Source organism: Lepus europaeus, chromosome 7, assembly GCF_033115175.1.
Source record: "Lepus europaeus isolate LE1 chromosome 7, mLepTim1.pri, whole genome shotgun sequence".
In the NCBI taxonomy this organism is placed as follows: Eukaryota; Metazoa; Chordata; class Mammalia; order Lagomorpha; family Leporidae; genus Lepus; species Lepus europaeus.
In genome coordinates, this window is record NC_084833.1 from 5,160,584 (window position 1) to 5,222,499 (window position 61,916).

At 52.5% G+C, this 61,916-nt stretch overlaps 3 protein-coding genes across 9 annotated transcripts; 1 reads left to right on the forward strand and 2 right to left on the reverse strand.

Moving 5' to 3' along the window:
* Window positions 1-1,316: 1,316 nt before the first annotated feature.
* On the reverse strand, window positions 1,317-27,399 carry RBM14 (RNA binding motif protein 14). 7 transcript variants are annotated; one of them, XM_062195787.1, is made up of 5 exons: window positions 9,609-9,888; window positions 8,439-8,859; window positions 5,408-5,486; window positions 4,793-5,077; window positions 2,661-2,749 (listed from the first exon to the last, which is right to left on the reverse strand). In XM_062195787.1, the coding sequence occupies exons 2-4, from the start codon at window positions 8,848-8,850 to the stop codon at window positions 4,801-4,803; spliced, it is 768 nt and encodes a 255-aa protein (XP_062051771.1). In that variant the 5' UTR covers window positions 8,851-8,859; window positions 9,609-9,888; the 3' UTR covers window positions 2,661-2,749; window positions 4,793-4,800. The 7 variants fall into 7 exon arrangements, with proteins under 7 accessions (XP_062051772.1, XP_062051774.1, XP_062051771.1 ...); XM_062195788.1 differs by lacking the exon at window positions 4,793-5,077 and having other exon boundaries at window positions 1,317-2,749; window positions 9,609-9,857; XM_062195786.1 differs by having other exon boundaries at window positions 4,793-5,486; window positions 9,609-9,887.
* A 16,742-nt stretch (window positions 27,400-44,141) lies between these two features.
* On the reverse strand, window positions 44,142-53,793 carry CCS (copper chaperone for superoxide dismutase). The gene is made up of 8 exons (XM_062195776.1): window positions 53,671-53,793; window positions 53,273-53,345; window positions 49,792-49,929; window positions 49,391-49,568; window positions 48,888-48,948; window positions 44,715-44,792; window positions 44,531-44,634; window positions 44,142-44,428 (listed from the first exon to the last, which is right to left on the reverse strand). The coding sequence occupies exons 1-8, from the start codon at window positions 53,707-53,709 to the stop codon at window positions 44,275-44,277; spliced, it is 825 nt and encodes a 274-aa protein (XP_062051760.1). The 5' UTR covers window positions 53,710-53,793; the 3' UTR covers window positions 44,142-44,274.
* A 153-nt stretch (window positions 53,794-53,946) lies between these two features.
* Window positions 53,947-56,789, forward strand: CCDC87 (coiled-coil domain containing 87). The gene has a single exon (XM_062197742.1). The coding sequence runs from the start codon at window positions 53,952-53,954 to the stop codon at window positions 56,514-56,516; it is 2,565 nt and encodes an 854-aa protein (XP_062053726.1). The 5' UTR covers window positions 53,947-53,951; the 3' UTR covers window positions 56,517-56,789.
* Window positions 56,790-61,916: the final 5,127 nt, after the last annotated feature.

The following is a 61,916-nucleotide window of genomic DNA, read 5'->3' on the forward strand; positions in this document are numbered from 1 at the left end:
AATGAAGCATTTTTTCTCTTCAGAGAGTTAACCATCTAGTAAATGTAGCATTAAGCTGGTCCAGATCCTCAGTGGTGAAGACTGCTCTTAGGTTATCTGTTACAAGATCAGGCTCTCAAAGCAAAAATGACTTTGACAGATCCAAGCTAAAATTTTAACCAGCTTTTTGTAATGTATTTTATTATGTTCACATTTAATCTATATCACTTCAGAAAAATCCTTCAGTGACCATCCCAATTTAAACAGAATTCTCTACTTAACATTTATGTTTTTCATCTCTCCCCTAAATATAAAAATCCAGAACTTATACAAGGGTGCCCCGAAGTTCTTGGGAAAAATGAAATTAAATGCCAGTTCCCATCTTAGAGTGCTGGTTTGAGTCCCAGATGCTCCACTTCCAATCCAGCTTCATGCTAACAGACCTGGGAAGGCACTAGAAGTTAGCCCAAGTACATGAGCCCTTGCCACTCACGTCGGAGAGTAGGATAGAGTTCCTGGTTCCTAGCTTCAGCTTGGTTGAGATCTGGCTGTTGTAGCCATCTGAGGAGTGAATCAGTGAATGGAAGACCTTTCTCTGTCACCCTGCCTTTCAAATAAATTAATAAATCTTCACAAAAATTAAGGTATCAGGGCTGGTGTTGTGGTGCAACAGGTTAGACTGCTGCTTGTGAACAGGCATCCCACATCAGAGCACTGGTTCATGTCCAGGTTGCTCTGCTTATGATCCAGTTCCTTGCTATGCACCTGGGAAAGCAGTAAAGGATGTCCCAAGTGCTTGGGCCCCTGCCACTCACATGGGAGACCCAGATGGAGCTCTGAGCTCCTGGCTTTGGCCCAGTACCAGCTATTCTGGTCCTGTCACTCTGCCTTCCAGATAAATAAATCTTAAAAAAAAAAAAAAAAAAAAAAAAATTATGTAAATTTTTTCCACATGGAAAATCTAAGAAAAAACTATGCATGAATTTCACAATTGTTTTTGTGCCAAAACAAGCCATACCTTTAATTCCATTTTCCGTAACTTTTTGAACTACTTTCACATGTGTTCCCAGCACCTAGACACCACCTTCCAAAATTATCACCCAGTAAAATATGTTAACACAAATTCTATTAACTTCTAGGTTTTGAAACTTTCCAACTCAACCCATCAGACCTAGGGGTATAATTGATGTAAGTGCAGACCAGTGATGGGTCTGTCCTCTAAAGAAAAAGGATCAAAGTAGTACAACTGAACAAGAGAAATAACATTGGTGAAGAGAACTAACCAAGCCTAGGTTGGCTAAGAATTAAATAACACAAAAAACATCTAACACAGGGCCTCACATACAGAAAATATTTAATAAATTATATATCAATACAAAGGTGTTCCAATCTGAGCCAAATATGAATTAGAATGAATCAACCACGCAGAAGCAGTTAGTACAGAAATCTCTAGAAGGGCCCAAGACCTCCTTCACCTGCCACCAACCCTCTCCTGGACGCACAGTGGTTGCCATAATAGGTACTGACTGCTTCTGAGAAACACCCTAACTAGACACAGCCCTATACATGTTGAATCTGGAGCAAGAAACAAGACACACAGAAGACAAACAGTATTTGATAGAAACATGTAACTTAGGAGGCAGTGGCTCTTCCTTGCAATCAATCCCTATCCTCAACTGTTCAACAAACTAATCTAAAGCTCACTGCTGGGTCCTTTCTCTACCCACATCACCTAAAGGCTACTAAGTACAAGTAAAGAGGCGTTAGTGGGCCCAACCAGGTAGTAGTCCTTGGATGCTGTCAGCTACACAAGGATGGTGAAAGGTATTGCAAGGTATTATTGGCCTATGAAGTAGCATAATGATTTTGGAGCACAGATTACTCTCCCATGACATGAAATCTCCTTTTCTTCCCAAACCTTTCCTCCTCTTAGACCTCTTCCCCTGGAAATTAATCAAACTCACTAATGTCAACTGGGTGTTTGGAATGGTAGTTGTAGGAGCAAGTAATGAATGTTTCTTTAGCAAGGAAAAGACTCAACACCACTAGTAAGTAGAGTCTGTAATAAACACAGGCCAGTGGGAGTAGTATTCATTTGGAATAAGGCTGCTTGCCTGGTCTGGGTTCTTCTATATAATCTCTTTTTTCTTTTGGCATCCACAGTGCTATGTATAACACACACACAAAAAAACTTGCAGTAATGGTTACCCAAAGCTGAGTATCTTAACTTTGGTATCCTAAATTTTATACCCTCCCCTTCTTCTCTCTTCAGTGCACAAATAAAGAACCCAGAAACAGGCCCAAGCAAGAACTCTCTCAGAGCACACAAACCCTAAGTTGAAAAACCATTTATTTCACCAGGAAGAAAAAAGTGATCCAACTCTATAGGTCTAGCCTTTAGGCCAAAAAGAGACCCAGGAGCAGTGACACTCTCACCAAGGTCATTCCCAAATCCAACAGCCACCGGAAGCAGGAGGCAAGGGAGGAGCCAGCACAGCCCCCACCAGTTTCTGCACACAATGAGGCCTGCTGGGAGAACAGAACATGAATGGGAAGCTACAGAGTAGTGGAAGGGCAGAAGAACAGGAAAATGGGCAACAGAGAGGAAAGGAAAGGAAGAGAAGGTCTGAACTTAGCAAGGTTAACTAAGGTCCACGGTTCCTGAGGGACTGAACGCACGGAGCCGAGAACGTCCCGGAGACGGGGCACCACGAGGGGTGTATTCTCATGCACAACGGCAGCTCGGGATTTCAGCCCACACACATCCCACCTGAAAGAGAGCACAACACAGGGGCTTTACAGCAAAGCTCGAAAGGGCTTCCCCACTCAAAACTTCAAAGAACATCTTAACAACATCTGGTAACTTGACACTCCTTTTAAATTTAGTTGTACCCTTCCCCAGTACAATAATAGTCTTCAAAAGTTAAAAGAGCTTGAAGGCCAGAGGATAACTGGGAAGTTTAACAACCCCAGACTGAGGTCCTTCTCTGAAATAATGGATCTTCTTTCATGATCTTGATGTTGACATTAGCATTCCTCTGAAGGCAATTACACATTGCAAATGTCACTGGAGGACAAGAAAAAGGGTAGGGGGTTCCAAATAGCTGCTTGGGGTGAAAAAGTCAACACTATGTGTCAACCTGGGAGTTACTGCCAAGGTCTAAGTTAAAAACCTTCTGAGGTCTAGAAACAAATGCAGCATCAAATGCATCCAACTCTGCCTAGGGAAGAAACTAACTTTTCAAACAAGCGTTTCCAGCCCAATCAGTAATCTCCTATCCAATGACCCTAGGCATTACCTCTGCCCTAACTGGAAAGATGACAGAGTATCACTTTAAGGATCAATAGTAAGGTCTTAATACAAGGGGAGCTACTTAAAACTAAGGGCATTAAGAATTACCCTTAAGTGAAATAATAATTTAAAAACCTAGAGTCCAAACCTGGCAAGCATCAGAAGAGAATATATTCAGGAAGAGCCAAACGAATTATAAGGCTCAAAATGTTTGGGAGAGGAAAAAGCCAGAGGACCCATGGCAGAGCTGGTGGCTTAATAGTAGTAAATGCCCATAACAACTCGGGGGAAGGGAAAGGGAGGATTTTGCTTAAGGCAAAGCTCCCAAACTTGGATTAACATTACTGAAGAGTAAAATCCTGAGGAAATGGAGAATATCAAATTGAGCAACGTGGAAATGGCTTTTTAAAAAAACTAAACCAAGTGACGGCTATTACGGGACAGATTCAAAAAATACGGCAGTGGAGTGGGCACTCTATTTAGTCAACGAATCTCAGCTGATGGGAGAAACTGGATTTTGGCATCTATGCCAGACTTCTTTGTTGAACTTTATAAAGGTATGTTTCCTACTCTTCAACTTACCATCAAGTAATTGTGACAAAACTCATTGACAGGCATGGGGTCAGTGTTGTGGCACAGGTTAAGCCACTGCCTGTGATACCAACACCCTGCAAGTGCAGTTTGAGTTCCAGCTGCTCCACTTCTGATCCAGCTCCCTGCTAATGTGCCTGGGAAGGTAGTTAAAGAGGGACCAAGTACCTGGCCCCTGTCACACACACATGGGAGACTCAGTGAAGGTCCAGACTCTGGATTTTGGCCTGGCCCAGCCACAGCTAGTGCAGCCATTTGGGGAGCGAAATCAGCTGACAGGGAAGATTTCTGTCTCTCCCTAACTCTGTCTTTCAAATAAATAAATAAATCTTAAAATAATGAAAAAGCCTCGTGGGTACACTGTTGAGGAATGTCAGAAATGTGCTCCAAGACTAAGATGATGCCATTTTGGTAGCTTTCACAGTCACTGGGACCCTGGGGCCTAAGCAGTGATGACCAGTTAACTAACATTGCAGACTTTGTCATCAGAGGTCGTATCAGACCTTTCATTACATGGCACAAAGCAGAACAGGAACCTTGAAGAACTCAGTTATGTCACATGGTTAGAAAACTCAACAAAGGCTCTGAGAAACAGCACACCTGAGTCTGAATGTCTGAGTCCCAGGTTCGGTTCAATTATAGCACATAGGTGTGACCCAAGATTGACCAGCACACCAGTCTTTTATTTTTCTAGGCACAAACAATCAGATTGACTCCTACTATCAGGAGCCTTGGAAAAATAGCCAAGAGGGCCAAGGACATTTACATGTTTCAAAGTTAAGCAGCTAGGGCTTCTCCCTAGCCTCTGAACCATGCTAGTAACCTGACCCTAACCCTGCAAAAGCAAGCAAGCAGGGCAGCCTAATTGGAGCCCTTTAGGCTGCAGGAGGGATGGCAAAACCAGAACAGGAGACACCCCACCGCTCTCACCTCAAGCTTTAAAAGGCTGAGTACCGCGCCCGATCCGCATACTGCTCCCGCTCATACCGGGCCATGTCGTACAGGGAATTCCGCGCGGCTGCTGAAGCTTGGGACAACTCACTCTCATGCCCGTAACCGTAGCCCTCTCCAACAGTGGGGACTGGGGCTGTAGCGCGACGCAGGGGGCTCCGATCCCGCCCGTAATATGAAGTGGAAGCTGCAGTAACAGCAGCAGCGGCTGCTGCAGCAGCAGCAGCTGTGGCAGCAGCAGCTCCCGAGGTCGGCAACAGGTGTCTATCGTAGGGATCGAGAGAGGTGGAGGTGAGGTGACTGGCCATGGCTGTGTTCTGGACTTGTGGCAGCTGGGACAGGGTCTGCTCTGCGTAATTATACGCGGAGGCAGCTGCAGCCGCCACTGCCTCATAGGACCGGGCTGCACGGCAGCGCTTGTAGTAGGCATCGAGCGCTCCGTACGCGTTGTTGTAATACAACGAATCCCCATAGCTCATGGTGTAAGGTGTACGCACTGCTCCATATTGCTCATTATATTGCTCGGTCAAGTCTGCCACGCGGCCCGAACGATCTATCGGACACTCTTTGGACCAGTGCCCCTCTTTCCCGCACCGATAGCAGCCGCTCTGGTCTCCCATCCCGGGCGCAGTCCTAAGCCGGCTGGTGGACAACTGCACGTGCATTCGTTTGCCTTGAAGAAACAGACGCAAGAAGGGTTGCTATCACTCTTAGTCATAGCCCCAGCCCCTACCCCAGACACTGGTCATAGCAATGGCTTTAACGAGACAACTCTTATAACAGGACTCACCACCGCCAAAAAGATTTAAAACTTAAAAGGCCTAGTAGGAGTATGGATCCAGTATAATGATCTGATGTCAGGCAAAGATCAAGCATATGAAGAAATGCTTCAGCTGTAACACTGGCTTAATGCTTAGTAAAGGAACTACTATTGCTCAAAAGCAAACACCTCATCCACTGCCAGGTCAGGATGGGCAAAAATCTCAACAGTGGTCTAATGTCAAACAAACCAAGTTTCTGATACCTCCAAATCTTCCCTAAGACGACTGACTCCATTAGGCAGCATGTAAAGGCCAGTTTCCCACTCTGCTAAAACTCAAAGAGAATGAAATAAAGGACTAAAGTTACCACCATTTAAGTGTGATCTGGAGTGAATCCATGGCTAAACATGGCAGGCAAGTTTCAAGGTAGGTCTTAGGAAAAAATATTCATGAACTGGGGAGGTGGAGATACAACTCAAGTTAAAGGACGTCCTTTCCTCTTAACTGGGTCCTTTACAATTCCTTGTTCTGGCAATCATTTTAGTAAACATCCTTTACAATTTTAATAACCTTCTAGTATGGTCAAAGGACAACAGGCTGTTCGTCTTCAGAAAGACTATAAATCATGGAAGAAAGAGTTGAGAAAGTGGAGAATAGTCAGCAATTAGTGGACCAAGCTACTCAGTTTAGTGAAACTAAAATACCTTTGCTTTGGGACATCCTAAGAATATGCACCTAATACAATTTTTCTTTGAAAACCATAATTTGTATTCTGGAAATGAAAAACATTTTTTCTTCTGAAAACCCAACAAAAGCAAAGTGGATACTTTGTGGGAGGGGAAAAAAAAAGCTTTAAATTTCTTCAAAGAACCCCTTCCCCCCAGCATGATATACCTACCCGTTTACTGCTAAGCAACATTAGAAGGCATCTGTGTCAGCAAAAACTATGGCAATTAACTCTGATGCACCTAAGCATACAGATGTCAGAGTGAGCAGTTAAAACCAAGGGGAATCAACAAATGGGACTTCCAACATGAGAGGAATGGGGTGAATACAGAACTATACCTGCAAAATTAAATTCAGGTCTGGGAGGCTAGAAAATATAAGAAAAGGGGAGTGGAAGGACAACATATCCAAAAATTCTTGGCTTAAAATTTACATGAGGTAGGTTCAGGATGCAAGACATTAAAAGGGAGCCTTAAAGTACTACCCTGTATCTCTGGCATTTGCTTAATGGGGCATTTTGGCACCTAACAAAAACAGAGAAAACAAATGCAACCAAGAAACTATGCACACTCATGACAAAGACTTAAAAAAGAAAAAAAAAAGCCTTAATGTAATTAAAAAATGTTAACATTATAATGGCTTAATATTTTTCTATAAGGAATATAGGACAAAATGACTAATCACAGGTTAGCATCAAACTAAGCCAGAATTCTGATGGCTGGAGTTAAGAATAATAATTTTCCCTAATCAGACCACCGTGTCCTCACCTTACCCATATAATCACTAGAAGCAGACATTATCTATTCCATCACTAGGTTAAAGTGTGGAAGAATGTCCAACAGTTAGATATCACACCTCAACCCTCCACAAGAACAGTGTCTGCTCCCAATTAAGTTGTTGACAAAATAATCCTCAACTTGCCAATTAAAAAAGGAAGGCAAACTAGACCTGAGAGACCTGTGGCACTTAATTCCTTCATAAGGCAGAGTAATGCCTGTGGCACAGGGCACTCATTACGTGGAGGAATGATCGTCAGTCCTCCAGCTCTAAGACGGACCCAATTTAAGGGAAAGGAATACCAAAGATGCAGTAAGGTCTCTCAACAATAGGACTACTCAGGAAAAGACCCAGCCACTACTATGTTCATGTTAACAGGGTCAAAACATAGGCTTGAATTACAGCCATTAGATATGGGAATACACTATAACTTGGAAGCTAATCATAACCAAAGGGAAAAGGCTATTTTCCACAATGGAGACCAAAAAGGGATAGGAGAACAGTTGATAGGCTCCACTGGCAACTCAACATGGCTAGCACCCAGTAACTGCTACTCTTGCCACAGATTTTAAACCAAGAAAAAAAATACTTTATCTTCCACATCATTACCCATGTTGCCCTCCAGACACAAAAACAACTCATCTAATGAAGGCTCCAAGGTACACCCACCTAAGTGCTCTACTCAGGGATGTCAAAGTCAGCCCATTGTCCAAACCAATGAAAAGACATGCCACTACTGCCCAATACAATCCCAATGCCTCCTCCCCAGAAACTCCTGAAGCCAGCCTTTGAATTCCACAGTGGCTTATCCTCAAAAAGCAATCCCTTGGTTCAAGTATACTAGAAAAGCAACTAGAGCAGTTAACTCCTAAAGACTAGTTAACCGTTTTGAGAAGGGTGGGAGACTCAGTTTTCTGCTCCTAAAGTGGTGTTCTAACTGCTCTTTGCAGGTTCTTCCTGTGTCAAACACATCAAATGCTTGAGACTGTGCAGAGGGGCTGAAATTGGAGTGAAGCCCTTTGCAGTGTGCTCCACGGGAGTGGGGGGAGATGGAGGGGACAGGGGGACGACAGGGACATATTATTGGGAAAGTCTTCAGAGAAAAGGATTTCTGCACTGGCAGGCTCAGATGCCCTATGGGCTTCAAATTTAAGTCAAATGATTTTTTACCAAGAGACTTAATCTGCTAAGGTAAAGCCTCTAAATCTCACACCTACATTTTAAGAAGTCCACCACCCGCACTTAATTCTTCATCAGCCAACAGCTGGGCCTGCATCTCTACACCAAGTTCTCCCTTTACTTATCCAACTAGTTCCTGCACACAACCTATGTTCAGCTCTCTCCCCAAAAAGGGTGTTCACCTTGGAACTCTGTGTTATCGAGGCCCCTGATGGCCTCCACCGCGTCCTCCGCCCGCTCCATGTGCACGAAGGCATAATCTTTGACGATGTCGCACTCGATGACAGGCCCGTACTCCTCAAACTTGGCCCGCAGCTCCTTGTTAGTGCAAGTGGGGCTGATGTTGCCCACGTGCAACTTTGTAGAGGTTTTGCTCTTATTCTTGCTGGCTTCCACGTTGATGTTCACGCCGTGGAGCTTGTAGTGGTGCAGGTTGCGGATGGCATCCTCGGCCGCCGTCTTGTCCTCTATGTGCACAAAGCCATAGTTCTTAATTATGTCACATTCCAGTACCTTTCCATACTGCTCAAAGAGTGAGCGGATCTCCTGCTCGGTGGCCTCCCGGGGCAGGTTTCCGATGAACAGCTTCACCATCTCAACAGCCTGGAAGACAAACAACAAGATTTCTAACAAGGCCTTCAACTCACATTATTTAAAGTAAATAAATACCGCACTCTCCTTTCACGGCACATTTCCCTCTCACACATGCGCAAAATCATACCTCCACACCACAATCACAGGAACTGAAGTGAAGATTGCCTACTCAACACCCACCACAGAACTTCTAAGGTCAGGAAGAGGTAACTGGGGAGGTCCGTAATAACAAAGGATTCAGTAAGCGCTGGATTCCCTCAACTAGGAATGAAAGTGAAAGGAAACAGAAACAGCTGGGAAAATGGGGCTTTTCTATCCACTCTCAGAACAATCAGAAAAGGTGAAGTCTAACTACGAGGACTGCTGACTCGGTAAAATTACAAATTGGCTCTTCCTCTCGTAGTAACCGAAACCACCGTTTCCGGTAGAGTCGACCTTCTAAGAGCTACGCTAAGAGTTTCTTACAGAGCAAGTCGGACCAAATGGCGAGGCGCTGGAGCGGTAACGCCTCTCTCCGCCTTCCGCAGGACACAGAAACTAGGGCCAGAGGAGGGGGTTCAGGGGCCTCCCGACAATAACGCTCAGAGCCTGAAAATTCCCCAGACCGGAGTTCCAACTGCCCAGTCTGAGGGAAGCGCGGTCGCCCCGGTGGGAATCTCGAGGAGCCAGGCCGAGCCGAGCGGGTTAGGGGAGGGCGGAAGGGGAGAGCGAGGTATTCTCCCGGGGCGGGCGGTGGGGGAAGGGCGCTTCAGGCTTACCGCGAACGCCGAGGACAGAGGTCGGCTCTCGGCGACGGGTGCGGAGGCCGCGACCTCACCAGGACACCACCGATGCCCAAGGGAGCGAGATAACAGTTAAACAGAGCGAAAGATAGAGAGCGGAAGGGCTCGGAGTCTCTCACCGCACGGAAATCAGCAAGGCCTCCTCCTCGCGGCGCGGACGCTTCTGACAAAACGCTAAAATGGCGGCGGCCGCAGCAGTGACTCTGGGTAGAGGGGGAGGTGAGCCTACCACCGGATTGGCCGTTCTATAAAGTAAAAGGCAGGCGTTCCCGAAGATCCTCTTCCTGATTGGCTACCAGGGACGCCAATTACCTGAGAGGCCGGGAAGAGGTGGGAGCGTCAGGAACCTCGGAGCTCTTATGCGAAAGCCAATGAGCACCAACCTCACGAAGCCGAAGTCACTGATTGGGTAAGATGTCGCCGAGAGGGCGGAACTACAAACGTGGGCTTCGCCGGCGAGGTGCGGCCCGCCATTAGGCGGAGCGAGCCACGGCCCGGGTGCGGCAGTGTGTAGCTTCATGGCGCCAACTTTGTTAAACTTCCACGCCCCACTTTGCCTTAAAATTTCCCCCTTTACGCCCCCGCAGCCAGAATACTGAACAATTTACGCAGGCACAGACGCCAGGTAGGACGAGCGGAGACACCCCCCCCCAACCTGAGAAAACCAACCTTTTATTTCGGCTGGTAATCCGAACTGTGACCCCCGGGACCCCCTCCCAAATTAAAACGACTTTCACGAAAAGATGGAGAAAGAACCTAAAACAGTGGACCCAATTTCAGTTCAGGTGTAGGGGGCCCAGGAGCAGGCCTGGCCAGGGCTGCTCCACTCTGCCAGACCCCAGGCGTGGGAAGACACACATCCCCCTCCCGCCCTCAGGAAAAGAACTGCAGCCGCAAAGGTTTTGTTTGTTTGTTTTATTGGGCGCCATCAGCCAGGGCTGTCGGTTTAACCCCCCCAGAATCGACCTTAGAGGGAAAGAGCCTGGGCACAATTTGCTGTAAACAGAGTACAATCAAAATGGCATTCTTCAGAGTCCACTCCCTTGTCACCGCCTCTTCTCTCCCTCTGGCCACTTCACATAATCCCATACTCCACCGACTTGAGCCAAGACTGCAGCTGTGGGAGAGGGAGTTAGAGGAGGAGCAGGTGGGGAGCGCTGCATGCGAACACAAACAGGAACAGAACAGGCTAAAAGCAGTGACCCGCCTGAGACCGAGACCCCAGAAGCAGAGACGACACTAACAACATACCACCACCCGCAGCAGCCAACAGAGGAAGAGGGGAGAGGCAGTTCAGGAAGAAGTGGGAATTCTGGTAAAGACGAGGGGCAGTTGTTTACTGCAGGCCCCATCAGAGGCCTGGGTTCAATTCCCAGCTCCAGCTTAGGTGACGGCGACAGCACAAGCAGCTGGATCCCTGCCATCCGTGCAGGAGACCTGGGCCAGGTTCTCCGTTCCTGGCTTCAGAGTAGGCCCAGCCTCAGCCCCAGCCATTATGGGTATTTGGAGAATGAACCAGTGGATAAAAGTTCTATCCGCTGCTCAAAATAAATACAAAGTATTCAAACCCAAAATGTTTCAGGAGTCCAATGTGAGAAAACTGGCCTGGAACTTATTCTAGAGTAGAAAAAGTTCCTTAAAAATACAAAAATGTAACATTTACAGATGTGCTGGTCACTAATCGTGGTCCATGTCATTGTAGATTCTAATTCACCTCTGAGACTGATTAAAAGCCACAAGACAGGAAGAGACCAAGTCCATGTTAGATTCCGCGGCACGTGTCATCTGCAGGGGGCGAAATTAGCAAGTAGTCACAACTTAACAGGCACAAGGAAACATGGAAGGTATAGAAATCCTCTCATCTCCCTTCAGTTTGATCTTCCAAATGTTTTGTGTCCCAAGAGCCCTGTGATTAAAAAACACCTCCAAACACCAAGGCATATTAAGTCCATTCACTACATGAAACTAAAACTCCCTCCTGGCCCCAAGGGAAGAGACTGGGAAGATAAATTTCAAGATCAAAATTCATGCTTGGGTACAGACATCAAGATTACTGAATTCCTCATGCCCCCCAAATCAAATTACTTGATTTACATTCTGAAGACCCACTAGATCTCTCATCGGCAAGCTCATTAAACCGAACCACATTAAATCCTGTCCCTGCATTTTAAAAACCTATTAAAATTAGGGGAGGTGGAGAATTTAAGTTCCTCTCCCTGGACCGAAAGACCCTACCTGATCTGGTCCTTGGCTGGAGTCTCCCAATCTATTCAGCACCACTCCTGCCCTCCAACTATGCTACAGACCAACTGGCCTCCTTGTCCCAAGTTCGTGACTGGAATATTCTTTCTTCAGTGGCTAGTGGCCACACCAAGCAAAGGCATCCTTCACTCCAACACTACCTGAGAACTCTCCCAATACCCTGTTATTTTTCCCAACACTCACCACCAACTGAAATCCTATTAATTCAGCCATTTTGTGTCCTTCTAATGCCCTAGCAAACAACTGTCCTACAATGGCAGGAAGCTTTTCTTACTCCATACTACATCCTGTATTAGAACTGCTCCTGGCACATGGTAGACACTCAAATATTTGTTACCGAAGTTAACAAACCAATGAATGTACAAGTCAACTTCTTGGTAATCAAAAGAAGGGAAATGACTTGACGTTCAGTCAGTATCAGGTTAAGAACGTGAATGCTTATCAGTACTGAAAATATATTCCTTTACTCGTATCACCTAGTATTTTCCAGTCTCTCAAACGAAGTCAGTGCCTAAAAGCCAGAGGTAACCTATGTTCACATCTTTTGGTCACCACTCTGACAAATGCAGAATGAAGCTTTGAAGTGAAGAGGTTCGTAGCGGGGCCGGCGCTGTGGTGTAGCAGGTAAAGCTGCCGCCTGCAGTGCCAGCATTCCAAATGGGTACCAGTTCGAGTCCCGGCTGCTCCACTTCCGATCCGGCTCTCTGCTATGGCCTGGGAAAGCAGTGGAAGATGGCCCAAAGCTTGGTCCCCTGCACCCGCGTGGGAGACCCGGAAGAGGTTCCTGGCTCGGCAGTTCTGGCCATTGCAGCCAGTTGGGGAGTGAACCATCGGATGGAAGACCTCTCTCTCTGCCTCTCCTCTGTGTAACTCTGATTCTCAAGTAAAAAATAAATAAATCTTAAAAAAAAAAAAAAAAAAAAGAGCTTAAAGTTTGCCTAGGGGATGGCAGCTATGGCATTGTGGGTAAAGCTGCTGCCTTGCAAGTGCCAGCATCCCATATGGGTACTGGTTCAAGTCCCAACTGCTCCACTTCCGATCCAACTCTCTGCTATGGCCTGGAAAAGCAGAAGAAGATGGCCCAAGTCCTTGGGCCCCTGCACCCACGTGGGAGATCCAAATAAGCTCCTGGCTTCAGATGGACCCAGTTCCAACTGTTGCAGCCATTTGGAAAGTGAACCAGCAGATGGAAGACTTCTTTCTCTCTTTGCCTCTGCCTCTCTGTAATTTTCAAATAAGTAAAATAAAAATCTTTAAAGGAAAAAAAATTGTTTTTATGGGATGATGCTGTGGCATAGATTAGGCCTCCCACCTACAGTGATGGCATCCCTTATGGGTACCAGTTCAAGTCCTGGCTGCTCTACTTCCTATCCAGCTCCCTGATAGTGGCCTGGGAAAGCAGCAGAAAATGCCCCAAGTGCTTGAGCACCTGCACCCATGTGGGAGACCCAAATAAGTTCCTGGCTTCTGATTGGCCCAGCTCTGCCTTTGAGGCCATTTGGGGAGTAAACCAGCAGATGGTTCACCAGCAGACCTTTCTCTGCAACTCTGCCTCTGAAATAAATAAATCTAAATAAAAAATTTTTAATTAAAGGCCAACTGGGGTAGGTGTTTGGTATAGCAGCTAAGCAACCACTTGAGATGCCAACACCCTACATTAAAGTGGCCAGGGTTCAAGTCCCAGCCCTGCTTCCAATTCTAAGTTCCTGCTACTGCCTGCCCTGGGAGGCAGCAGGTGATGGCTCTAGTACTTGGGCCCCTGCCACCTATGTGGGAAACACAGATTGAGGTCCGTGCTCCTAGCTTCAGCCTGGCCAAACTGTAGCTGTTACAGGTATATGGGAAGTGAATCAGTAGATGAAAAATTCTCTCTCTGCTGTACACATTTGGGGAGTGCACCAGCAGGTGGAAAATTTCTTTCAAATAAAATAATTAGTTTTAAAATTTAAAGCCAATTAAAGACATTTGGCCAAATGCTCCACCTTAGCATCCCTATTGAGAAAGATAATGAACAGAAGAATATTTAACTCTCACCTTGCCTGGATGATCACCTTATCTAGATGCCATTTTGGTGGCTCTTAATTTTTCCACCAGGCTACCCAGTCCCTAAGAAGTGACTTGGTTCAAAGTCAGCAAGACAGGGGCCAGCACTGTGGCATAAAGGCCACCACCTGCAGTGCTGGCATCCCACTTGAGTCCTGGCTGCTCCACTTCCAATCCAGCTCCCTGCTAATGCACCCAGGTAAGCAGCGGAAGATGGCCCAAGTCCCTGGGGCTCAGCACCATGTGGGAGACCTGGATGGAGCTCCTGGCTCCTGGCTTCGGCCCGGCCCAGCCCTGGCCACTGCAGCCGTTTGGGGAGTGAATCTGCAGATGGAAGACCTCTTCCTTTCTCTCTGCCTCTGCCTCTCAAATAAATCAATCAATCTTAAAAAAAAAAAAATAAAAGTTAAGACAGCTGACATTTTATCAGAGCCAAAAATACATATTCTGGCTGCAAACCTCCAACAAAATATAAGTCATATAATTGACAGATGACAGCCTCGACTCTTTAAAGGGGATTGAGGGACAGATCTAAATTTAGGGGTAAACAATGTCAGTGAAAACTACTTAAAACATAAACATTAGTTTCATGCCCTTAGGGGTGAAAATATTAGGATACTTCAAAAAGTTCATGGAAAAATTGCATTAAATATAACGTATTCCCCATGAACTTTTTGAAAATTCCTTATATGCAATTTATACACCGAGTGACAAATGAGTTACGGGTCTGACAGGACTCAAACTGAAAGCCACTAGTCTATGAAGATGTTCATGAGAACCAGCAGGCCAAATGAAGTGGGCTTCCCAGGCTTCTAATCCCTCTGCCAGCTATAACTTTCTTAGCCTTCCTTAATGTCTTTGCATTTCCCCTGCACGTGGACAATCAATGAACTTTCTTCTCCATAACTCTAAGAAGCTGATCTCAGGACAGTGTTGCAAGACAAGGTGACCAAACTGATGTGGTCCAACAGCCTGGAAGTCCTTCCTGTGTACCACGCATCACAGCAACTCACCGCCTTCCCTGTGACTCAGGCGCTGCACTCACACCACTGTGTGCTCCACGAGGCCATCCCAACCTTCCCAGAATGTTCTAACCTTTCTATGAGGTGGCTAGCATGGAATAAGCAGTATGAGGCCCTACTTGTGTCACATGTGACCCTCCTGACAGTAGCATGGAATGATGACAAGCGAAGTTCTAGACAGTTCAAATGGCTGGTTCAGTTCCTTGGTCCACCACTTTCAGCTATGTGACCTTAAGATATTTAACCTACAGCTCCAATTTCCCTATTTACAAAAGAGGCTTGGAAATAAACACCTAATTCATGTGGACTGCCACGGTGATTAGTTTATGAAAAACCCTTTTAGAGCTGCTTAGCACTACAGTGAATGCTATTATCCCCATTTTATACATGACAAACCTGAGGTAGAGTTGCTGACATGTCCAGTGCCACACAGCTGGGAGGGGTATAGCCAGCACTCAAATCAGGAAAGCAGATTTTAGACACAGTCAGGGGCAGGCATCTGGCACAGCAGTTTGGATACTGTGTGAGACATCACATCCCAAACTGGAGTGCCTAGGTTGAAACCTGGCCCTGCTTCCGACACCAGCTTCCTTCTAAAGCACACCCTGGGAGTGCACAGCAGATGACAGCTGAAGTACATGGGTCCCTGTGCCACCCATGCAGGAGAGCTGGGTTGAGTTCCAGTCTCCTGGCTTCGGCCTAGCTCAGTCCTTGCAGTTATGGACATTAAGGGAGTAAATGAAGAGATGGAACACCTCTGTGTCTACCTTTCAAATAAAATAAAAACAACCTTTAAGATTAAAAAAGTCTGGCTGGCGCCGTGGCTCACTAGGCTAATCCTCCACCTGCAGTGCCAGCACCCGGGGTTCTAGTCCCATTTGGGGTGCCGGATTCTGTCCCAGTTGCTCCTCTTCCAGTCCAGCTCTCTGCTGTGGCCCGGGAGGGCAGTGGAGGATGGCCCAGGTCCTTGGGCCCTGCGCCCGCATGGGAGACCAGGAGGAGGTACCTGGCTCCTGGCTTCAGATTGGCGCAGCGCGCCGGCCACAGCAACCATTTAGGGGCTGAAACAACGGAAGGAAGACCTTTCTCTCTGTCTCTCTCTCTGTGTCTAACTCTGCTGGTCAAAAAAAAAAAAGATTAAAATAGTCTGTCAAGTCAGTTGTTAAATCAAATCTCTATAAAGCAGCATCTTAGTAGGACTGCCACCTCCTCTCCTCATCCACCACAGGCTGAGCACTGGTTAACTGACTACTTCACTGAGATAGTCGTGCTTTCCTTTCCAGGCTGGAAACGTTTCAAGGTCAGCCCAAGGACTGAGCTACCTGTGCCCTGCATTTCAGGCACTTTAAATACATATTTTAGATGATTTAGAGCTAGATCTGAAACCCAGGTTTAAGAATTTCCTCTGGAAAACTCGACTGCTTAACCCTTCATGACATTTTAAACTTGGGCATTTTTAATATGCTATCCATCTCATCTCTATTCCAAACTCCCATCATATAGTACACTAGTCCATAATCCTGGTCAATCTTTTTGCATTACAACCACTCACCCCATGTTATAGTCCACTTACTTGGCTTGACACGGCTTCACAGGACAAAATGCACGGAGGACCACGAGCTGCAGACTTCTGCTATAACGAGGGGTATGACTAAAAAGGGAGCCTACCTGTAGACAGAGAGCCTTCAGTGATGATCCCAGTAACTCCATTAAAAGGCCCCAGACCTACCCCAAACATTAACTTAAAACAAGGTCAAAATCTCAGAAGAGAGCAGGCTGACAAGGCTAGAAGCTTCTACGTGGTCTTCTTCCAGGAATAAACCAACTGAAACGTCTCCAGTGAAGGCCAAGTTGTAGAGGTGAATGGTGTATTAGCTGAGTGATCCAAAGACACACTGAAAGTCCACATTCCCAAATACACATTGTCTATCCTCCCATTCACTCACCCCAACTCTTCCCAAGTTACAGGACGCTAGAAATTGGAAAGCCATAAAAAGCGAAGTATAAGGAGTGGGTTATGTAAGATTAACAAAGGTGGCACAATTTAAATCAAAAAGAGGGGAGAGAGATTTTAAAACAATCTGTAAGAAAGAGGAAAATGACAAATGATTTAGCTTTGTGGCTCCTTCTGGCTTTAACAACCAGAAGCCTGAGGGCTGAGGCAGCAACGGCAACAGGACCTAAAGATGACAGGTGGTTAAGGTGCTCATCTAGGCCAGGTCATTCTGAAGAGTTGGGGCTGCAACAGAGAACATCAACAGAGGCCCTGTTCTGCAGGAACCATGGTACTGGACAGTGACTTAGCCCTTACTGGAGAGAGGGAAATGACAGAAAGCCACACTGACGAAGAAAGAAATACTGCAAATACACGGGTCACAATCACAACCCTGCAATCAACCTTCAATACTGCAGAATAACCAGCGCTCAGCTTATTAGCTTGCCTCTCACAGATCATCCCACCACCGCACAGGAAAAACAAGAACCCTATCAACCTCCTCCTCCCACTGTTCCTCAGTCCTGCAAAGAAATGAAAAGGAGCAGCCAAGCACCTGAAGGCGAAGCAATGAGCAGAAGGAGAAGCAAAGAAAAGAGCGATGGCCCCAGGCCTCCCTGGATTACCCACTGGCACCCGCAAGGAAGAGCTCATGGTCTGAAGACTGATGCTTCTGCACGCTGGGCAGAGGGAAGCAGACACCTGGGGCAAACCACCCTGTAGCAGGCAAGCTCACACGTGAAGTTGATGGAGGAGGAAGATTCAACCCACCTGGCACGCCACGAGACTGACACACCTCCCCAGATACCTTACCCTAGCAGGCCCCCCAATCAAGTCTCCAGAGCCCCTCTCCCCAAAGGAGCATCAGTTTTTCCTGTTGCCACCCCACCCAATGGTCCTTTTATTCACCCATCAAGCCGAAGCCTCCACCTTTTCCCTGGTTGGAACTTCCATGTTTTTTTTGTGCTTAACCCCCAACCCAGGAATAAAAGCACAGAAACAGTCTTCCAATTTCCACCCAATCCCAGCACCCCAGCTTGGTTATGCTTGCACCCCACCCCTTCCCACAGTCTCTCATGACATCTTCAAATATAAACCCATCAAGAAAACATCTGAACACCCTAACCAATGAAGACAGGGAAAGGAGTCTCAGGTGACTGATGGCAGGGTTGCAGGACGCAGGAAGGACGCTCCATGGTGAAGTTCGACAGGCGAAGTACCAGGTCTACGGCCAGAACGCTCCATACCTGTTTCAAATTCTCCCTGCCCCCCCCTTTCTCCAACCACAGGGCAGTAACAGACACTGACATCTCCCCCAACCCACAATGACTCCTTTGCTGATGCCAGCTCCAGCATTCACTCAAGCCCACTGCCTGAAGGATCCACTAGCTTTGTAAACACCACAGCAGCCCATTCCCAACTTATTTGAGAAGCCAAACCCCCGAACCACCCTGCTGGAGCACAAGTTGTTTGTGAACTGGGGAAAAGTCGGGGAACATGGTCAGCCAGAGGCAGAGGAAATGGGCTTTAGTTGCTGCATTTCGGTGCTCAATTAAAGTTGACAGCCAAGGAAGTCCAAGACACTTCAGTGGACCCTCCATTCCTAAAGACGGCAGGCTGGCTGAACACGGATGAGCTAAACCCCTCTGGGCAGGGAAACCACTCTCGTCCCCACATCCACACCCCTTTTCTCACCCACCATGGGATCTTCCAGCTGCCTCCGCTTTAGCTGCCACGTATTCCTGGATGTCAACCTGACTCCTCTGACACTGAGTGCAATCAAGACAATGACAACCAGGTTTCCAAACTGCAAATTGCCCCAAGTTTTATTTGTAGTCCATACAAAAGGGAAAAAATTAAGGTTTTCTAATACCACCTACTTGGGGAGATGGGGAAGTGGGACTGTGCTGCTCACCATCAGCTAGAACATCAGTGGTCAGTCGGGACTTGGACACATACCAACTGACTGTCCCAACAGGAACTCAGTCTCAACAGTCTAGAGAGGGACAGTCAGGGACCCCCGGACTGCTGGCACAGTTTGGCGCATAGGAAATGGTTAAGCTAATCCTTTCCTGGCCTCCCTCACATCTAAAAAGAAAAAGGCGCCGCCGACCTCAGCTGCAGGTTGCTTCCCCATCCAGACGACCTTAAATATCGCGCACAAAAAATAAAAGGGAGCCAGGAAAAAATAAAAACATAAAAGAAATTCCCATTCTGGGGAAATGGGAGGCAAGGTGGAGGGGAAACCGCAGGTCTACAGCCAGTAGCAAGATTTGCTGCTGAGGCGAAGAACAAAGTCAGTTACTGCCAAACACTCAAAAGGATCAGCTCCTGGGGGAAGGCCCACTGGTAGAGGGGATGAAAAACCGCAACCGGGAGATAGGGCCAGAGAAGGCATAACCTGGGTCTGCACCCTACCTACCTCTCCCTCCCTCCCTCCGGTGCCCCCTCCCCAGGATGGCCCTACATGCGGCGCTGGTAGCCAGAGTGCATCTGAGCTGCCCGCAGGTAATCATTATAGGAGCCCGAATAGCGTGCGTAATCAGAATGGGCATCGGGCAGGCGACGGTAATCCAGCGAGGACTTTGTCGGCGAGCGGCGGAACGAAAGCTGCGACTCTGATAAACGGCGGTAATCAGAGAGCTCGGCTAAACGCCGGTCGGAACCATACCTAGTCGAGAGAAGAAGACAGTTGGTGAATGAGACAATTGAGGGGAGGGCTCCAGGTGGGCATGGGGGAGATGACAATGGGGACAGGGAGGGTGTGATCAGACTGGTCTCCAACAGATTGGTCTCCTTTTGTCAGAAGGCTCATCACCCTAGCCAGGCCACGAAATCCAGCCTGGGTTCAACCCAGTGGGAAACCAAGCCCTCCACTGAAGTCCTCCCTTCCCAGCTGGCCAAGGTGGATTTGGTCTACATCCCCAAATCACAGAGTACCTCCACCCCGGGCCCTGCACAGACAGACCCTGGTTGTTTATCAACAGAACGGCGGATGAAAGCAAGGTCCCCAACTCTCCAGAGTGGACGCACCTCATAGACTTGCCTTCAGAAGCTGAGTGCCAAAGGGACTCCTCTTTCACACCCACACCCACTCCCACACCCACCAAAGCCAGGACAACCGTGTGCCAGGTTTAAGGATCCTCGAGACAGTGGGAAAGGGCGTGGGCCACAATCCCGCAGGCAGGGGCCTCAGCGCCAACTGTGATGCTTTTGCTGGCCTGATAAGCTAATACCACCCCAGGCTGGAGAACTATGCTCCACCCGATCCTGGCGACCAGAAAAGTCCACACACACCACCCCCTCAGCCTCTGGACATCCCAAGGAAGTAAAGGAAAAAAGACCGAGGGAGGGGCCGATGGCTCCAGTTTCCCTCCCATGCCAACCTCAGCCCCTTGCCCTAAGCCCCAGCTGGGGGCAGAGGCGGGGGGGCATACAGTACCTTTTCGACATGGCGACAGCCTTTTTGTAGGGATCGTCGTAGCTGGCCCGGGGTGGGGAGAGACGGGTACGCTCATAAGGCGGCGGGGTGCTGTTGGCGTTGGCAACGGCCCCCTGGGACATGGACAGGTAGGCTGCAGACGGCTGACCTGCCCCGTCGTAGGCACTGCCCGGCTGGCCACGGTAGGAGGCAGCAGCCTGCGGATGCTGCTGGGCAGCATAGGAAGCAGCCAATGAGGCTGACTGAGTGCGGTAAGGCGCTGCCAGGGTGGCAGAAGGTTGGGCCCCATAGGCGGCTGCGGCACCATAGGAGCCAGTGGCCGCAGCAGCCGACTGAGCCCCATAGGAGCCTGACAGGCCCATCGATGCTTGAGCCCCGTAACTATTCAGCTGGGTCTGGACCACCGGCTGGGCCCCATAGGAGCCAGCCATCGGGGTAGTGGCTTGTGCAGCATAGGCGGCTGGCTGGCTGGCGTAGGCGGCAGCTGTGGCTGGCTGTGCCACATAGGCGGCGGGCTGAGAAGAGTAGGAAGCAGTCTGCTGTGCAGCATATGGAGCGGACTGGGCATTGTAGGAGGCCGAGGGCTGGGCATTGTAAGAAGCTGCCTGGGCTCCATAAGCCAGTGAGGAGGCTGCAGACTGGGCCCCATAGGAGGCTGCCTGAGCCCCATAGGAACCTAGGGAGGAAGCTGCTCCCTGGGTGTTGTAGGAGGAAGCTGCTGCACGAACCCCATAGGAAGAGGCAGCCTGGGCGCCATAAGAGGATGGCTGGTTACCATAGGAGGCAAGGGAGGAGCCCTGAGCCCCATAGGAGTTGAGTGAAGAAGCCGCAGCCGCCTGACCCCCATAGGAGAGGGCTGAGGCTGAGGGCTGGGCTCCACCATATGGGCCAAGTGAAGAAGCTGCGGCAGACTGGGAGCTAGGGCTAGCCAGCTGGCCCCTGTATGGGGCCCCAAGGGAGACAGAGGGCTGAGCACGGTAAGAGGCTGCCTGGGCTGTCATGGGCTGAGTCCGGTAGCCAACACCCAGAGAGGCAGAAGGCTGAGCCCTGTAAGCAGCTCCCAGCGACACAGAGGGCTGGGCCCGGTAGGTGGCGGGCTGGGCCGTCAGAGGAGCCACGTACGAGGCTCGGGGAGGTGAACGGCGCAGGGGGCTGCGGTCGCGACCAAAGAAAGGAGGTGTGGGCTGACGGGCTTGCCCATCAAAGCCACCAGTGCTGTTGCCAAAAGCCTGCTGATAGTCGAAGGTGGCAGAGAAGCCACCAGTTCCAGGGAATGCCGTATCCCCAGCCCCTGGTTTCTTGGTCTTGTCCCCAGACTGGATAGCCAGGCCAGGCCCCTTCTTCTGACCCTTGGTTGAGAGTTCCACGTTGATGCGCTTGCCCTTCACTTCTTTGCCGTTGAGCTGCGCGATGGCGGCTTTGGCATCTGCTTCCTTCTCCATGTGAACAAACGCGTAGTCTGATAAAGCAGCAGACAGAGGGTTAGCAATTAGGGGGGCAGGGCACGCTACCTGATGGGTCCCAAACTGGACACACAACAGCACCCAGCTGTTGCCAGCTACCTCCAGGCCTCCAATCCCTACTACGCAGGAGTACATCATACAATGTGGCTCCCAGATAACAAGGTTTCTGTCTCGAACAGCCAACTTTGCCAGTGGTCTTCTCCCCCACTCTTCCCTTTCTCCTGCCACCTCACCCAACTCCCTCATCAAAGAAGAAAGCGCAAAGATGGACTGGAACACAGGATTAAAAATCTTCACAGCCCGTTAGTATAAACCAGCAGACAAAATGCAGAACGAGTTCCTGAATCACTCAAATCACTTAATGTTCTCAACCCAAGTTCACCGAACACTACAGCTCACCTTCAGGGCTTAGCTCTCAAGCACTGGAAATGACCACTCAGATTTCAGCACGACCCATCCCTCAGTCTCCATCCAATTAAGGCAAGAGTTAAGCCTGCAACGAGCAAGCTGTCCACAAAAATTCCTCCAATGTGACCTCACCTTTTTTTCATCGTACTTTCCAGCTTTCAAAGCACTGTCATGAATAGACCCTCATCAAGGCCTCACAAAATCCCGTGAGATAGGTAGGACAAGGGACCACTGTCTCCACTGTCCGAGTTTTCACACGGCTTGTCTCAAACCAAAGCGTATTAGAGCCAGGACCAGGACCTCAGTTCTTCCTTGCCATTGTGCTTCACCACTCTATCCTGAGAAGTCAACGCATAAGGCAGGATTGTGTAACATGACCAAAAGGTAAGCTGAGAAGGGGAGAAGCTAGATCCCATGTAAGCCATTTCCAGGTGTGGAAATGCAAACAGACTTCTGGCTGAGTTCAAGTACAAGTTTCCTCTCCTAGGCCATACTACATCCTCCACCGTTTCCTCTTCTACAAAGACAGAGGTGTATCGTAACCACTGGGCCTCAGTTAACAGAGCAGACTGCTCCCAGCGAAGATCTCATTTCTCAGCTGCAACAGAGCTGCAGCCAGTAGGCTGCTAAGCAGATTACTCCTGAAGCGCTTATTCAAGACTGAATGCATTACGACGGAAGAGGATCTAACACCGGACGCTGACCCCAAAGTTCTAGTCATTTATCACACAGAGAAAACCTGAGGAGGAGGAGGAGGACAGGGAAGAGGTCTGGATCACATCCACTCACAAAACCACGGTGGTCTAAGCGAGACACACCTCTGGTCAATAAGGCCCTGACTTAAACCCATCTGGGGCACATGGCCACTTGTAAGGACTCCAGGTGCCAGGATCCAATCTGTCACATCAGTTTAAGAAACAAAGAGCTATCTGGATGAAACTACTTGGGTTCCACTCTCTAATGTAAGAATCCTTTTCATAGCCTCTAAACAAGTGTCCCATTTTTTAAAAACTTTCATATTGGGATGTCCCCTCTAGCTGTTTCTACAGAACAAATCATACCCCTGAATTTGAAGACAATGTCACCAACCTTGTAACAGGAATAAAAACACAACCACAGGTAGAAGTCAGAAGTATGGTATACCATAAGGGATGCTAAGCTAGGAACTCAAAGGCCTCAGTTCTAGATCCAGGTATCACTGACTGGTTTAAGATCTTAGGGAACTTAACCATTTATTTCCTCATCTGACAAATATATCTTATCTACAAGATTTCAAGTGAGAAGATAAAAGTACCTTGTAAGGTATAAATGGCTATGGGATGACAAGAAACTATGATACTTCAAACCTAGGAATAACCAGAGGTTTATTTTCCTATAGAATTTTATCTCGTCTCTAATAAGACAAAATGCCATCCATCTGCACAAGCTTGGAAATTTCTAGAGATGATTTAAAAAAAAATGAACGATCACAACTTGGTACTCAACACACCCCTCGCCAGAGCCAGATTCCTTACCTACCAAATGTGAAAAGCTATATATTCCTTCCCTCACTGGAACAGTCCTCCAATCTCTCATTTCATGGCTCATGAATAGAGTAAGCTAAAAATAGTAGCTTGTGGTCTGAGATTCCTTTAAAAGCAGAGGCTGAGCTGACCCTCAGGAATGGCAAAGCCACCTAGAGGATGCAACAGTAATCAGAAATGTCCACTCAAAGAACAAGTAGGAGAAGAGCTTATAGACAGATTTGGGAGGTGGGGGGTGGTGTGGAGCAATCTCTAGACACGGTGCCAGGGATTAAGGAATCATACACATTCCCGAATATTTTGTCCAAATTCCTGACTCTAAAGACCTACGAAAAAAACACTCAACAAAAACTTCAATGGGTTTACAAGGGCAACTGGATATCCACTAATCCCTACTTTGCTGGGTTTCATTAAGAGGCTAAGCAGTGAAATTTGGAAATTGAGTTCACATGGAAAATTCAACCGATCACCAAGATAAGCCAGGTATATAATTGGTGATCCCCCAAAAAGTCATCTGATATAGTCCCATCACAGTGATAGTCAAACTCAGCCCTAGTCCTGCCAAAGATGCCCATAAACCCATCAACTTCTCAGCCAGTGAGGAAAAACCAGAGATTTGCAGAACTCCAAGGACTTACTTGCCTGGAGAGCCAGTTCAGGGAAACTTGTGAAAGCAGATCACTGCACTGCGACGAGCAAGGAATGTTTTACAGAGCCCTCATGGTCTGCAGGCCTCACAACTCCTCCAGTGCCCAAACTCAGAGAACACAGAAAAATGGGTTTGCCAGTTCTGAAAACCCTTAACATGATGAAACTACAGAGTCCTGCATACAAAGAATGGCTACCCACAAAAAGGAGATATTTCCCACTTCTGACTTTCAGACTCCCTAGGTTGTTCCTGAACTGCTGATCTCTGAACACTCAAGAGGATGCTGCTGTGAAGTGATTACAATCCACTGTTGCTATGGAGATTTTTTTCCCTCTACAAACCACATCTAAGCTCCTACAGTAACCAAGCAACTATGTTTCTCCTGTGAAATAAAACAGTGCTGGTTGTTCCGTGTAATACCAAACTTCTGTGCTTTTCAAAACCCTGACAGCCAACACGGAGAAAATCAAATGCCAATTCTCTGCCCAGGAAATGAGTAAGCCATCTACAGAGCCAGAATCTGTCTCTTCTGCTCAATTCTCAACTTTAAAACCTCGCCTTCTTTCACACCAAAGAGGAACAGGCCCCGTGGGAGGACATGACAGTCAGAATCTCCCCAGTCTTTACATCTGTATCAGGGGCTCTGCCTAGTATCAACCTAATCACCAATAACAGCTGACATACTCCCTGAGGAAATCAAAGCATTTCTGCTGAGCCAGTGTTTACAAAGGGACAAAATGAACACCTGTAATTTTCAGAGCCAGTCAAGAGTTCACGTGCAGTTATTATGCACTTCACCCCATCACTTGCTATTGGTCCAATGCAAATGCAGTCAAATTTTTGGCTTTCTATACAACCTAAAAGCAGTATGAATTGAATGGACTGTCTCCTCAAATCTGAGATTCTCAGCTCCCAATCTAAGAGCCACCCTGCCCAAGAACCACAAAATAAACATGATAATTAACACTCTTCTAAGAGTCGCAGGCCTGAATCCACTTGTTGGTCAAACACCCAGTCTGGGATCCTCCCCATTCCTTTCCTTTCAAAGCAAAAATCCAGGCACCACACAGCCTGCCTCAGAGCCCCCGGCAGGAAAGCCTGATTCCGGAGAGTCGTGGACTTGCTTAACCTGGGTTGAGGAAAACAGAATGCAGGATTAATGTCGAACAAGGACTTCCTCCTAGCTAACGGACACCATGACCCTTCACACTTCCACTAGCAGAAAGGACAAGGAATGGCCCTTCCAGGACAGCACATGAAGCATCTCGGTGGGAACCAATAAGCACCTGCACCCATGCGTATCTCCTATCCTCACAATTTCCCACACAGGATGTGAGCAGGTACGACTCCCACACCGGGGCTGGGGGTTCAGGTTAGGGGATCACGTTCCCAAGCTGCATCCTCCAAGGTGACAGGGCCAAAGTTCACACTCACGTGTTCCCAAGAGGTACAGAAACTGGCCAAACACTATGACAGGAGATGTTCCATCGAATCTTGTTAAAATTAAACAAAAATAACTAAGGGGATAAGAACTCAGACTGGAAAAAGCCAACTGAGTCCCCCAAAACAGTCAGCCCTAAATTTTGGTGACACGCTTTTCTCCAAGGAAGTGCAAATGAGTGCAAATCTTCCCTGAGGGCTAATACTACTAACGCGATGATGACTACTGAGGACACCGTGTTGAGCCAGCACTTAACGAGGATCTCTCAAACTCCCCTGTCCTCCCGCCCCTCGGCCACAGGATGACCCCTTGCGAGGCCACCAAGCTCTAAAAGAATATCACCGCCCTGGGACAAAGACCTGGCAAGTAAAGGCTGTGCAGGAGGGGCTTTCTTAAAACAAGCCTCCTCCCACCTGCGAAAGGCTATGGTTTCCAGTTGATGCAAAATCGAGCCCAGTGGGGGAGGAAATTAAAAAAAAAAAAAAGTATGAGGGAGCTGGAAAGCACAGAGTTGCCACGTCTAACCCAGCAAACACTGAAGGGCCACCGTGATCCGGAAGGGGCCCCTCCTGTCCCCACGCCAGACAAGACACAAAGACCCCAGCCCGATGCACGTCCAAGGGCCCCGTTACCTTCCGCTCGGGAGCATTCATCGAGAGGGACCACGAGGGCGGCCTTGGGGCGTCCGCCCCCACCTGTTCCCTCGTCCCTGGCTCTGCCCGACGTCTGGCGAGGACGTGGGGAAGTGGCGAAATCGTCCCCGCTCCACGCTCCGGCTCGTGCCCGTCACTTCCCAATTTCCGCTCGGTGCCAGCCGAGGAGACCGGGAGAAGGCGCGCCCCCGGTACACTCGCAAGTCGCCGCCGCCGCGCCCACCCAGAGCCGCTGCCTCCCACTCGGTGAGTGATGCCCGGACCGCAGGGGAGGAGGGGGGCTCCACCCAACTGCGCCCCCAACACCTCCGGCCTCGCTCCCGCGCACGGCCCTGCCCCTCCCCACCGGGCAGTGGCCGACCCCCGGGTAAGGGGCGTGGCTACAGGCAGAGTGCCCCGCGCGCGCCCCCGCGTTACCTTTCACCACGTCACACTCGATGACGCGTCCGCGGCGCTCGAAGAGGCTGCGCAACTCCTGGCTCGTGCACGCAGCCGACACATTGCCCACAAAGATCTTCCAAGTGTTAAGGGGCCTCGGGCGCGACATCTCCACCACGAGCGCGCGCCCCGGCCGCAGCTCGTGGCCGTGCAGGGCCTCGATGGCGCGCAGCGCGCCCGCGTTCTCGCGCATGTGCACGAAGGCGAACTGTTTCATGACGGCGCAGCTCATGACCGTGCCGTAGGGCGCGAAGAGGGCTGCCAGCTCCTCCGGCGTCGTATCCGCCCCGTCGACGTTGCCCACGAAAATCTTCATTTTGCCGCGGCAGCCGCCTTCCCGGAGACCCGGGACCGCTCCTCCAGCGACAGGCGAGACGACCGTCCGACCGGCAGTCCTCCTCAGGAATGGCTGGCGACCGAGAACCCCGCCGCGCAGGCGCCCTGGGCTAGCCAATCGGGAGCCGCATCCCGCGCGTCCGACAGCCAATCAGAACGGCGTAGAGAAAATGCTCGCGGACCCAGCCAATCCCAGAGGGCCTGGAGCCCGCTCGTTAGCGGAGGGGTGGGAGAGGGAAGACGGCGCGCGACCAACCGCCGCTGCCCGGGGGCGGCGGCGGAGGGGGCGCTGGGGCGGCCGCGAGGCCTAGTTCTGAGGCGGCCTCTGTCCCGGGTGGGGCTGGGCCCGGCGGGCCCCAAGGAAAAACTTTGTTCAGTCGGAAATCAGGGCTCCTCCCACCCTGGCAGCGTTTGCCAGATCCGCGCCTGAAGATGGCAGCGCGAGTGTCCGCGGGAGGAACCCGGACAGACGCCGCCTCCGGGCAGCGCGGCGGGCGGGCCGGGGCTGCCCGGTCCGCGGGGCCGAGCGACGTGGGCCCGGAGAAGCCTCGAGCCGCTAAGCCGTCCTTTGTGAGCACTCTCCTCGGGGCTGCCGAAGCGCTGGCCGACGGGGAGGACCCCGATGGAATGTGCGGCCGGAGGTGACTGAAGTTTTCCACAGTAAAAAGTTGAATGAAATAGAAAAAAGAGATCCCTGAGGAGGCAAAAGTTGAGCCTTGGAAAAAAAAAAAAAAAACTTTTTTAAACCGACAGGTTTGGATGTGAAAATAAAAACATTTCTCGTGGCAGAAGACGTCAAAAAGTCACTTGACAAACCCAGGAAGAGACTTACCTGTTCATTTAACTCATTTGATTGAACACCTCCCATGCAGACACCAAGGATGTATCAGTTAAAAAAAAAAAGACAAAAATCCCAGCCTTCTTGGAGGGTATGTTATAGCAGGGAGAGACACAGCAGAGTAAAATATGTCTAGAGTGATTGATGGCGATGACAAAGTAAGGCCAGCACGGGGGTGCAGCTGGTTAAGACATCCTGTGTCAGAATCCTTGGAGCCCTCACCGTTCTGCTTCCGCTCTGTTTAATGCACCTAGAAAAACCAAAAAGATGGTTCAAGTGCTTGGGCCCCTGCCACCCAAGTGGGAGACCCTGATGGGGTTCCAGGCTCCTGGCATCAACCAGCGGCAGCCACTGGGCAAGTGACCCAGTGGATGGAAGATCCCTCTCTGTCACTGTGCCTTTCAAACAAATAAATATTAAAAACCAAACAAACGAACAAAAAGATACGCTGTAACCAATAAGGAATTCCCGGAATAAGCCGACCTTGGGGAAGATCTTTCCAGCCAGAATGTACCAAAGTCTTGGGGCAGGAGCAAGTCTGGCTGGTTCAAAGAACAAAGAAGCAATGTTGGGGCCAGCGCTGTGGTATAGGTGGTAAAGCCCCAGCCTGCAGTGCCAGCATCCCATATGGGCACCGGTTCGAGTCCCAGCTGCTTCACTTCCCATCAAGCTCTCTGCTACAGCCTGGGAAAGCAGTGGAAAATGGCCCGAGTCCTTGGGCCCCTGCACCCGTGTGGGAGACCCGGAGGAGGCTCCTGGCTCCTGGCTTCAGATCGGCACAGCTCCGGCCGTTTCGGCCAGTTGGGGAGTGAATCAGCAGACAGAGGACCTCTCTCTCTCTCTGCCTCTTCTCTCTCTGTGTAACTCTGACCTTCAAATAATAAATAAATATTTTTAAAAAGAAGCAGTGTGGCTATTGCCTGGAACAGGATGAATGATAGGAAGAGAGAGTGGGGGGTCTCAGCTCTCTGCTGTGGCCTGGGAGTGCAGTGGAGGATGACCCAAGTCCTTGGGCCCTGCACCCACATGGGAGACCAGGAGGCGGCACCTGGCTCCTGGCTTCGGATCAGCGTGGTGCGCCGGCTGCTGCGGCCATTGTGGGGTGAACCAACAGAAAAGGAAGACCTTTCTCTCTGTCTCTCTCTCACTGTCCACTCTGCCTGTCAAAAAAAAAAAAAAAGAAGAAAAGAAAGTCAGTTACACAGAGAGAGAAGGAGAGGCAGAGAGAGAGAGAGAGAGAGGTCTTCCATCTAATGGTTCACTCCCCAGATGGCCACAATGGCCGAAGCTGTGTTGATCCGAAGCCAGGAGCCAGAAGCTTCTTCTGGGTCTCCCTTGTGGGTGCAGGGCCCAAGGACTTGGGCCATCTCCAACTGCTTTCCCAGATCATAGCAGAGAGCTGCTAGGACAAGGAGCAGCCAGGACTTGAACCGGTACCCATATGGGATGCCGGCACTGCAGGCGACGGCTCTTCCCGCTACGCCATAGCGCCGGCCCAAGCACACAGTTTCAATATTGCCAGAATAATCCCAAGAAGGATGTGGTACTCACACCGTCAGCAGTGTGGGAAAAGTTTTGTCATGTCCTTGCCAGCAATTAATGATGTTCTTCTTTTTCTTTCCCCACAGAAAACTTTTATTTAATGAATACAAACTTCATACTTTCATAATTACAACTTTAGGAACATGGTGATCCTTTCCACGTACCCACCTTCCCACCCACACTCCCACCCCTAATTCTGACTTTCAAATAAGCACATTTAAAAAAAAAAAAAGGAAAAATTCCTCATGCTGTTGCTTTGCAGTCTTCCCCAAGCCTCCGGCAAACATCTGTTTCCTTTCACTGTGGTTCTGCCTCTTCCCAAGCATCTACAGATGGTGTCACGCTGCACACAGCGTAGTGCACTGGGACTCACTGATGTCACTGCCTCCTTCGAAGTTAGTTTTTTCTTTTCTTTTCTTTTCTTTTTTTTTTTTAAACCAATGGGTTACATTGTCTGGATATGCCACAAGGCTTTCCATTTCCCAGGTGAAGGACATCTGGATTGTTTCCAGGTTTTGAAGGTTATGACTAAGGTCGTGAACATGTATTTGTGCAAACAGAAGTCTTACTTTTGCTTGGTAAACATCTGTTAAGTTCAAAGTCATTTTGAGCAATAGCAAGATATTAAAAGGTGTTGAGTGCTATATCAGGTGCTGCACAGTAAGATAAAAAATGGAGTTTTTAAGAAAGTTTGCTACAGGATTCTATTATAAGTCAAATGGAAAGAATCTACTCACAGCAGCCCAACCTGAATTTTATTTAGCACAGAGGCTATCTGCCAGAATTTTTCTAGTTTCTGCAGCAACAATCCATTTGGAATTATAAAGTCCTGTATGGCTCGCTCGCGCGCGCTCTCTCTCTCTCTCTCTCTCTTTAATGCTTACTTATCTTTATCTACTTGAGAGCTAGAAGGACAGAGAGAGACGGAGATCTTCCATCCACTGGTTCACCCCCTAAATGCCCACAACACTGGGAACTTGGCCGGGGCCAAGCTGGGGCAGGGAACTCAATCCAGCTCTCCTACACGGGTGGCAGGGACCCAGTTACTTGAGCAGTCACTGCTGCTTGCCGAGGTCTGCATTAGCAGGAATTCTGAAGTAAAACGCAGACAGATATCAAATTCAGCAACCCTCATATGGCGCACTGGGATCTTTTTTTTTTTTTTTAAGATTTATTTTATTTATTTGAAAGCCAGAGTTACAGAGAGGCAGAGGCAGAGAGAGAAAGAGAGAGAGAGGGAGAGAGAGAGAGAGGGAGAGAGAGAGAGAGGTCTTCCATCTGCTGATTCACTCCCCAAATGGCTGTAATGACTGGGTTGAGTCAGGCCGAAGCCAGGAACCAGGAGCTTCTTCCAGGTCTCCCACATGGGTGCAGGGGCCCAAGGACTTGGGCCATCTTCTACTGCTTTCCTAGGCACATTAACAGGGAGCTGGATAGTAAGTGGAGCAGCTGGAACTTGAACCAGCACCCACATGGGATGCCCAAGTTGCACGCAGTGGCTCAACCCACTATGCCACAATGTCCACTCCCCACCCTTTGTTGTTGTTCTTTGTTTTTGAAGATTTTTTTAAAAGATTTTATTTATTTATTTGAGAGGTAGAGTTACAGTGAGAGGGAGAGAGACAGAGAAAAAGGTCTTCCATTGGTTCACTCCCCAGATGGCTGCAACGGCCGGAGCTGCACAGATCCAAAGCCAGGAGCCAGGAGCATCCTCCTGGTCTCCCACTGCTTTAGCATAGAGCTGGACTGGAAGAGGAGCAGCTGGGACTAGAACCGGCACGCATATGGGATGCCGGCACCGCAGGCAGAGGATCAACCTATTGTACCACGGCGCCGGCCCCTGTTTTTGAAGATTTTATTTATTTATTTGAGAGGCAGAGTTACAGACAGAGAGGGGGAGAAACAGAAAGGTGCTCCATTCGCTGGTTCACTCCCCAAACGGCTGCAGTGGCAGGAGCTGGGCGGATCTGAAGCCAGGAGCCAGGAGCTTCCTTTGGGTCTCTGGTGCAGGTGCAGGAGCCCAAACACTTGGGCCATCTTCCACTGTCTTCCCAAGCCATAGCAGAGAGCTGGATTGGAAAAGGAGTAGCTGGGACTAGAACCGGTGCCCACATAAGATGCCAGTGCCCACATAGGATGCCAGTGCCACAGGCGGAGGCTCAGCCCACTATACTGCCACAGTGCCGCCCTGCCCACCCCCACCACCTCTTCTTTAAGATTGATTTGTTGGGCCTGGCGTTGTGGCATAGCGTGTAAAGTCACTGCCTGTGACACCAGCACTGCGTGTGAGCACCAGTTCGTGTCCCGGCTGTTCCACTGCAGGTCCAGCTCCCTGCTAACGGCCTGAGAAAAGCAGAGTTTGGTGACACAAGTGTTTGGGCCCCTGCCATCCACGTGGGAGACCCGGAAGCTCCTGGCTCCTGGCTTCAGCCTTCTCTGGCTGTTGCAGCCATCTGGGGCGCGAACCAGCAGATAGAGGCCTCTCTTTCTCTGTCTCTGCTTCTTCTTGTGTAACTCAGATTTTCAAAATAAATAAATCTTAGGCCGGCGCCGTGACTTAACAGGCTAATCCTCCGCCTTGCGGCGCCGGCACCCCGGGTTCTAGTCCCGGTCAGGGCACCGGATTCTATCCCAGTTGCCCCTCTTCCAGGCCAGCTCTCTGCTATGGCCTGGGAAGGCAGTGGAGGATGGCTCAAGTGCTTGGGCCCTGCACCCGCATGGGAGACCAGGAGAAGCACCTGGCTCCTGGCTTCGGATCAGCGAGATGCGCCGGCCGCAGCGGCCATTGGAGGGTGAACCAACGGCAAAAAGGAAGACCTTTCTCTCTGTCTCTCTCTCTCACTATCCACTCTGCCTGTCAAAAAATAAATAAATAAAATAAAAATATACAAAATAAATAAATCTTTAAAAAAAATTAAATGACTTATTTAGTTGAAAGGCAGGGTTACAGAGAGGGAGAGACCTTGCCTCCCCTGGTTCACTCCCCAAATGGCTGCAAAAGCCAGAGAAAGCTGAAGCCAAGAGCTTCTTCTGGGTCTTGGATTGCAGGAGCCCAAGCACTTGGGGCATCTTCCGCTGTTTTCCCAGGCACATTAGCAAGGAGCTGGCTCAGCAGCGGAGCAGCCGGGACACAAACCAGCACACCATGAAGGATGCTAGTGTCCCAGGTGGCAGCTTAACCCACTGCACACCGCTTGCCCCTTGGGGTGCTGGTGTTTTTTTTTTTTTTTTTTTTTTTTGACAGGCAGAGTGGACAGTGAGAGAGAGACAGAGAGAAAGGTCTTCCTTTGCCGTTGGTTCACCCTCCAATGGCCGCCGCGGTAGCGCGCTGCAGCCCGCGCACCACGCTGTTCCGATGGCAGGAGCCAGGTGCTTCTCCTGGTCTCCCATGGGGTGCAGGGCCCAAGCACTTGGGCCATCCTCCACTGCACTCCCGGGCCACAGCAGAGAGCTGGCCTGGAAGAGGGGCAACCGGGACAGGATCGGTGCCCTGACCGGGACTAGAACCCGGTGTGCCGGCGCCGCAAGGCGGAGGATTAGCCTGTTGAGCCACGGCGCCGGCCTTGGGGTGCTGGTGTTTTAATGGCTAGACTAAATGCTCACTCCTCCACTGTCTGTCTGTTTAGATTTATTTTATATTATGTGAAAGACAGAGTGACAGAGAGAGGGAGAGACAAAGATTTTTCCATCCATTGGTTCGCTTCTCAAACAGCTTTAACAGCTGGGACTAGGCCAGGCCAAAGCCACGAGCCAGGAACTCCATCCAGGTCTCCCACATGGGTTGCAAGGGCTGTCGTCCACTGGCCTCCCTCCCTGAACCGTTTTTTACACTAAATTTCATGATTCTCCACAAATATTTGGAAGCATGGTTCTCAACCCTGCCATATACAATATCCCATTTTTGTAACAGATGTTTTTGTAATGCCCTGTGGATATGCTACAATAATCATATATTCTACTTTCATTCATCTAAAAAATTCTTTCGCCATTTAAAAAAAAAAAAAAAGTGCAGCATTTAAAGTCACCACTTGGGGCGCCCACATTCCATATCACAGTGCCTGGTTCTCGACACAACTCTGCTTCCGGGATAGCTTCCTGCTAACTTGCACCCTGGGAAGCAGCAGATGATGACTCAGATACGGGGGTTCCTACCACCCAGGTGGGAGGCCCAGGTTGAATTCTGGGCTCCTGTCTTGGGTCTGGCTCGGCCTTGGTTGTTGCAGGCATCTGGGGAGTGAACCAACAGATGGAAGATCTCTCTTTCCCTCCCTTTGCCTCTGCCTCTCTGTAACTCTACCTTGCAAATAAATAAATCAATCTTCAAATAAATTTTTTTTAATTTTTAAATAAAAATAAAATAAAGCCCCAGATCCAGGAACTTAAATAGGGCACTAAAAATAAAATTAAGTCAATCTAATGCTATGCTTGTCACTAGTACTGCTCACCAAATATTTGGGCCCTCTGCTTTTAAATTGAGGATTTCATTCTCAAGCTAGACAGTGCCTTGTGACTTGCTTTGGTCAATGAAAAGTTAGTAGAAATGCTGCCGTCTGTCATTCAGGCAGAGGTTTTAGTAGTCGGCACGAATTTTGCCAATGTCCCTTCCTTCTGCTGTGGAGATCATGGAAATTCTCACCGAGATGAAATTTCTGCCACCTTGGATGACTTCCATGGGTAGAGTCCTTGGCACTCTGCAATTGTGTGTGACATTTTGTTACAGTAACACACCTAGCCTGTCCTGACTGGTACAAATAATTCCTACTCTTTTAATAAAGGAACCAAAAGCAGACTTTTGGCCTCATCGTTTTGTTTTTGTTTTTTTTTTTTAAAGATTTATTTATTTATTTGAAAGTCAGAATTACACAGCAAGAGGAGAAGCAGAGAGAGAGGTCTTCCATCCGCTGGTTCACTCCCCAAATGGCCACAATGGCTGGAGCTGCGCCAATCCAAAACCAGGAGCCAGGAGATTCTTCTGGGTCTCCCATGCAGGTGCAGGGGCCCAAGGACTTGGGCCATCCTCTGCTACTTTTCCAGGCCATAGCAGAGAGCTGAATCAGAAGTGGAACAGCTGGGTCTCGAACCGGTGCCCACACGGGATGCCGATGCTTCAGGCCAAGGCGTTAACCCACTGTGCCACAGCGCTGGCCCCATGGCCTAGTAGTTAAGTTGCCTGCATTGTACATCAGGGTGCCTGGGTTTAATTCTCCACTCCAGCTCCTGATTCCATCTTCCTGTTATTGCAGACCCAGGGAGACAGCAGGTAATGGCTCAAGTACTTGGGTCCTTGCTACCCATGTAAGAGACCAGGACTGAGTTCTTGGTCCCTGCCTTTGTCCTGGCCTGGCCTTGGTTGCTGTAGGCATTTGGGTAGTGAACCAGCCAATGGAAGATTGTGTGTGTGTGTCTTTCAAATAAATCAATAAAAAGAATTATATTGGAGGATACGCATAAGCTCCATGCAAGCACGTATATAAGGGATGTAAACATCCCTGGATTTTAGTAGCCAGGGGGGACCTGGACCCAATCCCCACTGGATACTGAGATGATTGCAATGGTAAGTGTGTTTTTCACCTACAAAGGTATCTGGTGGGTGGGACACTTCACCCACAAGTGTATGCTTTATAATAATTATATGGTTCACTCCCCAGATGGCTACAATGGCTGGAGCTGCATCAGTTCAAAGCCAGGATCCAGGAACAACTTCTAGGTTTCCCACGCGGGTGCAGGGGCCCAATCACTTGGGTCATCTTCTACTGCTTTCCCAGGCCATAGCAGAGAGCTGGGTCAGAAGAGGAGCAGCCAGGACTCGAAGTGGCATCCACATGGGATGCTGGCACTGGCAGGCAGCAGCGTTACCCATATGCCACAGCATTGGCCCCTCTATTTTTTTTTAACATTTTTTTTAAAAGATTTATTTATTTGGGCCGGTGCCGCGGCTCAATAGGCTAATCCTCCGCCTAGCGGCGCCGGCACACCAGGTTCTAGTCCCGGTCGGGGCACCGATCCTGTCCCGGTTGCCCCTCTTCCAGGCCAGCTCTCTGCTATGGCCCGGGAAGGCAGTGGAGGATGGTCCAAGTGCTTGGGCCCTGCACCCCATGGGAGACCAGGAGAAGCACCTGGCTCCTACCATCAGATCAGTGCGGTGCGCCGGCCGCAGCACGCCCTGGCCGCGGCGGCCATTGGAGGGTGAACCAACGGCAAAGGAAGACCTTTCTCTCTGTCTCTCTTTCTCTCACTGCCCACTCTGCCTGTCAAAAATAAAAAAATAAATAAATAAATAAAAAGATTTATTTATTTGAAAGTCAGAGTTACACAGAGAGAGGAGAGGCAGAGAGAGAGAAAGGTCTTCCATCTGATGGTTTACTCCCCAATTGGCCGCAGTGGCTGGAGCTGTGCTGATCTGAAGCCAGTAACCAGGAGCTTCTTCTGGGTCTCCCATGCGGGTGCAGGGGCCCAAGGACTTGGGCCATATTGTACTGCTTTCCCAGGCCATAGCAGAGAGCTGGATCGGAAGAGGAGCAGCCGGGTCTCAAACCGGAGCCCATATGGGATGCCGGCGCTTCAGGCCAGGGCATTAACTCACTGTGCCACGGCGCTGGCCCCTAAGCCCCTCTTGATATTATTAATATTGCCTCATACATATACAGTTTTTGATGTGATTAAATCAAAGATTTGAGATTGGGAGATTACCCCGGATTATCTGGATTGCCCCTAAATGCAGTCCCATTTACCCTCAGAAAAGGGGGCCAGAGGGAGGTTTGACATAAGTACACTGGGGGAAAGGCAACAAAGACACACACATACACATTTGTTGCTTCTGGCCTGTAACATTGGAGTGGTGTGGCCACAAGCCCAGGAAGCTCAGCAGCACTGGAAGTTTGAAGGGGCCAGGACAAGATTTCCCCCCTGGGTCTCTGGAGGGAGCACAGCCTTGAAGTTTAACCCAGTGAACTAATTTTGGATTTCTGGCCTCAGAATTGTGAGACAACAAATTTCTGCTGTGTGTGTGTAAGATTTATTTATTTGAAAGGCAGAGAGAGAGAGAGAGAGCGAGAGAGAGAGAGAGAGCTCTTCCAGCTACTGGTTCACTCCCCAAATGGTCACAATAACATCTGAGCCAAGTCAAAGCCAAAAGCCAGGAACTCATGCTGGTGTTCCACATGGGAGGCAGGGGCCAAGAAGGTGGGCCACCTTTCACTGCCTTCCCAGGCACATTAGCAGGAAGCTGGGTGGGAAGCAGAGTAGCTGGTGGCTTAACCCACAGTACCAAGGGCCAGCCCCCAATTTCTGTTGCTTTAAGCCATTCTGTTTAAACTCACCATTGGTAGCAAATTGTTACAGCAACTAGAAAAAAACTAATACAGTGTTGTGCTTTTAAATATGTATTTATTTATTTCAAAGAGTTACAGAGAGAGAGAGGGACAATCAGAAAGAGTTGTCTTCCATCTACTGTTTCACTCCCCAGATGGCCACAAGAGGCAGTGCTGGGCCAGAGCAAAGCCAGGAGCCAGGAGCTTCTTCCAGGTCCCCCATGTGGGTGGCAGGGGCCCAAGCACTCGGGCCATCTTCCCCGGGCACTAGCATGGAGCTGGATTAAAGTGGAGCAGCCAAACTGGTGCCCATATGGGATATTGGTGTCACAGGTAGTAGCTTTATACTCTATGCCACAATGCTGGCCCACTAACACAGATGAGCTAAATTTTAAAAAAATATTATTTACTCATTCTTTTGAAAGTTATTTGAAAGGCAGAGAGACAGAGATAGAGATCCTCACTTGTTGGTTCACTCCCCAAATGACTGTATCAGGCCAAAGCAAGGAGCAGGGACATCGACCCAGGACTCCCACATGGGTGGCAGGGACGAGGGAATCAGAGTGGAGCAGGACTCCAACCCAGGCACTCGAACACAGGGAGCGAGTGTCCCGAGTAGTATCTTACCCGCTGCACCAAACGCCTGCCCCATGGATTACGCTTTCTGAACAAGACAGATGAAGACATTTTCACCACAAGGACTTTACTCCTTGGTTGTTCCTCCTTGAGAAAGGGCACACACTTTTTTTTTTTTTTTAATTTATTTATTTTTGACAGGCAGAGTGGACAGTGAGAGAGAGAGAGACAGAGAGAAAGGTCTTCCTTTTTGCTGTTGGTTCACCCTCCAATGGCCGCTGCGGCTGGCGCATCGCGCTGATCCGAAGCCAGGAGCCAGGTGCTTCTCCTGGTCTCCCATGCGGGTGCAGGGCCCAAGGACTTGGGCCATCCTCCACTGTCTTCCCGGGCCATAGCAGAGAGCTGGACTGGAAGAGGGGCAACCGGGATAGAATCTGGCACCCCGACCGGGACTAGAACCCGGTGTGCCGGTGCCGCAAGGCGGAGGATTAGCCTGTTAAGCCACGGCGCTGGCCTGGCACACACTTTTCCCTTCTCAACCCCCTGCTTTCCTGCTTCCAACCTCACGGATGGGAAGCTTAGAGCTACAGCAGACACCCTACAACTGAAGGGGGACACAGGTACTAAAGGAACACACAGTTCATAGTGACACAGCACACACGTACCCACAGCAGAGCCTGTAATTCGATAGTCCTATATGCTGGGCTCTACCCATGAGTACCTCGAAACGGTCACAGCAAACGGAATTGAGATGAATTTATCTTGGATCAAAAAATTCTGAAATCCATGCATGATTTTTTCACAATATGTATTTTCCATGAACTTTGAAGACCCCCTCTGTTGCTGTGGATTCGTTCTGAGAGGAGGAGCGCGGTGGGAACAAGAGGCGCAGAGTCACCACACAGACCCCGGGAGTCGGGTGAAAGCAGGCCAGAGGCAAGCAGCCCGCAGACCCGTTTATTTCAGGTGCCACAGCTGCTTATATAGCCAAGGCAGCCAATCCAGTCAAGGGGCGGTCTATGCCCTAACCAATCACAGCCTGTTGCCAGGCAGGCTCCGTTGCCAGGTGGTTTCCGAAGCCATTCCTGAGTAACTACGCTCATTTGCCAGCAGCCACCTTGGCGTGGCCTTCTCATTCCACCACATTTCCCCCTTTTCGTTTATTTTTGAGCAACGGGAGGCATGATTCTTGGCCATACCATTGTTGACCCTGTTTCCATGTGGTCTCCGTATGCGTCTGTGCCTGTCTTAGGTTGTCCCCCAGGGGATCTTACCCGTCCTTGGCTAACCAGCGCTCAAATCGAGAGACCACAGGATTGCTTGCTCAGATGGGGTAGGAATGAGGAACAATGGTAATCAGGAATGGCATGACCCACAGGCTGTGGGCCATGTGAGCGGCTGACCAGAGCCTGTGGGGTGTAAAACAGTAACAGAAGTGGCTATGGGCAGTTCCTCAGGGCAGGATGATAGGGCACAGCTTGACATTCGGTAGCAGGTGCATCCGCTAACAAGGCAGGCTCTCAGTCTGGTTCAGCTGGTTCTTGTTGGCTGTCAGTTGCAGGCTTGACGTTTCTGGCTGTACCCAAACACACTGTCCCGCATTCTCTGGAAAGACACAGCATATCCTCGGCCCTTGGTTAGCAGAAGCCTTTTTATGGGCGTTGGAATCCAGGGCCTGAATGTTGAGTCCGCTTCGACGTTAACGGCAAACATGCGGGTGGGATGGGGTCTAGCAGCTGCCCTGAGAGCCTGGGGTGCCCAGGGACTGCCACCAATGTGGGGATCCTCACTGGGTGTGGATGGGATGACCTCGCATGGGTTATCGCCTCGAGGTCGTCTAAGGTCATCTCAGGGGTATATGGGGGGTGGCTGACCAGGCATTGCTGCGTTGTCTGCTGTCATGTCATTTTCACTGTCGGAGCTGTCTCTCCCTAAGTCATCAACTGTTGTCTGTGAGACAGGGGCCTGGAGTGACAGGCTCTTATCACTCACAGATTCACTATGTTTAGTAATCTCTGTGGGCTTCTGAGAGGGGGGTATCTTTCCCACATTTGAGCGCTTAAGAGCAGCGCGCCACACCAACTCTAGCCAAAGGAAAGACACGCACAGCACTGCTGCCAGAACAAAGCAAATTCCTAGCCCTCAGCGGCTGATGGCATTCTGCAGGGGTCCCCTACATTAGATGGACAGACAGTGGTGTATCAGCTCGTACCTATGTCCTGTGCTTAGCGGGGGACTTCCTTGGTTCGTTAGGTCAAGGCCGTATGCCCACACAGTGTCTCCGGGGCGTCACCTCTCTCGAGTGAGGGAAGATGACTTGGTTCCGAATTCTGGGGTGGTCAGTCCCTTATGTGAATTCGCCGGGCGAACCGAAAGTAAAAGGAGGAGCCAATAATCCTCCACCTTGCGGCGCCGGCACACCGGGTTCTAGTCCCGGTTGGGGCGCCGGATTCTATTCTGGTTGCCCCTCTTCCAGGCCAGCTCTCTGCTATGGCCCGGGAAGGCAGTGAAGGATGGCCCAAGTGCTTGGGCCCTGCACCCGCATGGGAGACCAGGAGAAGCACCTGGCTCCTGGCTTCGGATCAGCGAGATGTGCCGGCCGCAGTGGCCATTGGAGGGTGAACCAATGGCAAAAAGGAAGACCTTTCTCTCTGTCTCTCTCTCTCTCTCTCACTATCCACTCTGCCTGTCAAAGAAAAAAAAAAAAAAAAAAAAAGGAGGAGCCAAGAAGCGGTGTATGCTTCTGGGCGGTGTGTGCCTAACCTGGGGTCACTTAGACCGAGGACAAGAACAAGGAAAGGGGCATAGGAGGGGGTTCTCATTCCACCACACCCCTCAAATATATGTATTTCAAAATTGTTGCACCAAAATAAACTTATAATTCCATTTTCTACCAACTTTTTAAAGCACCTTCGTAGGCGTTCACTAAATGATTAATATTTCCTTTTAAAGTTTGGGGGTCAGTGTTGTGGCACAATGGGTTAAGCCACTGCCTGGGACGCTGGAATCCCGTAAGAGCGCTGGTTCAAGTCCTGGCTGCTCTGCTTGCAATCAGCTCCCCGCTAATGCACCTGGAAAAGCAACAGCAGAAGGTCCAAGTCCTTGGGCCCCTGCACTCACGTGGGAGACCTGGATGGAGCTCCTGGCTCCTGGCTTTGGCCTGGCCCAGCCCTGGCTGCTGTGGCCATTTGGGAAATCAACCAGCGGACAGAGGATCTTTCTTTGTCTTTCCCTGTGTGTAACTCTGCCTTTCAAACAAATAAATAAGCCTTAAAACAACAAAAAAGTTTAAAGTAAATTAATTTAAAGAAAGTATTTGGAAATTATAGTACAGAGGGTTTGCGGACATGGTAAAGGTTGCGAGGTAGCACAAAGCGCCCTCACTTGGCAAAGATTTCCTGACCTTCCTCCCTGATGCTCCAGGGCTTGGGGAGCCCTGGGGCAGGGCTAATAAGCATCTTTGGGTGCAGTTCCACTTCTCCTTTGCAGATGGGACCTCAAGACATCTGAACAGACTTTCATGATTTAAAAATACACATTGGCAACCACACAGCTAAGTGTTCCGATGAGAAAAAAGGGTAATGGGGTTGTTGATGGCTTGAGCATGTTAATATCATGATGGGTATGGCAGGCAGTTAGCCATAGAGTTACATTCAGTTGCAACCCCAGAGTGAAGAGGAGAGGTCAGGGGTTAGCTGTGGGCAGACCTGGAGTTTCTGCAATGACCATACAGCTTGGACCCCTGGTTTAGAAGGCATCGACTCATGGGCCCGGTGCTGTGGTCTAGCCTGTGGCACTGGCATCCCATATGGGCACCCGTTTGAGTCCTGGTTGCTCCACTTCCAATCCAGCTCCCTGCTAATGCGCCTGGGAAAACAGCGCAAGATGGCCCAAGTCCTTGGGTCCCTGTACCCACGTGGGAGACCCAGAAGAAGCTCCTGGCTCCTGGCTTGTGATCGGCCCAGCTGCAGCCATTGCAATCACTTGGGGAGTGAACCAAGATGGAAGACCTCTCTCTCTCTAACTCTGCCTTTCAAATAAATTTTTTTTTTCAGAAGAAAGGCATATTTTCTTGTGTGTGTCCATTTTTTGTTATAGTGAACTTTTTTTATAAAGATTTATTTATTATTTGAAAGGCAGAGTCACAGAGAGGCAAGGAGAGAGAGAGAGAGAGAGAGAGAGAGAGAGAGAGTCTTCCATATTATGGTTCATTCCCCAAATGGCTGCAACAACCGGATCTGGGCCGATCCGAAGCCAGGAACCAGGAGCTTCCTCTGGGCCTCCCACATGGGTACAGGGGCTTCCCTGCTTTCCTAGGCCATAGCAGAGAGCTGGATCAGAAGTGAAGCAGCCGGGACTCAAACTGGCGCCCACATGGGATGCCAGCACCACAGGTGGTGGCTTTACCAGCTATGCCACAGCACCGGCCTCAAAATAAATCTTAAAAAAAAAAAAAAAGTTTAAAACTGGATTGAATTAAAAAAAAAAGTAGAAGGCTTTGGCTCCTAGGAACCAGGAGAAACGGGGAAACAGCCAGCAGAGGTGGATGTGGCAAAACAGGGCAGGTCCACGGGTTGGGGGCAGAGACTGAGCCAGCAAACAGGCAGGGCCTGCAGGATGGGAGCAGAGCCGGGGCCTAGACGCCGATGCCAAATAACCGTGAAACCACCCACCCGAACCCAGTCAGGCAGCACAGGGGCAACGTTTGTCGTCATCTCACCCAGCTGTAGACGCAGCTTTATCAGGGACAGGCAAGCCCGACGCATTCCAGCAGCTTTATCAGGGACAGGCAAGCCCGACGCATTCCAGCAGGGTGCAGGACGCGAGACCGGACGGGGGAGCCCTGAGTCAGGCCCCACGTGCTATTCCTTCATTAGTGGCTGTGTTTTTCACCCGCCTGACCTCTGGAGTTTAGTCCCCGAAGTCTTACGTTAATGATTCAACTAAGAAGGTCGAACTGAATCCAACCACGGTATTTGGGAGGTGGGGCCTTGAGGAAGTGATCCTATTGGATTAGCATTCCTGATGGCGTTATCATCAGAGGGACAGAAGTACACAGACGCTTGTGCTCCCGGTCTCCTGCCCCACCGCTGGACTCTGCCACGTGATGGCCATGTGGACAATGACCTTCCAGGACTTGAGCCCAAATCAAGCCCTTTCCTTGGCCCCCCTGGGGTGTTCTGTCACAGCAGTGGAAAGCAGATGAACACGGCAGCCGCCCCTTTGCTAGGCCTGCCTCCTGGGGCCCTGTGTGGGCTTCCAACCACAGCCACCGCTCCCTTCCCAGGCTGTGCGCCAGCTCCGTTACACGCACCTACTTTAAAAAAAAAAAACAAAAGATTTACTGATTTATGTGAAAGTCAGAGTTACACAGAGAGGAAAGGAGAGGCAGAGAGAGAGAGAGAGAGAGGTCTTCCATCTGCTGGTTCACTCCCCAGTTGGCCACGACAGCCAGAGCTGCACTGATCCGAAGCCAGGAGCCAGGAGCTTCCTCCGGGTTTTCTCGCGCGGGTGCAGGGGCCCAAGCACTTGGGCCATCTTCTACTGCTTTCCCAGGCCATAGCACAGAGCTGGATTGAAGTGGAGCAGCCAGGACTTGACCCAGTGCCCATATGGGATGCCGGCACTGCAGGTAGTGGCTTTACCCGCTGTGCTACAGTGCCAGCCCCCAACCACTTACTTATTAATCAAGTCTTTTACTTGTGAATAAAAGAAAGCAACTCCAGCCAGATTTGTTTTTTTAAAAAGAGGGGCACAGGAGGATATGGGCAAGTCTTTTCAATCCCGGGACAGAGGGCAGCTGGCCTCAGGAAAGCTCCAGGGAGCACAGCCAGTGGGGCCTCTCTGGGCTTCTCCTGTGCATCTGCCCCACCCCCTCCTTAGCAGACGGCCTTTTTCTGATCTTGTCAAGTCAGCAGGGAGAAGAATCCCACCGGAAGTTCCCACAGTCCCTTGCTATGGGTCCAACCACAGGCAGGATCTATAGCTGGAGCCAGCATAGCTCCAGTCAGCCACAGTGAGGGGCTGGGCAGGCCACAGACAGAAATACAGCGCTGGCGCTGTGGCGCAGCAGGTAAAATCGCGCCTGCAGTGCCAGCATCCCATATGGCTGTCGGTTCAAGTCCTGGCTGCTCCACTTCCGATCCAGCTCTCTGCTATGGCCTAGGAATGCAGTGGAAGATGGCCCAAGTCCTTGGGTCCCTGTACCTGCGTGGGAGACCTGGAAGAAGCTCCTGGCTCCTGGCTTTGGATCGGCACAGCTCCAGCTGTTGTGGCCATTTGGGGAGTGAACCAGCAGATGGAAGACTCTCTCTCTCTCTCTGTCTCTCTCTCTCCTTCTGCCTCTCTGTAACTCTGCCTTTCCAACAAATAAATCAATAAATCTTAAAAAAAAAAAAAAAGAAATATGATGTCTGGGGCCCTTCATTATGGCCTGAGGAGGAGGGACCTCAGGGAGTGTGTGGCTTTGAATCCAGGACTGACTGCTGCGAAGCGGAGAGACAGCCTTGCATGGGGCCTGCAGAGGAAGATTACGTTCACCCCGCCCGTAAGGGACACACTGACACCAAGTTCCATATGAAAATAAAGTGTAATTTGCCCAGCAAACCCCCTAGCAACCCGACGATCCCCGCGCCTGGTTCTCCTTTGCCTGCTCTGCTCCCCGAGAAGTGGGAGGTGCTCAGCTGGGAGCCGAGTACCAGGCTCAGAGGTGGGCAGGGGGCTGGGCTGGCTCCTTCCGGCCCCTGCCTGCGATGGGCCGGCCCCGCTCCTCCCAGATGGTGAGGCCGTCGCAGGAGCATATCTGCTTGGGGTTCTGGAAAAGGCCGGCGGAGCGTGCAATGATGCCACAGGCCAACCTGAGGAAGAAGGCGTGGTGAGAGCCGGGCCCCGGCCTGGGCTCCCCATACCGCAGCTGGCACAGCACGGCGTGGCCTCCCACTGGGCGTGGCTCTACTCACCTCTCCCCAGAGTTCCCTGTGACCTTGGATAAGGGGTGATCCCCCCGGCCCAGGTCATCTTCTCCTTCATCAATAACCAGGCTGCGGCCAATCACGTCCCACACCTTAAGGGGAGACAACAGGGTCAGACAGTGACACTGTCAGGAAGGCTCCCCGCCCACCACCCCCTCCCCTCCCACCTTACCTTCAGCTGCTCGTCCTCCAACCTGAAGATGGCTCGGCCGTCGGCATCGGCGTGGACGTTGCCCAAGTCTCCTCGGTGCTGGAAGAAGACCCAGCACAGGGGAGGGTCACCAGGGGAGCAGCTGCCACCCCTGGCTTCCCGGGACCTGGCTGCTCTCCCCACTCCCCCAAAGGAACAGTTCCCTCCTCGGGGCACAGCTAGTGGGGTCAAGGGAGGGGCCCAGGATCAAGGAAGGCAAAGGACACTCCCTCCCTGGCTGTGAGGGCCTGGGCAGGATGACAGCGAGCTGGGGACAGCCGGCTCCTCCTCCACGTGCTCCATCCCCCGACCACCAGGCTGCTCGCCAGCCCTGCCTCCTGCCCTGGGTGAGGCCGGCCCTGCCTCCTGCCCTGGGTGAGGCCGGCCCTGCCTCCTGCCCTGGGTGAGGCTGGCCCTGCCTCCTGCCCTGGGTGAGCCCGGCCCTGCCTCCTGCCCTGGGTGAGCCCGGCCCTGCCTCCTGCCCCGGTGAGCCCGGGCCTGCTTCTCTGTAAGCCCACTCTCCAGCCTCCTGTGGGCTCTGCGACTCTGGGAAGCCTTCACTTGCCCTAGGCCGAGGATGGCCGGGCGTGGCTTTCCCGACCATCGACCATCGTTCCCAGCTTTGAGGAACAGAGAGAAGAAACACAAGGGGGCCAAAAGCCCGCCCTGGCCCCGATGCTGATGGAAACTGAGGGTCACACATGGCTCCTGAGCGCCTCAAGTCTGCCACGCCCCGCCAGGCCTGGGAGTACACGCGGCCACCACCCCCAGGGGGACTCAGCGAGGTGGGGAGCCAGACATGGAACAGGACAGCGATCACGAGACGCAGGGTGAGGACAACAGTCAGTGTGTTGGGGGAGGGGGTGACAGGACCGTATCAGTGAGCCACAGACACCCTCAGCGATGGAAATAGACTGTCCCCAAGCTGGCACCCTGGGCAGAAGCAAACGCCTGTGCCGGTGCGGCTGGGCCACGAGGCCTCTCCGCTGAAGAACAGAGCGCGTCGCTCCGGCACTGGGAGCACGCGCTGTGCTTTATCTTGTTGTCCAGAGGGACATCTGCTGCCTGCACCCGGCACGTTCAGTTACGGCCTCTGTGTCGATTCACGGTAGGGAGATCAGGCGGTGGGGGCAGGTGACCCAGAGCCCAGAGGAGCGAGCTTGGGAGTGGGCAGTGTGGCTCCAAGGCAGCTGACCGGGGGAAGGGGCAGGGGCCGGGGAGAGGCAGCCTCTCCAGCCCCTCCCCTCAGCACACAGGCAGGTGGAACTGGGCCAGGAGAGGCCTGCAAGGTCACACCAAGAAGCTGGGCCCTGCCTATATCCTCAGGCACCAGGGCGCCAAGAAGGGTTTCAGGGCTCGGTGACTCTTGGAGCAATCCCGCTAGTGCCGGGCGTGACGAGTCAGGGCTACAGCCAAGGAAGGGAAGGGAAGGAAACCAGTCAGGGGACGTGCGAGTGACAGCCAGGCTTGGGTGTGAACTCGCACGCTGACTGCTGTCCATCTGGCCAAAACCAGGTGCCGAAATCCAAGAAACTTGCCAGCCATGGCAGGCCTGGCGGCTCGGCTCTTGCTCAATGCTTCCTCCATGTGTTATCAGGGGCTTGGGTGCAAGACAGCTGCTGACCCCAGCCCCTTCTGCTTCCCTGTCCCCGGTGGGGCTGGGGCTGGCTCTTGAGAAAACACTGCTTGCTATTTTGTGTCTCCGGGGCTTGGCTCCGGCAGGTTCCTCTGCTGGGCCTGCCGCCCCCCCCCTCACCTGCGGGGTCCCCGCCCGTCACTCAGGGCCTCAGTGAGGCACTGCCCCGTAATCACAGCCCCGTGATGGGAGGGGGCCGCACCTCCCAGGTTAGGTTACAAGAATGGGGCTTCAGTCCTGGACTCCCTGTCCCCCTCCCGTTCCCTGCTCCAAGGGAGGCCACTGGCGTGCTGTGGGCTGCCCACGTGGCAGAGGCCTGAAGTCTCTGGCCGAGAGCCAGGCGGGCGCTGGGGCTTGCCGCGCGGAGCAGACCCTCCCCGAGCATAGCCTGCGACAACTGCAGAGGCGCCCAGGGGAACCCTGAGCTAACAAGGGTTTATTGTTTAAAACTCTTAGTTCTGGAGCTGCAGCAACAGAACACTAAGAGCACAGGGCCGCAGCTGTGCCCAGTCACTGGACAAACACGCACCTCTCCAACTTCCTCGGACAGGAAGCAAAATCCTTTGGCCATTATAACGTGATGCTTATATATCAAAGTCCACCAAGGGGCTGGCATTGTGAAGTCACCCCCGTGACGCCAGCATCCCACGTGGGCACCGGTTCAAGTCCCGGCTGCTTGGCTTCTGATCCAGCTCCCTGCTAATGTGCCTGGGAAAGCAGTGGGGGACAGCCCAAGGGCTTGGGTCTCGCACCCATGTGAGAGACCCAGATGAAGCTCCTGGCTGTCGTGGCCATTTGGGGAGTGAACCAGAGGATTCACCCCCCCCCCCACCCCCAACTCTGCCTTTCAAAAAAAAAAACAAAGTCCACCACGGGCAGAGGGAAACATATCACTGGTTGGGAGGAGCTGAAACCGGTCGTGGGACAGGGTGCTAAGAAACAGGAAGTCACCGAGGGAAGGCGACCCATCCCCCATCGATCACTGCCCATAGGACGTGGAGGACAAAGTCTCCAGTGAGGTGGTGTTGACGGGCCCTTGGCACCTCTCTGGCATCTGCTACTCTGCACTGTGACCGGGACAAAGCAGTGCCTGTCTCACAGGACTTTAATAACCTTTTTGGGCAGGATTTCATCGATTTGTTTCTTCAGAATCTTCTTATAGCTACAACTACTCATTTTTCCTTCAGTGTGGTAGCACCAAAGTTCTTTGCTAACGATAAGTCTGTAAGTCTACCTTGATTACAAATGAAATGATGTCTTGATTTGCTTCAGCAGAAGCGTGGAGGAGGACCCGGGGGGGCAGCCGAAATATGACTGGACGTGATGCTGGATGACAGGGACATAAGACTTCACCACACCAGGTCCTCTACTTGGACATTTTCCATGATGTATTTAAGAAAAAATCCCGGGGCCAGTGCTGTGGCACAGTAGGCTGACTGCCTGTGGCGCTGGCATCCCATATGGGCACCAGTTTGAGTCCTGGCTGCCCCTTTTCCTATCCAGTTCTCTGCTGGCCTGGGAAAGCAGTAGAAGATGGCCCAAGTCCCTGGGCCCCTGCACCTGCATGGGAGACCTAGAAGAAGCTCCTGGCTCCTGGCTTTGGATCAGCTCAGTTCTGGCCGCTGGGGCCATTTGGGGAGTGAACCACAGGTGGAAGACCTCTCTCTCTCTCTCTGCCTCTGCCTCTCTGTAACTCTACCTCTCAAATAAATAAATAAAATTAAAAAAAAAAAAAGGCGAAGAAGAAAAAAAACCCAAACACTAAGTTTACCTAAGAAAAAAACTGAGTCAATTTAAATCCAACAGCTGAGTGACTAACAGTACAACTGCACTTGGATAAGACAAAAAACCCACAAAGATACCATGTGACTCTCCAAAGATGGGAAAATAACTCCCGGTTCAAAATGAGAATCAAGAAAGTCCTTTCAGTAAAACCACCACGTTCCACACCCCGACGTCTAGGCAGCTCTCCCTCCCTGCTCCTGCTCCTCAGGATGGATCAGGCGCTCCTTGGGGACCCCCCAGCCTCCATCAGGCTCCTGTGAGGACTAACTCACTGCACCAAGGGCTCTCTCACTGCACAACGGGCTATCCCACTGCACCAAGGGCTATCTCACTGCACCAAGGGCTCTCTCACTGCACAACGGGCTATCCCACTGCACCAAGGGCTATCTCACTGCACCAAGGGCTCTCTCACTGCACAACGGGCTATCCCACTGCACCAAGGGCTATCCCACTGCACCAAGGGCTATCTCACTGCACCACATGCCCAGAATTCAGTGACCTGCCCCCTTAGACCCTGACCTCCCTAAGGGCAAGCACCGAGCTGTACCGGGTTCTATCTCCCAAAATGTTGGTCGTAAATGTTGTCAATAAACGTTTTTAAAGTGAACCACAGAGAGGAGAGCGAAAGACCCCACCAAGAGGGAGTTCCACTCAGAGGCCCCGAGAGCTGCCGGCCCTGCCTCCGCGACCTCGGGCTCTCTCTCAGCTCAAGCCCAGCCCAGACTGACACTTACCCGGTCAGAGTCCTGGGGGCCCCCGTGAGACGTTCCATCAGGGTTAAAGTGGTCCCCACAGCTAAGGAGGAAAGGTAGCAAGTGGGCAGCGAAACAGCAGCCAGGCAGTCCGCTCTGTCTACGTCTGCTTCATCCACTCGTTCACTGAGCAGGCCTACTCTGTGCCGGGGTTTGGGTGGGCTTCTGGCGCAGGGGAGGGAGGCACAGAGGAATCCAGCACTGACTGTCACACAGCCCGGCAAACACCACGCCACAGGGCCCCTCCTCTTCCTGGCAGGGGCAACGGAGTGGTGGCAGACAGGGGCTTCAAGGTCAGATTTTTCTTCAAATCCCAACTCTGCCTCTACGGGCTCCGGGGCCTCCGGCAAGTCACCTGGCCTCCCTGCACCTCAGTCTCCTCGTCCCTAGACCCAGCCTGGCTCTGCGTGGCTCACGGGGCGGGGAGGACCGTGTGTGACAGCCTGCAGTTGAGGACGCCACACGGGCGGCAACGGCCGACTCACCTATTGCAGTTGTTGGTGAGGTCCCCGTACTGATGGACGTGGAGTCCGTGTAGCCCAGGCTCCAGGCCGTCAATGGTTCCCTCGATGAGGCAGCGCTCGGGGGTCAGCTGCAGGAAGCGCACCACCCCCTGCACAGTGCCAGGCCCCCCCAGAATGGCCACTGCTGCCCCCAGGTTCTCTGAAAGGAATCAGATCAGATGTTCAGGCTGCCTTGCCATCTCAGCCAGCCCCGCCCCACTCCTCCATCGGCATGGGGATCGGAAAAAAAGTCTCATCCGACTTGCACGCCTTCCCCGGAGCCACTCCCACCGAGAGCCCAAGAGTCCCGTGGTTAATCTGTACGCGCTCTGGGCCAGCTCCCCCGCAGACAGGCAGGGACTGGGGCCATCACGGTCACTCACGCAGCTGGCCGCCGCCCATGCCCTTGAGGACCGCCTGCCGCCCCGTGGCCTCCAGGAGTGCCTGCACCTCCTGGCTGGGCAGCGTGGTCTGCACCAAGACCATCTGGTTTTCCAGCTGCACCTCGACATCCTGGACACCTGCAAAGAGACAGAAGGCAGAGGGCAGCAGCGGGAAGAGGAACAGACCATGACCCCCACGTCCACGTTCACCCGTCTCCCTTGACAAGCTTGGAACTTGCAGTCTAGCTGTGCGGTGCTGGGTGAGCTCTTAACCTCTCCGAGTCTGCTTTTCACATGGAAAGTGGGGATAATGTCACCTCACCTCGGGATTTTCCCAAGTCCTTATTATATGTGAGACATTCCTTGTAACTTTTAATTTTATCGATGTATTTATGTATTTGAAAGGCAGAGTTGCAGAGAGAGAGGGAGAGAGAGAGAGGGAGAGAGATCTACCATCTGCTAGGTCACTCCTCAGATGGGCATATGGCCAGGGCTGGGTCAGGCTGAAGCCAGGAACCAGGGAGAGCTTCATCCAGGTCTCCCACATGGGTGCAGGGGCCCAAGCACTTGGGCCATCCTCCACTGCCTTCCTAAGCCATTAGCAGGGAGCTGGATCAGAAGTGGAGCAGGGGCCGGCACTGCGGCACAGCAGGTTAAGCCACAGTCTGCAGTGCCGGCATCCCATACGGGCGCCAGTCTGAGTCCCAGCTGCTCCACTTCCCATCCAGCTCCCTGCTAATGCACCCGGGAAAGCAGCAGAAGACAGACCAAGTCCTTGGGCCCCTGCACCCATGTGGGAGACCTAGAAGAAGCTCCTGGCTCCTGGCTTTGGCCTGGCCCAGCCCCAGTTGTCGCGGCTATTTGGGGAGTGAACCAGCAGATGGAAGACCTCTCTCTCTCTCTCTGTAACTCTGCCTTTCACATAAATAAATAAGTCTTAAACAGAAAAGAAACAAACAAAAAAAGTAGAGCAGCCAGGATTCAAACCAGCACTCGTATGGGATGCTGGCATCGCAGGTAGCTGTTTTACCTGCTATGCCACGATGCTGGCCCCTACTTATAACTTATGAAACACAGAAAATTCTTTTTAAAATGTTTCTTTAAAAGTGTGCTATCCATAGCAACATTATTCATGAGGGCCAAAAGCTGAAAACAACCCAACTGCCTATCAGCTAAAGAAAACGTAGCACCCATATGCTGGGATATTACTCAGCAATAAAAAGAAACGGGCCGGCGCCGCGGCTCAATAGGCTAATCCTCCGCCTTGCGGCGCCGGCACACTGGGTTCTAGTCCCGGTCAGGGCACTGATCCTGTCCCAGTTGCCCCTCTTCCAGGCCAGCTCTCTGCTGTGGCCGGGGAGTGCAGTAGAGTTGCCACCTGCAACAGCGGCATCCCACATGGGTACCAGTTGTGTCACGGCTGCTCCACTTCCAATCCAGCTCCCTGCTAATGGCCCCAGAAAAACAGCAGAAGATGGTCCATGTGCTTGGGCCCCTACCACCCACCCATGATGAGGTTCCTGGCTCCAGCTTTGGAGCCCTGTCACAGCCCTGGCCATTGTGGCCATCTGGGGAGTGAACCAGTGTGAAAGATTCTATCTCTCTATCTCTGTCCATAACTCTGACTGTCCAATAAGCCAATCTAAAAAGAAAACAATGCGCACAGCCCACATGTGAGTGTACAAGCTCACTTCCCAGCTTGGGCTCTCAATTTCCGCTTCCTGCTAATGCAGACCAAGGGAGGGGGAATGCAGATCGCTCAAGTCCTTGGATCCCTGCCAGCCGGGTGGGAGACCTGGCCTGGGTCCCCAGCTCTGGGCTCCAGCCCCCGTGCAGCCCTAGCAGCTGCTGGCATCTGGACAGTGAACCAGTGGGTGGGAGTGCTCTTTCTCCCTCTGTGTCCACTGGCCCCTGGTGTCTCCCATTAAAAAAAGAAAACCAATGCAGTACTGATACATGCTACAACATGGCTGAACCTTGAAATGTTACACTGTAGCCACAGGACCCTACAAGATGTTACAAGATGCTGTTTGCATGAAATGTTCAGAACAGGCTATGGAGAGGAACAGAAAGGGATATTCAGGGGATCTGTGCAAAGTGATGGTTCCACAGCTCTGTGACTAGACTGAGGACTGAGACGTGACACGGGTGGGTTTTACGGTACGAGACCATCTCAATGAAGCTGTCCCACTGTTCCACCATCCCCAGGAGCACTCGCACCGAGGGCCGGGCCCTCTGCGATGGGCTGTATTAACTCATTCAACATCCACGGGAACCGTGACCCTGTGAGTCATTACCATTGTCCTTATTTTACAGAGGTGGGAACCAAGGCACGGACAGGCTAAGACACTTGCACAAAGCTGCCATCGTAGTAAACTGTAGGGCTGGAACTCAGATCGGGCCGCCTGGCTCCACGGTCGAGCACTTGACCCACACATTCTGCAACCTAAGAAGCAGCCCCCAGCTTGCAGGCTGGATGTGACCCACCCCCACCCCAAAACTCGCTGACCCATAGCAACTCTCAGGGCCCCAGAGAAACTCGGCACAGCGCTGCTCTCAGTCCTGTTTCACTCCCTGCGCTGCCAGCTCTGTGAAGGAGCCCAACAGGGTCCACCAGGGTCAAGTTCAAGAGTCAGCGTGACCAAAAGAGGCTACGGAGTGACTGAAAGAGTCTACGGAGTGCCCACTGCCCCTGAGAGCCCTGTGGCCACTCCTGTGTGCAGAAGCCTGCGGGCTGACTCTCACTCCTGGAGACAGTCTCACACACCTTTCACTTTACCTTGTTTGAGAGATGATTAAAAAAAAAATCACTCTGGCTACTGGAGGGAGCAACCGAATCCCAGGGAGCTCGCCCAGGAGGCTCTCGCTCAGGTCAGGTCAGGGAGAGGCCACGGCGGGGGCCTCTAGACTGGGGTCTCCCATGAAGCCGGAGAGCCAGACGCCTCCTGAGTTCCTGACCGGAGTCTCACCCAACAAGTGCAGCAATGAGGTCCAGCAGCCTCGCCGAGCCAGCCCCTGGTTAGCTCGGGGGTCAGGGAGGAAGAACACAAAGCCACAGGGAAGTCAGGGCAAGTGGTAAGTGTGTGAAGCAACTCCTGGGAAGGGAACAAACCCTCCTTGCCAAGGCCCTAGCCCCATCCTGGAGAGACCGAGTGTGTCTGTCTGTCCGTCTCTCTCTCTCTCCCCCTAAAATGGGCCAGAGCCACGGTTGTTTGCTTTGTCCCAGGCGCCATCTGCCGGCGACAGCTGCCTGCTATGCAGTGGGGAAGGCTATGCCCAGTCTGGCTCTTCACTCTCCAGGATACCTGGGGTCCAGGACAGCGGCAGGGCAGGCTTGAGACTACTTGAGGCTCCGCCTCCGGGTCTCTGTTTTTAGTTTTTTTGCATCTGTTTAATGGGAGCAGCGTGGGCCTCAGAGATTGGCTGGGTCCCTCCCGGAAGCCTCCTTGGAACCGTCGCCAGAAGTCTGTCCGGCTCCTACCTGCCACCCCTTGCAGGGACTTGCGCACCGCGTCCACGCAGCTCTGACAGGTCATCTGCACGGCGAACTCCAGCTGCAAGGGCGACGACAGCGGGGCACGTGTCCGGCTTGACCGCTTCCCACCCTCCCTGTGACCACCCCAACCTCCTGGGGACACTGCCCACGTGATCCCTCTTCAACCTTCTTCATGATTTCCCACGCTCCTTCCAGGGCCGTGGTCTCACCGCCACCCACCCAAGCCCACGGCGGGGCCGCTGTCCACGCACCGCAATTTCAACCTAGCGGCCCCAGGCCCCGCCCCAGAAGCCCGCTCCTTCCCCGCTTCTAGAAATAACGACCACCCCGGGGCGCCGAGGCTCTGGGCCCGACGAGGCTGCACACGAAGACTCGACCCTCACCGTGCAGAGGGTCGCGTCGTCAACCGAGTCCGAAGCCATTCCGGACGGGGGCGCCGGCCCACGGAGCCCAAGGAGCAGCCACACAGCGCAGCACCGCGGAGGGGGCGGAGCCTTTGGAAGCCACGCCCTTAGCCCCGCCTCCCCGTGCGTAGGCACGCAAGGCCCTCCCCCGACGTCTGGCGGGTACGCAGCCGCGGGCCGCGCAGGCTCACTAGGGCCCCGGTTGCCTTAGTAACCGCGTGGTCTCGTCTGCCCGGCGGGCGGGCACCGCCGGCGCCAAGATGGAGTCGCAGCCGGCGGAGCGTGAGCTCCAGCGGTTTTACCACCAGTTGCTGAGTCCGCTGTCGCTCTTCCCGCCACGCAAGGCGACGCCCCCGGAGCCCCAGAAACCGCACAAGCCCCGCCCGCAGGAGGGTTCGCTTCTGCAGGCCGTCCCGTACGCGAAGCTGACCGTAGCCTCGCTGTGCAGCCAGGTGGCCAAGCTGCTGGCCGGCAGCGGGCTGGCGGCGCGGGTGCCCCCCGAGAGCCGACTCCGTTTCATCCAGGTCATCCTGAACGAGCTCAAGTGCAGCTGGCGGGAGCCTCCCGCCGAGCCCAGCCTCAGCTACACCGCCAACCAGAGGCTGCGGAAGCGGCTCGAGGCCTACGTGCTGCTCAGCAGCGAGCAGCTCTTCCTGCGCTACCTGCACCTGCTGGTGGCCATGTCGACCCCCTCGGGGATCTTCACCGAGTCAGCCAACCTCACCCGGCTGGCCGCCAGCCTTGCCAGGGACTGCACCCTTTTCCTCACCAGCCCCAAGGTCTACCGTGGCCTGCTCGCCGACTTCCAGGCCCTGCGGCAGGTGCAGCAGGCAGAGAAGCCGCGCCCCGTCTGCCCGGTCGTCCCCGGGCCTCACAGCACGGGCTTCGGCCAGGTGCCCTGCTCTGACCTGACGCTGAGCTACCTCATCCAGCTCAGCCGCCCGCCGGAGCTGCTGAGTGAGCCGGACGTGGACCCAGTGAAGGAGCTGAAGTCCATCCCGGAGCTGAAGAGGCGGAAGCCCCTGCGCTGGCTGCCCTCCCTGAGGAAGCAGAGAGAGCTGGAATCAAGCCTCTCCCAGCGTGAGCCGGCGCCCAGGCGTTCCACGACGCCCGCCCACAGGGCGCCCCCCACCCGCGCCTCTCCTCGCAGCCTGCGGCTCCCGAGGGGCCAGTCCATGCCCTGCCTGCGCAAGGGCTGGAAGCTGGCAGAGGAGCTGGGGCTGCCCCCGCTGCCCGCCCGCCCTTTGACTCCGCTGGTGTTGACTGTAGAACGCCAGCCCGAGCTGACTGGCGATGTCGTGGCTCACGATCTGAAGCAGATGATGAAGAACATGACCTTGGAGTGGACGCGCTACCGAAAGGCGGACCTGGGGCTGCCCCTGCTCCTGCGGGTGGCCACCCGCCGCCCAGCCGCCGCCCAGTGCCTGGAGGAGCTTCAGCGGATGCTGGGAAGCCTCCAGGAGGAAGAAGCCTCCAGACAGTGGGACCTCCAGGCCCCCAGGGGCCCCCCACTGCACCCGCAGCCAGTGACCGTGGCCGTGAAGGTGGGAAGTCAGTTGGTGGTGCAGGTAGCTGCCGTGCGGCTCTCTGATCGGAACGTCTTGGGTTCTTTCCACGTCGAGGAGGCTGGAGTCCTGTATAACCACCTGGCTGGCGAGCTGGATCCCAAAGTCATGGAAGAAATGGATGCTGACCCCTTTGTCGGCAACAGCACCGGGCAGATCTACGCGGAGCTGATGAGCCGCGTCTCCACCGACCACTTCCGTCTGGACCAAGGGCCCCTGATCGAGCCTGCGGCAGACAGAGACTGGTCAGCCTTCCTCTCCTCCTGCTTGCTACACCAGGACAAGAAGTTCCGGGTCATCAACCCTGAGCTGGCCGAACTTTACTCCCAGAGAGCAGACAAACAGAAGCCCAGCCCCGCCAACGTGCCCACCTTCAAATCGCCCCTGGTGAGCAAAACCTGGGGGAAGCGGCTGAAGAAGGACTCGTGGGTGAACTGGTGGAAAAACGCCCTGTCCGTGGACGACTACTTCAGCTACCTCTCCAGCCGCGAGACGGATTTCCTCCATGTCGTCTTCCACATGTACGAAGACGAGGCCCTCGCGGAGGCTGCCGTGCCTGTGCCGCAGGCCCTGGAGATTCAGCGCCCTCCCCCCTTGGTGGCAGACGACGAGCCAGACTTTGTGCCAGGACAGTGGAACTGGAGCACGGTGCTGAAGCACAGGCTAGGGGCCGGGAAGACCCACCTCCTGGGAGAGCCCCACAAGATCCTGAGCTTGCAGAAGCGACTGGAACAGCTGTGGCTTGTGCTCGAGGTGCCGGCCCAGGACCGGCTGAGCATGGCCATCAAGTACAGCTCCAACGCCCGCCTCCGGCAGCTGCCCTTGTTGGTGAGTGCCTGGGAGCGGGCCCTGAAGCCCATCCGGTTCCGGGAGATGCTGCTCGGGCGGCTGGAGTGGTTTGAGCGACAGGCCTCCGACCCCAACCGCTTCTTCCAAAAGAGCGACTGGGGCCTGAGCCACCTCCTGGAGGAGGGTCAGTTCCGCAGCCACCTCCGCCGGAAGCTCAGGCTGCTGGAGGCGGCGCTGGTCGTCCTCCTGGAAGAAATCGAGTCCGTCTTTGGGGAGCCGGTGACCTTCAAGGGGCGGCGCTACCTGGACAAGATGAAGCGAGACAAAGTGGAGATGCTCTACTGGCTGCAGCAGCGGCGGCGGGTTGGCCACGTGGTCCAGGCCCACAGGGCCTCCCACCGGTCAGCCCTGCTCAGGAGGCACCGGGGCCAGCCTTTGGTAACGCCCAGGAATACGCCCGTTACCCTCTAGCCAGGCCCGGTGCCCGCAGGTCCCTCCTTCACCCGCCCCCCACAAACACCCGGCAACTCGGCCAAACCTCTCGACAGCTTTGGAAGAGGAAATCATGGGTTTGGCTCTCTGGGAGTGCAGGGTTCGGGAATACCGTGCCTTCAGCTTACAAAGCCAGGGAGATAAAGGCTCTTTGGACACTGAAGTTCTTGTAAGAGAATCCCCAAGCCCAGGATTCCCCTTTATGTCAAGCCTTGCAGAATACAACCAAAATCAAAATCTATTAAAAGAACCGAGCCCATCCCTTGGAGTTCACTGTAGTGGGAAGGTCAGACAGAGGCTCGGATTGGCAGTGCTGTCTCACTGGGCGAAGCTGGCAGGCCCGGGCCCCACTCGGAGGCTCCGCGGCAGGGTGGTAACTCCTGGTAGCTCCAGGGCTCCGGAGCTAGTCAGACGTAGGTTTCAATGTGGCCAGTTACCCGACATCTCTGCCCCTGGATCCTCCAAGGTCATCACTTCTTCCAGCCCTCGCGCACTATTGGTAGGGCCTAAATCCATAATTGAATTTTTTTTTTTTTTGACAGGCAGAGTGGACAGTGAGAGAGAGAGACAGAGAGAAAGGTCTTCCTTTGCCGTTGGTTCACCCTCTAATGGCCGCCGCGGTAGCGCGCTGCGGCCGGCGCACCGCGCTGATCCGAAGGCAGGAGCCAGATGCTTCTCCTGGTCTCCCATGGGGTGCAGAGCCCAAGGACTTGGGCCATCCTCCACTGCACTCCCTGGCCACAGCAGAGAGCTGGCCTGGAAGAGGGGCAACCGGGACAGGATCGGTGCCCCGACCGGGACTAGAACCCGGTGTGCCGGCGCCGCAAGGCGGAGGATTAGCCTGTTGAGCCACGGCGCCGGCCCCATAATTGAATTTTTACCAGTTAACACACGCACATAACATAAAGTGCAGCAGGGTTTGTACTAAAACGTAGGTCTCCTTGCCATACCCACCCTCCAAATCTCAGTCCCTCTTCTTGGGGGACGACCACCGTTCCCAGTTTATCATATTCAACACATGCTTGTTTAGCACCTACTAGGTGTTGGGTGTTTGGTCTTATCATCGACCTAATCAAAAGTCCCCACCCTTTTACATTCTTGGTGTGGAGCGGCCCGGCCTGAGGGGGGAGATGAGGAGTTGTGACCAGACGTCAAGGGGCAAGTTAGATTATGGAAAGCCTGCTGGGGCACTGCACAAAGTATTTCAGAGTCGGCCTGTGCAGATATGGGCATTCTAATGTGTGTGATGTGGGCCTTTATTCCTGACCCACCTCGGGCTTACCCATATAACTGCCTCATTCTCTTATTTTGAAAAATGTATTTATTCACTTTGAAAGAGCAGCACAGGGAGAGGGAGAGGCCTTCCATTCACTGATTCACTCCCCAAATGGCCACAAAGCCAGGTCTGGGCCAGGCTGAAGTCAGGGCCAGGAACTCCATCTTGGTCTCCCACATAAGTAGCAGGGGCCCTTCTTCCACTGCCTTCCCAGGTGCATCAGCAGGGAACCGGATCGGAATCGGAGCAGCCGGGACTCGAACCAGGACTCTGATAGGGATGCTGGTCTTTCGGGCAGCAGCTTCACCGGTCGCACCACAACGCCAGCCACATGTCTCTTGCTTTACTGATGACAAAATGCTTTTCACTCTCATTTGGCTGATTCTCAACCTGCCCCTAAAGTGGGGGAGCCATGACTAAGCCCAGTCTTGAGGCCCTCTCCTACCTTTGCCCTGGGTGTCCAGCTGCAGGAGGGCCCCTGCCCTGTGCCAGTCTCTCTGCAGCCAGAGGCCCTGTCCCATCCCAGCAAACCCTGTTGTGAACCAGCCATTGGCCAGTCTCGTGCTACAGAGCTTTCAGGGTGCTATTTCAGTTCATCCTCACGACAATTTTTTCTTTAAGATTTATTTACTTGAAAGGTAAAGTCACAGAAAGAGGACGAGATCTTCCATCCACTGGTCCACTCCACAAAAGTCCACACTGGTCAGGGCAGGGCCAGATCAAAGCCAGGAGCCTGGAACTCCATCTGGGTCTCCCTTGTGGGTGACAGGGGCTTAAGTAATTGGACCATCTTCCACTGCTTTCCCAGGCATGTTAACAGGGGGCTGGATAGCAAGTGGAGCAGCCGGGACTTGAACCGGCGCTCACGTGGGACGTCAGGGTCACAGACAGCAGCTTCACCTGCTGTGCCACGACAGTGGCCCCAGAACATGTATCTGTCAGTAATTATCCCCTGAGCACCAGTTTCGTGCCAGGTGCTGGTCCAAATGCTGACTTAGTCTGGTACCTTAGAGGCGCTGGGCCCAGTACACTGCAGGTACAACTGGCCCTCCCCTCTTAGACCTCACATGCTGGTGGTGGACAGTTGTCATGGTAAAACCCACAGTGAAACGGGAACAGACGAGAGGGGAGGAAGTGGAGTGGACAGGAGGAAGTGCAGCAGAGTGGCCATCTGGACCGGGGGTTGTTTCCGGGGGGAGCCCTTGGAGGGTGAAGAACAGGCGGGAGCTCACGTGAGCGAAAGAGCCCTGGGTGGGCGTGTCCTGGTGGCCTGAGGGGCATCCGGTCAGAGAAACAGGTCTGAACAGCTTCGGTCAGAGAAGCTAGGTGCACCTGGGGACAGGAGGCTGCGACTGGAGGTAAGACCAGGTGAGAGACAAGCGTGGGCAGTTAGGAGGAAAACTTTGCCGTTGGGTGGGGAGGTGAGCACAGTCAAGCGCTGTGGTGTCGTGGGTAAAGCCCCTGCCTGCAGTGCGGGCATCCCATATGGGCGCTGGTTCGAGTCCTGGCTGCTCCGCTTAGGATGCAGTGCTCTGCTATGGCCTGGGAAAGCAGTGGAGGATGGCCCAAGTCCTTGGGTCCCTGCACCCATGTGGGAGACCTGGAAGAGGCTCCTGGCGCCTGGCTTCAGATTGGCACAGCTCCGGCTGTTGTGGCCATCTGGGGAGTGAACCAGCAGATGGAAGACCTCTCTCTCTATCTCTGTCTCTCTCTCTGCCTCTGCTTCTGCCTCTCTGCCTTTCAAATAAATAAGTAAATCTTAAAAAAAAAAAAAAAGTCTCCCCACCCCAGGTGTCTGGCTTGGGCCTGGGGATCCTTGATGAGGTAAGTGGGGTTCAGTACTCACAGGCCTCCCTCGTGCCTCCCAGACACCCACGTGGAGACCCAGAGGCAGTCTCCTTTCTCTTCCTTAGATTCTGACGGGAATTCTGCTAAAGATTGGAAGCCTCTTTTGAACAGCGTGCGTGTACATGTTTGTCCTGTAGCTGCTCTGATACCACAGACCGATTATTTCCTGGGCCACTGTAACCCTCTGGGTCCCGAAATATGTATCAGAATGAGTTAGTTCAAATTTTACCAATGGTACAGTTTTTAAAAAAATATTTATTTATTTACGTGAAAGGCAGAGTTATAGAGAGGCAGAGAGAGAGAGAGAGGTCTTCCATCCTCTGCTTCACTCCCCAGATGATCACAGTGGGGGGAGCTGAGCCGATCCAAAGCCAGGACCCAGGAGCTTCTTCCGGGTCTCCCAGGCAAGTGCAGGCTCCCAAGAACATGGGCTATGCCACAGCGCTGGCCCCAACATTACAGTTTTAAAAGAACATTAGGGAATAAAAAGTGCCTGTAATACCATCATCACAGTGTAGCCCAGCCAGGGGCCCGGAAACCCCAAAGTCCCCTTCATTGTCTGTGTGACCTCGGGTGAAAGATTTCATCTCCTTTCCATCCATCCACATACCCATCCATCCACCCAACCATTCCCCACCCATCCACCCCTCCATCCATCCAACCACCACACCCATCCACCCCTCCATCCATCATCCAACTACCCCCACCCATCCACCCATCCATCCATCCATCCAATCCCCCATCCACACAACCCCTCCATCCATCCATCCAACCACCCTCATCCATATACTGCTCCATCCATCATCCAACCACCCCATCCACCCCTCCATCCATCATCCAACCACCCCCACCCATCCACCCCTCCATCCATCATCCAACCACCCCCACCCATCCACCCCTCCATCCATCATCCAACCACCCCCACCCATCCACCCCTCCATCCATCATCCAACCACCCCCACCCATCCACCCCTCCATCCATCATCCAACCACCCCCACCCATCCACCCATCCATCCATCCATCATCCAACCACCCCCACCCATCCACCCCTCCATCCATCATCCAACCACCCCCACCCATCCACCCCTCCATCCATCATCCAACCACCCCCACCCATCCACCCATCCATCCATCCATCATCCAACCACCCCCACCCATCCACCCCTCCATCCATCATCCAACCACCCCCACCCATCCACCCCTCCATCCGTCATCCAACCACCCCCACCCATCCACCCCTCCATCCATCATCCAACCACCCCCACCCATCCACCGCTCCATCATCCAACCACCCCCACTCATCCACCCCTCCATCCATCATCCAACCACCCCCACCCATCCACCCATCCATCCATCATCCAACCACCCCCACCCATCCACCCATCCATCCATCATCCAACCACCCCCACCCATCCACCCATCCATCCATCATCCAACCACCCCCACCCATCCACCCATCCATCCATCATCCAACCACCACACCCATCCACCGCTCCATCCATCCATCCAACCACCCCCACCCATCCACCGCTCCATCCATCATCCAACCACCACACCCATCCACCCCTCCATCCATCATCCAACCACCACACCCATCCACCCCTCCATCCATCATCCAACCACCCCCACCCATCCACCCCTCCATCCATCATCCAACCACACCCATCCACCCCTCCATCCATCATCCAACCACACCCATCCACCCCTCCATCCATCATCCAACCACACCCATCCACCCCTCCATCCATCCACCCATCCAACCATTCCCCATCCATCCACCCCTCCATCCATCCTTGCACCCACCCACCCATCTGTCTGCCATCCGTCCCACATTTGGTGAGCCCTCTGTGTGGGTACAGCAGCGTCAGGCGTGGGGTGCTCAGCGTGTTCCTTATTAGCAGCCTAATCTCAGCCTCAGTGTCACAGGTCCCCCTCATCCAAAGGAGAACCATGGCGTCTCAGAACACTTTGTTGCTTCAAGCCACCGTGAGTGCAAAGGCCCTGCGACAGGAAATTGTGGAGTTTATGGATGGAAAGGGACTCATGCGGGGGAGGGGGGGAGCAGAGAAGCACGAGATGAGTTCAGACAGGAGGCCAGGGCCGCCAGCATGGAGGGCGGGTGTCACTCAGTGCAGGGAGCTCAGCCACGGGTCGGCCACGGGTGGGCCACGGGTCGGCCACGGGTCAGCTGAGCTGAGTCGCAGACTGAGAAGGCAGTGACAGCCCGAGGTGGGTTGGGGAGGACTCTCAGGAT

What these genes read in the sequence shown, in the direction of transcription:
- CCS (XM_062195776.1), bottom strand. Translation starts at nt 53,709, where the DNA reads ATGGCTTCGGACTCGGTTGACGACGCGACCCTCTGCACG. An exon ending in GTCCCTGCAAGGGGTGGCAG is followed by an intron (nt 49,930 to 53,272) that starts GTAGGAGCCGGA and finishes GTCTCTTTGCAG; the next exon opens with GTGTCCAGGATGTCGAGGTG. An exon ending in CATGGGCGGCGGCCAGCTGC is followed by an intron (nt 49,569 to 49,791) that starts GTGAGTGACCGT and finishes GATTCCTTTCAG; the next exon opens with AGAACCTGGGGGCAGCAGTG.
- CCDC87 (XM_062197742.1), top strand. Translation starts at nt 53,952, where the DNA reads ATGGAGTCGCAGCCGGCGGAGCGTGAGCTCCAGCGGTTTTACCACCAG.
- RBM14 (XM_062195785.1), bottom strand. Translation starts at nt 27,285, where the DNA reads ATGAAGATTTTCGTGGGCAACGTCGACGGGGCGGATACGACGCCGGAG. An exon ending in CGAGTGTGACGTGGTGAAAG is followed by an intron (nt 21,854 to 26,948) that starts GTAACGCGGGGG and finishes CTGCTTTATCAG; the next exon opens with ACTACGCGTTTGTTCACATG. An exon ending in GCTGTCGCCATGTCGAAAAG is followed by an intron (nt 19,624 to 20,394) that starts GTACTGTATGCC and finishes TCTCTCGACTAG; the next exon opens with GTATGGTTCCGACCGGCGTT.